Here is a 72,089-nt window from a genome sequence, read left to right on the forward strand (position 1 = left end):
TAGAATTGTATTGATAGGAAACTCAGATACATGTGTGGATACATAGACAACACCATGTCCCTAGTAAGCCTCTAGTTGACTAGCTCGTTGATCAATAAAGTTGATCAATAGATGTTTCCTGACCATGGACATTGGATGTCGTTGATAACGGGATCACATCATTAGGAGAATGATGTGATGGACAAGACCCAATCCTAAGCCTAGCACAAGATCGTGTAGTTCGTTTGCTCAGAGCTTTTCTAATGTCAAGTATCATTTCCTTAGACCATGAGATTGTGCAACTCCCAGATACCGTAGGAATACTTTGGGTGTACCAAACATCACAACGTAACTGGGTGACTATAAAGGTGCACTACAGGTATCTCCGATAGTGTCTGTTGGGTTGGCACGAATCGAGACTGGGATTTGTCACTCCGTGTAAATGGAGAGGTATCTCTGGGCCCACTCGGTAGGACATCATCATAATGTGCACAGTGTGACCAAGGAGTTGATCACGGGATGATGTGAGTTACGGAACGAGTAAAGAGACTTGCCGGTAACGAGATTGAACAAGGTATAGGGATACCGACGATCGAATCTCGGGCAAGTAACATATCGATAGACAAAGGGAATTGCATACGGGATTGATTGAATCCCCGACATCGTGGTTCATCCGATGAGATCATCGTGGAACATGTGGGAGCCAACATGGGTATCCAGATCCCGCTGTTGGTTATTGACCGGAGAACGTCTCGGTCATGTCTGCATGGTTCCCGAACCCGTAGGGTCTACACACTTAAGGTTCGATGACGCTAGGGTTATAGGGAAAGTATGTACATGGTTACTGAATGTTGTTCGGAGTCCCGGATGAGATCCCGGACGTCATGAGGAGTTCCGGAATGGTCCGGAGATAAAGATTTATATATGGGAAGTCCTGTTTTGGTCACCGGAAAAGTTTCGGGTGATATCGGTAATGTACCGGGACCACCGGGAGGGTCCCGGGGGTCCACCAAGTGGGGCCACCGGCCCCAGAGGGCTGCATGGGCCAAGTGTGGGAGGGGACCAGCCCCAGGTGGGCTGGTGCGCCCCCCCACAAGAGGCCCAGGGCGCAGGAAAGGGGGAAGGGGGAAACCCTAGGCTCAGATGGGCCTAAGGCCCATCTAGTGGGGCGCCCCCTCTCTCCCCCCCTTTGGCCGCCCCCCCAAGCCCCATCTAGGGCTGGCCGCACCCCTTGAGGGGGGAAACCCTAGATGGGGGCGCAGCCCTCCCCCTCCCCTATATATATTGAGGTTTTGGGGCTGCCATACACACGAGAACACATCTCCCTCATGGCGCAGCCCTACCCCTCTTCCTCCTCCTCTCCCGCGGTGCTTGGCGAAGCCCTGCGGGATTGCCACGCTCCTCCATCACCACCACGCCGTTGTGCTGCTGCTGGACGGAGTCTTCCCCAACCTCTCCCTCTCTCCTTGCTGGATCAAGGCGTGGGAGACATCACCGGGCTGCACGTGTGTTGAACGCGGAGGCACCGTTCTTCGGTGCTTAGATCGGAATCAACCATGATCTGAATCGCTACGAGTACGACTCCCTCATCCGCGTTCTTGCAACGCTTCCGCATCGCGATCTACAATGGTATGTAGATGCACTCCCCTTCCCCTCGTTGCTAGATTACTCCATAGATTGATCTTGGTGATGCGTAGAAAATTTTGAATTTCTGCTACGTTCTCCAACAGTGGTATCAGAGCTAGGTCTATGCGTAGTTTCTATGCACGAGTAGAACACAAAGTAGTTGTGGACGTAGATGTTGTCAATTCTTCTTGCCGCCACTAGTCTTATCTTGTTTCGGCGGCATTGTGGGATGAAGCGGCCCGGACCGACCTTACACGTACGCTTACGTGAGACAGGTTCCACCGACTGACATGCACTAGTTGCATAAGGTGGCTAGCGGGTGTCTGTCTCTCCCACTTTAGTCGGAACGGATTCGATGAAAAGGGTCCTTATGAAGGGTAAATAGAAATTGGCATATCACGTTGTGGTTTTACGTAGGTAAGAAACGTTCTTGCTAGAAACCTATACAAGCCACGTAAAAACTTGCAACAACAATTAGAGGACGTCTAACTTGTTTTTGCAGCATGTGCTATGTGATGTGATATGGCCAGAAGATGTGATGAATGATATATGTGATGTATGAGATTGATCATATTCTTGTAATAGGAATCACGACTTGCATGTCGATGGATATGACAACCGGCAGGAGCCATAGGAGTTGTCTTTATTTTTTTTGTATGACCTGCGTGTCATTGAATAACGCCATGTAAATTACTTTACTTTATTGCTAAGCGCGTTAGCCATAGAAGTAGAAGTAATCGTTGGCGTGACAACTTCATGAAGACACGATGATGGAGATCATGATGATGGAGATCATGGTGTCATGCCGGTGACAAAGATGATCATAGTGCCCCGAAGATGGAGATCAAAGGAGCAAAATGATATTGGCCATATCATGTCACTATTTGATTGCATGTGATGTTTATCATGTTATGCATCTTATTTGCTTAGAACGAGGGTAGTAAGTAAGATGATCCCTCACTAAAATTTCAAGAGAAGTGTTCCCCCTAACTGTGCACCGTTGCGAAGGTTCGTTGTTTCGAAGCACCACGTGATGATCGGGTGTGATAGATTCTAACGTTCGAATACAACGGGTGTTGACGAGCCTAGCATGTACAGACATGGCCTCGGAACACATGCGAAACACTTAGGTTGACTTGACGAGCCTAGCATGTACAGACATGGCCTCGGAACACAAGAGACCGAAAGGTCGAACATGAGTCGTATAGCAGATACGATCAACATGGAGATGTTCACCGATGATGACTAGTCCGTCTCACGTGATGATCGGACACGGCCTAGTTTGACTCGGATCATGTATCACTTAGATGACTAGAGGGATGTCTATCTGAGTGGGAGTTCAATAATCAGATGAACTTCATTATCATGAACATAGTCAAAAGGTCTTTACAAATTATGTCATACGCTTTAGTTCTACTGTTTAAGATATGTTCCTAGAGAAAATTTAGTTGAAAGTTGGTAGTAGCAATTATGCGGACTGGGTCCGTAAACTGAGGATTGTCCTCATTGCTGCACAGAAGGCTTATGTCCTTAATGCACCGCTCAGTGTGCTGAACCTCAACGTCGTCTGTAGATGTTGCGAAACATCTGACACACACGTTTTGATGACTACGTGATAGTTCAGTGCGTATTGCTAACGGTTTAGAATTATGGCACCAAAGACGGTTTTGAAACGTCGTAGAACATATGAGATGTTCCGAAGACTGAAATTGGGATTTCAGACTAGTGCCCACGTCAAGAGGTATGAGACCTCTGACAAGTTTCTTAAGCCTGCAAACTAAGGGAGAAAAGCTCAATCGTTGAGCATGTGCTCAGATTGTCTGAGTGCCACAATCGCTTGAATCGAATGGGAGTTAATCTTCTAGATGAGATAGTGATGGTTCTCCATAGTCACTGCCACCAAGCTATTAGAGCTTCGTGATGAACTATAAATATCAAGGATAGATGATGATCCTTGAGCAACTCGCGATGTTTGACATCGCGAAAGTAGAAATCAAGAAGGAGCATCAATTGTTGATGGTTAGTGAAACCACTAGTTTCTAGAAGGGCAAGGGAAAAGGGATACTTCATGAAACAGCAAATTATTTGCTGCTCTAGTGAAGAATCCCAAGGTTGAACCCAAACCCGAGACTAAGTGCTTCTGTAATGAGGGGAACGGTCACTGAAGCGGAACTACCCTAGATACTTGGTAGATGAGAAGGCAGGCAAGGTCGACAGAAGTATATTGGATATACATTATATGAATGTGTACTTTACTAGTACTCCTAGTAGCACCAGGGTATTAGATACCGGTTCGGTTGCTAAGTGTTAGTAACTCGAAATAAAAGCTGCGAAATAAACGGAGACTAGCTAAAGGTGAGATGACGATATGTGTTGGAAGTGTTTCCAAGGTTGATGTGATCAAGCATCGCATGCTCCCTCTACCATCGAGATTTGGTGTTTGCGTTGAGCATGATTGGATTATGTTTATCGCAGTACGGTTATTCATTTAAGGAGAATAATGGTTACTCTGTTTATTTGAATAATACCTTCAATGGTCTTGCGCCTAAAATGAATCTCGATCGTAGTGATACACATGTTCGTGCCAAAAGATATAAAATAGTAATGATAGTACCACATACTTGTGGCACTGCCATTTGAGTCATATTGGTATAGAACGCATGAAGAAGCTCCATGTAGATGGATCTTTGGACTCAGTCGTTTTTGAAAAGATTGAGACATGCGAACCATGTCTATTGGTATTTATGCATGAAGAAACTCCATGCAGATGGATCGTTTGGACTCACTTGATTTTGAATCACTTGAGACATGCAAATCATACCACATGGGCAAAATGACTGAAAGCCTCGTTTTCAGTAAGATGGAACAAGAGAGCAACTTGTTGGATGTAATACATTTTGATGTGTGCAGTCCAATGAGTGCTGAGGCATGCAGTGGATATCGTTATGTTCTTACTTCACAGATGATTTGAGTAGATGCTGAGTGTATTTACTTGATGAAACACAAGTCTGAATTATTGAAAGGTTCAAGTAATTTCAGAGTGAAGTTGAAGGTCGTCGTGACAAGAGGATAAAATGTCTGTGATTTGATCATAGAGATGAGTATCTGAGTTACGAGTTTGGCACACAATTAAGACATTGTGGAAAGTATTTCACAACTAATACCGCCTGGAACACCATAGTGTGATGGTGTGTCCGGACATCATAGCTGCACCCTATTGGATATGATGCATACCATGATGTCTCTTATCGAATTACCACTATCGTTTATGGGTTAGGCATTAGAGACAACCGCATTCACTTTAAAAGGGGCACCACGCAATTCCGTTGAGACGACACCGTTTAGAGAAACCTAAGTTGTCGTTTCTTAAAAGTTTGGGGCTGCTTATGTGAAAAAGTTTCAGGCTGATAAGCTCGAACCCAAAGCGGATAAATGCATCTTCATAGAATACCCAAAACAGTTGGGCATACCTCCTATTTCAGATCTGGAAGCAAAAGTAATTGCTTCTAGAAACGGGTCCTTTCTTGAGGAAAAGTTTCTCTCGAAAGAATTGAGTGGGAGGATGGTGGAGACTTGATAAGGTTATTGAACCGTCACTTCAACTAGTGTGTAGCAGGGCACAGGAAGTTGTTCCTGTGGCACCTACACCAATTGAAGTGGAAGCTTATGATAGTGATCATGAAACTTAGGATCAAGTCACTACCAAACCTCGTAGGACGACGAGGATGCGTAATACTTCAGAGTAGTACGTGATCCTGTCTTGGAAGTCATGTTGTTGGACAACGATGAACCTATGAGCTATGGAGAAGCGATGGTGGGCCCATATTCCGACAAATGGTTAGAAGCCATGAAATCCGAGATAAATGGAGAAGAAGACGGACGTGGACGGTAATGTTACCGTCTATGAAGCTCGACTTGTGGCAAAGAGTATTTCCACAAGTTCAAGGAGTTGACTACGATGAGATTTTCTCATCCGTAGCGATGCTTAAGTCCGTCGGAATCGTGTTAGCATTAGCTGCATTTATGAAATCTGGCAGATGGATGTCAAAACAAGTTTCCTTACCAGTTTTCGTAACGAAAGGTTGTATGTGATACAATCAGAAAGGTTTTGTCGATCCTAAGGATGCTAAAAGGTATGCTAGCTCCAGCGATCCTTCTAAGGACTGGACTAAGCATCTCGGAGTTGGAATGTACGCTTTGATGAGATGATCAAAGATTTTGGGTTTATACAAAGTTTATGAGAAACTTGTATTTCTAATAAAGTGAGTGGGAGCGCTACAACATTTCTGATAAGTATATGTGAATGACATATTGTTGATCCGAAATGATGTAAAATTTCTGGAAAGCATAAAGGGTTGTTTGAAAGGAGTTTTTCAAAGGAAGACCTGGATAAAGCTGCTTACATATTGGGCATCAAGATCTATGGAGATAGATCAAGACGCCTGATGATACTTTCAAAGAACGCACACCTTGACATGATTTTGAAAGAGTTCAAAATAGATCTGCAAAGAAGGAGTTCTTGGCTGTGTTACAAGGTGTGAGTATTGAGTAAGACTCAAGACCTGACCACAGCAGAAGAGAGAGAAAGGACGAAGGTCGTCCCCTATGCTTTAGACGTAGGCTCTATAGTATGCTATGCTGTGTACCGCACACGTAGTGTGCCTTGCCATGAGTTGGTCAAGAGGGTACAATAGTGATCCGGGAAAGGATCACATGACAGCGGTCGAACTTATCCTTAGTACCTAGTGGACTAAGGAATTTTCTCGATTATGGAGGTGAAAGGGAGTTCGTCGTAAAGGGTTACGTCGATGCGAACCTTGACACTAACCCGGATGACTCTGAGTAGTAAACCGGATTCGTATAGTAGAGCAATTATTTGAAATGGCTCCAAATAGCGCGTGGTAGTATCCACAAGATGACATAGATATTTGTAAAGCACACGGATCTGAAAGGTTCAGACCTGTTCATTAATAACCTCTCTCACAAGCATAACATGATCAAACCAGAACTCATTGAGTGTTAATCACATAGTGATGTGAACTAGATTGTTGACTCTAGTAAACTCTTTGGATGTTGGTCACATGGTGATGTGACCTGTCAGTGTTAATCACATGGTGATGTGAACTAGATTATTGACTCTAGTGCAAGTGGGAGACTATTGGAAATATGCCCTAGAGGCAATAATAAATAGGTTATTATTATATTTCCTTGTTCATGATAATCGTTTATTATCCATGCTAGAATTGTATTGATAGGAAACTCAGATAAATGTGTGGATACATAGACAACACCATGTCCCTAGTAAGCCTCTAGTTGACTAGCTCGTTGATCAATAGATGGTTACGGTTTCCTGACCATGGACATTGGATGTCGTTGATAACGGGATCACATCATTAGGAGAATGATGTGATGGACAAGACCCAATCCTAAGCCTAGCACAAGATCGTGTAGTTCGTTTGCTCAGAGCTTTTCTAATGTCAAGTATCATTTCCTTATACCATGAGATTGTGCAACTCCCGGATACCGTAGGAATACTTTGGGTGTACCAAACGTCACAACGTAACTGGGTGACTATAAAGGTGCACTACAGGTATCTCCGATAGTGTCTGTTGGGTTGGCACGAATCGAGACTGGGATTTGTCACTCCGTGTAAACGGAGAGGTATCTCTGGGCCCACTCGGTAGGACATCATCATAATGTGCACAGTGTGACCAAGGAGTTGATCACGGGATGATGTGAGTTACGGAACGAGTAAAGAGACTTGCCGGTAACGAGATTGAACAAGGTATAGGGATACCGACGATCGAATCTCGGGCAAGTAACATATCGATAGACAAAGGGAATTGCATACGGGATTGATTGAATCCCCGACATCATGGTTCATCCGATCAGATCATCGTGGAACATGTGGGAGCCAACATGGGTATCCAGATCCCACTGTTGGTTATTGACCGGAGAACGTCTCGGTCATGTCTGCATGGTTCCCGAACCCGTAGGGTCTACACACTTAAGGTTCGATGACGCTAGGGTTATAGGGAAAGTATGTACATGGTTACCGAATGTTGTTCGGAGTCCCGGATGAGATCCCGGACGTCACGAGGAGTTCCGGAATGGTCCGCAGGTAAAGATTTATATATGGGAAGTCCTGTTTTGGTCACCGGAAATGTTTCGGGTGATATCGGTAATGTACCGGGACCACCGGGAGGGTCCCGGGGGTCCACCAAGTGGGGCCACCGGCCCCAGAGGGCTGCATGGGCCAAGTGTGGGAGGGGACCAGCCCCAGGTGGGCTGGTGCGCCCCCCCACAAGAGGCCCAGGGCGCAGGAAAGGGGGGAAGGGGGAAACCCTAGGCTCAGATGGGCCTAAGGCCCATCTAGTGGGGCGCCCCCTCTCTCCCCCCCTTTGGCCGCCCCCCCAAGCCCCATCTAGGGCTGGCCGCACCCCTTGAGGGGGGAAACCCTAGATGGGGGCGCAGCCCTCCCCCTCCCCTATATATATTGAGGTTTTGGGGCTGCCATACACACGAGAACACATCTCCCTCATGGCGCAGCCCTACCCCTCTTCCTCCTCCTCTCCCACGGTGCTTGGCGAAGCCCTGCGGGATTTCCACGCTCCTCCATCACCACCACGCCGTGCTGCTGCTGGACGGAGTCTTCCCCAACCTCTCCCTCTCTCCTTGCTGGATCAAGGCATGGGAGACGTCACCGGGCTGCACGTGTGTTGAACGCGGAGGCACCATTCTTCGGTGCTTAGATCGGAATCAACCGCGATCTGAATCGCTACGAGTACGACTCTCTCATCCGCGTTCTTGCAACGCTTCCGCATCGCGATCTACAATGGTATGTAGATGCACTCCCCTTCCCCTCGTTGCTAGATTACTCCATAGATTGATCTTGGTGATGCGTAGAAAATTTTGAATTTCTGCTACGTTCTCCAACACCTACTAGTGTCATCAAAATCTTTTGGGCCTTCAGCTGGGCCGGCCCATTATGGTCAGCGAAATCTCGTGGGCCTTTAGCTGGGCCGGCCCATTATGGTCCGCAAAATCTTGTGGGCCTTTAGCTGGGTCGGCCCATTATGGTCCGCAAAATCTCGCGGGCCTTTAGCTGGGCAGGCCCATTATGGCCCGCAAAATCTTGTGGGCCTTTAGCTGGGCCGGCCCATTATGGTCCGCAAAATCTTGTTAGCCTTTTGCTGGGCCGGCCCGTTATGGATCGCAAAATCTTGTGGGCCTTTAGTTAGGCGGGCCCATTTAAACTTTATGGGCCACTTTTGTGCCGTTCCACGTGTCAACATTTCATAAGCGCATCTCGCCCATTGGATGAGTGACACCTGTGCCAGCGGGGAGCTGACACATGTTTCCTCCAGCCAATGATGATTTTACACGTGGAAAATTGCCATTGGTCCGGGCTGTTAACGGGTTATCGGATCCAAAACCGGACCCGATAGCTTAACGGCGACCCGTTACGGTGGATGCCACGTGTCGGCCACCCTTGACGAAAGCACTTCTGTGACACGCGATTTTTCGTCATGGAAGTGGACACTTCCGTGATGATAATTTTGGTAATGTCATGGAACACTTCTACGACAGCACAGGTATGCCTATCTTGATTCTGTCATAAAATCGTCATGGATGTACATTTTGGTAATGTCATGGAACACTTCTACGACAAACACGTATCATCACGGAAGTGTATTTTTTTGTAGTGTTCAACTGTGGTATTATAGGAGCATACCACATCACCTTGGCAGGAACCTCTTCCTGGGGCGCTCGCCGTCAACATCACCAGGGTCACCTCGTCTGATCTTATACCACAATGCACCGCATACCGGGCATGCGTTCAAATCCTCGTACGCACCGTGGTAGAGGGTGCAGTCATTAGGGCATGCATGTATCTTCTGCACCTCCAATCCCAGAGCGCATAGAACCTTCTTTGCTCCATATGTATTGTCGGGCAATTCGTTATCCTTTGGAAGCTTCTTCTTCAATATTTTTAGTAGCTTCTCAAACCCGTTGTCAGATAAACCATTGTCTGCCTTCCATTGCAGCAATTCTAGTGTGGTACCGAGTTTTGTGTTGCCATCTTCATAATTTGGATACAGCCCTTTTTTTGTGATCCTCTAACATGCGATCGAACTTCTACTTCTCCATTTCAATTTGGCATTGTCTCTTTGCATCAACTATTACCCGGCGAAGATCATCATCGGGCACATTGTCTGGTTCCTCTTGATCTTCAGCTTCCCCCGTTGCAGCATCACCGTATTCAGGGGGCGAATAGTTGTCATCATCCTCTTCTTCTTTGTTGTCTTCCATCATAACCCCTTTTTCTCCGTGCTTGGTCCAAACATTATAGTGTGGCATGAAACCCTTCTCAAGCAGGTGGATGTGAAGGGTTTTCGAGTCAGAGTAAGACTTCGTATTCCCACAGATAGGGCATGGACAACACATAAAACCATTCTGCTTGTTTGCCTCAGCCACTTCGAGAAAATTATGCACGCCCTTAATGTACTCGAAGGTGCGTCTATCACCGTACATCCATTGTCGGTTCATCTGCGTGCATTATATATAATTAAGTGTGTCAAAAACTATTACAGAACATCATGAGTAGAGAAGTGACCAAATTAATAGAAGTTCATCATCAATTAAAACCAAAGTACAGTAGTGATCAAATGTTATTACTAAAAAAAAATACATAAAGTTCATACATAGTTCTCATTGAACAACATATAGCTCTCTAGAGCATCTAATTAATCCATACATTGAAACTATGTATAACATTTCAATGCAACAACAAATACGATCATAATCGCAACTAAAGTAACAATTGATCCAACGGCATAATGTACCAAGCCTCAGTATGAATGGCATATACTCTAATCTTTCTAATGTTCAAGCGCATTGCATCCATCTTGATCTTGTGATCATCGACGACATCCGGAACATGCAACTCCAATTTCATCTTCTCCTCCTCAATTCTTTTCAATTTTTTCTTCCAATAATTGTTTTCTTTTTCAATTAAATTTAACATATCGACAAGAGGGTCGGTTGGAATTTCCGGTTCACATACCTCCTAGATAAAAACATCTATGTCACGTTGGTCGGCATAATTGTCATAAACACTAAATGAAACAAATAGTTATAAAAGATGATATATACCACATCCGAATCATAGACAGGACGAGGACCGACGGGGCGGATACCAAAACCATCGCACTATATAATAACAAACAATAATAAAAGTAAGAAAATTATACAAGTATCTATCTAAATCATACAAGGAGCTTGGAGAGGAGAAATCTTAAGTGTGGCTCGGGCATTTCATCGAACACCTCATGTGCATAGGAGGTGAGCTAGAGCAACACACACATCTCCCACGGTCGGCCAAAAAAACAGAGCAGTGGCACTATTCGCAGTTGGTGGCTAGAACCGGGACTAAAGAACAACATTTGGTCCCGGTTCCAGCCACCAACAGGGGCTAAAGGTGTTGGGTCAGAAGCGAGGCCCATTGGTCTCGATTCGTGTCTGGAACCGGGACCAAAAGGGTCAGACGAACCGGGACCAATGGCCCCCAAGGCCCGGCCGACGCCCTGGCCTCACGAACCGGGACTGATGCCCCCTTTGGTCTCAGTTCGGGAGTGAACCGCGATTAATGCCCTTACCCAGGCCTTAACCAAAGCCCTGTTTTCTACTAGTGCAAGATCGCGGCGACGGCGCACGGTAATGATTCTGGTAGGAGGCTTGCCTTGCCTCACGTGGGTTAGGCGGAGTGGAGTGGTTCCATCTTGGTCTCTTCTACCAGTTATTTAACACGTACGTACACATCTAATTGTCCTTGTTCTATTGGTTGAATCTGCAGTTAGCCTGACAGCCTCCGGGTTGGGGAAAGCTTCAGAGGAAAAGACAAGGCAAAGAGGCAAGTAGCAAAAGATGAGAATATACAGAAAGAAGCAAGTAGTTGGGTTGGTCATACGTCGCATCAATCGCTTCTCCCACGGCCCGACTCCTAACCTTCGCCTCACTAATCAGCTGGGGTTTGCTTCATTGCGGTCAACCACTCAACCAGGTGCGCAAATTCCTAGCAGATCTATATGCTTCTTCTTTGATCTAGTAACTACTGTAGTTCGTAGCCGATTGCAGTTTTGTTAAGTACTCTGATTCTATCGGTTGGGAGGTTGCCGGAAATTTTCTGCATCTGCTGAGCAGATCGTGGTTAGAAGACCATTCTACTCGCCCTGCTTACCATTTTCCTTGGATCTACTCACCGTGCCCGGGTGTTCTATTCTCCTGCTTCCAGTGAATATTGGACCTTTTTTGGGTTCAACGAGCATCCGCAGGCTTGGCCCTTCTTTTGTGTGTGTGTGTGTGTGTGTGTGTGTGTGTGTGTGTGTGTGTGTGTGTGTGTGTTGGGGGGATCCGCAGGCTCAGTTCATCCGACGAAGATTCTTGACGTTTAATTCAGGACGAGAAATGAATAACTCTTCTTGTCCCTGGGTTGTTTCCTTCCACCTTTTTATCAGAGAAAAGGCCATGAAGGCGTTTCCATCCACTTCCCTGTATCCATTACTTTGAACTACTTTAGAGGGGCAAGTGCTTTTTAGGTTGATTTTGTGGGGTTTACCACAAGAGGAAAACGAGGCCCGGCCTGTTCTTATTCAAGCTTGTTTACCTTTGAACAATTCCACGGTCACTCGGGATGCTTTTTATGTTGGTTATGCATTTTACATCCGTACTAGCAACGATTTAATAAGGTTGCTCTTGTTCTCACTCTCCAGGATACTGTGTCGTCTAATTGCAAATGGATCGCCATTCAAGTACTACACAAAGTGACCTGGAGCGCATGCTTTGGGATGAAAAGGTAGAACCGAAGGCCCTTCCACTATCACTGCTGGAAGATATCACCAATGGATTTTCTGATGAGCGGGAAATTGGCAGAGGTGGGTTTGCAGTGGTCTATAAGGTAAGACAACTCTCAACTGTCATAGTTAGTTGATCTCAAGATTTTAGTTCATGCCACAAACAGTTGCAAATGTAGGGAATGCTTGAGAACGGTGCGGCCATTGCTGTGAAGAGACTATCTAAGACATATATGTATGAGAAAGAATTCCTCCGAGAGGTTGAATGTCTGATAAAGGTGAAGCACAAAAATGTGGTACGGTTTATTGGATATTGTGTTGACTCACAAGGGAGAGCAGACAGCTACAATGGAAAATTTGTCATGGCAGATGTACTACAAAGATTGCTCTGCTTTGAGTACCTACCTCATGGAGCTCTTGATCAGTACATCACTGGTAGACAAAGTTTTATTTGAACATATGTTTCTTTTTTAAGATTATTTGGTCCAAATATCCCATCGGTATAAGACTAACCATGTGGTATACCACCTACCGTCCAAAGATTTAAGGTTTGCATGTATGTCAAATAATACTAAACTAACTTTCTATTCTCCCTTACATAGATGCATCTACTGGACTTGACTGGAGAAAGCGCTACAAAATAATCAATGGGGTTTGTGAGGGTTTACATTACCTCCACCAAAATCGAATTATTCACTTGGATCTTAAACCTCAAAACATTTTGTTGGATGATAATATGCTACCAAAAATTGCTGATTTTGGTCTAGCAAGGTGCTTTAATGAAAAGCAAAGTCGCGCTTTCACAACAAAAATATGGGGAACGGTGTGAGCGAGCTAAGCCTATTCAAATCTCATTTTTTTTATTGTTATGATTTAGACCCTTTGCTGATTAACTTATTCGATCAATATTAATTTTTTGAAGGGGATATTTGGCACCGGAATTCAGCAACCGCGAAGTCACATACCGTTTTGACTTATACAGTCTTGGCGTCATAATCATAGAGATACTAACCGGAAAGAGGGGCTATGAAGATGTTGAGAATGTAAGAACACTTTGTCACCTTTCTAATATAAAGGCTTCATTTTAACTTCGATTTAATTTTTTAGTACCATGGTACCTTTTATTTTGTAGAGGTTTGCATGTATGATACCACTCTATTTATAGTAAATTACAAAATGCAACCTTTGTTAAGGAGAATAATATGTAAAATTATTACCAGATTACATCATGTTTAGGACTAAAAAATTCTAGAAAACTAACATGAACCAACTTTTTTTGGTTTTAACATCGATGTAGCATGGTTAATTTTAGCAACAAATGGTCCACAATGGAATTCGTCCTTTTTTGAGACTTTGTTTGATATCATTCTTAGCATATAGAGTCATATGGACAAAAAGTAATAGGACAAATTACTTCCAGAGCTGTGGGAGCTTAATGCAAAAAAAATGCAGTCTTTAAAGACCTAGTGAGTACTAATAACAATGGTGAGAGAATAGAAGTAAAAATGCATCAGAATACTTAGTCGATCGTATGAGTTGACTAATTATGCAAAAAGAATAAATTATTGGTTAAATGGTTATAGTTATAGTCCTAATTCACCAGGGGTCAAATATTTGGTTTGACGACACATGTCTCGTTAATATGGATTATTATTTCAGTGGTCGACGGTATTCCGTCGATTGTGGTGACTTCATCGATTTTAAATTTCCGCGACTAGTCTTCGTGTGGGCAGTGGAGTAAGAACCATCATGTTGACTCGGTTTAAATTATCTCGAACTTCAACAAGTGTCTAGCTACTTTTTCTTGGTTGAACTCACTGGCGCCTAGTTACTGTTGAAATCCATGGAAACACCTTAACTCTTTATGATTAATTAGCATAAGTACCCCACTTAGATTTTATTTCAAACTTGTTTTGTACACTGAGGTCCAAATGTATGTGACTATGCACTTCTACATCGTGTTTTGCGATAGTATATTAAACTAGATATGTAGTGTATAACACATATTTTCATGAATCACATATGCAATTTGTAGATACTTGAAAGTTGGAGTTACAGATTGGACAAATCAGAAAGAGACATACAGCTGGAGCAAGTACGAGTATGCGCTGAGATAGGGATAGAGTGCATCGAGTCCAACCCAGCGAAAAGACCAGTTAGTGTGCAGCATATTATCACTCGGCTCGATGAAACAAGAAGTATGGACAGTTCTATCGAAGCTGCCGTGACAAGATCATCAAGACCACAAGTAATGCTCGCTCCAGGAACATGGCGTCCTCCAACAACCTTACATTTGGGAGCTTTTTTATATCCTAGTTTTTAAGTAACCTTAATAGTTATTTCATGATTGATATTTGACTTAAGAATTAGCAGATCTGTTTTGTTTTCACTTTTGTTTCTTAACGGTGGATGAGGTGAAGTGTCGTTGCTTGTTATGCAGGTGGAAGCTGATTCCGGCGATCTGCATTGTGGTGGGCTTAAGGAAAGCTCCGAGGTGAGTTACCCCGAAACGTATAGTATTAATTTTCAGACAAGCAATATTCAAGTGTTCCGTTCCCCTTAATATATAGAAACTCTATTCGTCATCCAGGGTGAAGAATAAGTAATTCTTCACCCTGGTGCAAACTTCTCAAGAAATCTTACCGCACGCATGTCGTTCTCTTACTTCACCGGCATATTGTAATCTTACCTCACATGCATTGAATTCTCACCCGCATGTTATAATATTACCTCATCCCGCACATGCGTGTGGTAATCTTACCTCACATGGTTTATACTGCTGCATACACCATGATCGTTAATCCTAATTCACAATGGCAATGATTTGTTGGTACTAAAAGGTCCACTGATAAGTTGGTACATCCCAAATGCACACAACACTAGAAAAACATAAGTACGTAATTTTGAATGTTGGTTGAAGAACTGCCAAATCCATCAATTAGAAATGGGCATTACAAAAACACCTTGAAAGAAGGAAAGCACAGAATAAAGGCCGGTGCAAAAAGAAGAAGAAAGGAAAAATACTACTCGGTTTATCAAGGGAAACCGGGCGAAAACCTGAATGCCGACAAGCACATCTAGCCAACCTAGCCCTAAAGAATCACAAGACATACGAAATGCCGGCACGGCCGACAACACACGACACATGCAGCCGGGCATTCGAGCGTCGCCTACACTGCTACCAAAGTGGGCATCAAAACCAGCACATTGAATTCGCCGCCACAAGCATATTTGCCAATGTCAGTCGACACCAAAGAGGAAGTATGTAATTATGTGCCTTTTTTGTTGTTGATGGTGGTGTTGCTGCTGCTGCTGCAGATGAGCTCTGTCTCCGAGCTGGTGGATGAGGTAATGTCGGTGGCTGTTTGTGCTACGTCATCCGACCAACTGCGGCAAATTAGTCCACCCAAAGGACTAGAAGAGATGGATAACGAGGTGAGTTTTACCACCAAAAGGAGGCATTTTTCCCGCATAACAGAGATACTACTTGTGCACTGCCATTAGCTGCTGCTTGTAGTGGTGGTGTGGTGCTGCCATGACAAATTTGTGCATATATGTACTGGATGATGTAGACATTCCTCGGGTGTTCATTTTGGGTTTCAAACCAAACAGTGGGTCTTTACTTGTTTGTCACTAGTTTTTGCCATCGTGATCGGAAAGACAAAACAAAAAAAGTGAATTGACTTTGAATATCCCAAGCGCCGCTGAAGATAAAAGAAAAGAAAAGACTCTGAACATTCCTATGTAGAGCAATAACACAAGTTGCTTTTTTTTACCAACAAGACAAGTGACTTCGGCTTAATCATTTTTCTTAAAATAAGACAATGGTGAAATCAGTTAAAAACTTCTCTATTTCATTTGTTTTTTGGGTTTTTTAAGTTCAAACTCAATTTTTACTCAGGCAAAAATAAAAGCATGCCTTGCCAAACAAAGAACGAGTGGAGAATACTGGTTAACAGAAAACGAGGAAGTAAATAACCGATAGATATACATACTGGGCACATCTTATACCAATATAAAAAGACCTAAAGAGGTAGGTCCAACTAATCTAGGCTATTAAATCATATCAATCCAATGACCTAGATTGCTTCAATGGTGAGTAATCAACATATTTAACGTGTAATTAATGCCATACCAAATATTAACGGCATCACTAATCATATAATTAAGGTGCTATTAATATCCAATCTAATATGAGCATGCAATTAGTAGACTATCTAATAACAACGTGCATTGCATGCACACATTTACTAATAGAAGTTAAAATGCATTTTTGTTCCTTATGCATTGCTTGGATAAATGTCTACACTCTCTACCATCATTTAAAGCTCATTTGAAACTTATAAACAATGAATGTATACAATTAGGTATTTATAATAATAATATTGGCATGCCGATTATCTATAAACAATGAATGTAATATTCCTTGTGTGGTTTTTAGCATAAAATTGGCATGCCGATTATCTATAGTATAGGTTTTACTTTATTTGTGGGAGTAAAACACTATTAGGTATTTATAATAATAATAATAATAATAATAATAATAATGATGATGATGATGATGATGATGATGATGATGATGATGATGATGATGATGACCAAAATATTGACATTTTTTATGATGTCCCCGAAGAGATCTAAAAGAAGGGATATCTCAGTGATTTTACCATGCATGGGCTATTACTGCTTAGAAAACTAGAGAAAAACATAAAAAAATCATATATTGACCCTCGGGCCACTTTGCTAGTTATTACTATTACAAGCAAACTTCTTCATGTTTTCTCTTCTCGTCGGTCCTTTAAAAATGTATGGTGACATAACCTTTTTTGCTTGGGAGCATTGGACACCTATTAAACTTGTTTTCACTGAGCACATACTTCAAAAAGATTGAGCATATACTTTTCTTGTTGCAATCAGGATTTATCATTCTCCAGACCATCAAGCTTTTTGTTGTATCGAAGTCCAACTATGCCAGGTAATCCATCTACCTTTCCATACCAATATGACACTTATTTCTCCAAGAAATCCATATATGCTTGATAAATGGTTTAATGTCTTAGAAAATATAAATGATTAAACATAATATGCATAAATGAAACCATATACATAGTAAGGGGGTTAACCGGCACACTAGAGTTTTTTTTTGGCAAAATTGCCGAACAGCATACACCATATGAAAATAGCACGATAATATAAGAACCATATACCCAATAAGTTACTTCAAACACCGTGATAACTATGACCGAGGAGGCGAAAAAGTTTTAAAAAAATGTACCCCCGGTAACTTATGTGAAAATAACACGATAACTTGCATACCACAAACGTAGTAACTTATGTAGCCCATGTGTGGTCACTTTTGACCCCCCCCCCCCCCCCCCCCAAAAGAAAGAACATCCCACAGGTAATAATCTTGGTAACTTACGTACAAATACCGCGATAATTTTGACCAACAAGAGGAAAAAGTTGTTGAAAAACATACTCCGATAACTTATGTGAAAATAGCATGGTAATATATGGTCCATGTGTGGTAACTTTTGAGCCCAAAAACAGTCGTCGAAACATACCAACATGAGATCTAATTTCAAAGATCACGTTGCGATGAATTTTTTTATGTGAAAACGATTTTGCATCGCACTGACGATTTGAGTTATAAAACATTTTGAATTTTTAAAATGGGAAGAAACTAGTATGATATCGGCTTTGTTGTCCTATAGTGCATACATACATGTACATGTGGAGAAAAGTGGGATCTCGCAAAAAAGGACGGGAGAACCATTTTTTATGCCCCTGAAAATTTATGTGGAAATACCAGGATAACTAGCATACCACATGCGTGGTAAGTTACATAGCCCAAGCATAGTAATTTTTTACCCCAAAAAAATCGTCGAAACATACCAACATGAGATTTACTTTTGAAGATCTCGTCGCGATGAATCTTTTATGTGAAAACGGTTTTTGCAGCGGACCAACAGTTTAAGCTGCAAAACATTTTGGATTTTCAAAATAGTGAGAATATAGAATGACATTAGTTTTTTGTCTTCTAGTGCATATATGCATGTAATTAGAGAAAAAATACATGTGAAGAATAAGTGGGACAACCAAATACTCCTTTCGTCCACAATTACTTGTCGCGGAAGTGGATAAAAATGGATATATCTAAAACTAAAATACATCTGGATACATCCATTTCTTGAACAAATATTTCCGAACGGAGGGAGTATGTGGTGGCACTCAGTTACCGGTTATCACGGTCCTACATAGGAACATATTACATGTGCATATGTCCATCGTTCGAATGAGATTATGTATTGTGCAACAATGTCCTGCGGTGCAGAGAAGCACCAAAGCTACGAGTCCTCGCGTCAAGAAATCACTATCATTTTGAACAGTACCGTGATCAGTTAAGTGAGGCAGTAGGTATAGTTGGTTTTCATTTAAGGAACCAGTATGGTCTCTTTGGTTCGAAGGATTTTCATAGAAAGTTTTTCTTAAATGCATTTCAGAAAAGAAAGTTTGAGTATTGGAATACTTAGAAATTGTCCTATGTCAATTAATTGTTACTAGATTTGTAGGATTGAATGTTATATATTTCTTTTCTCCTTTTCGATGCATTTTATAGAAAGTTGTTATGCATAAACCTGCAGTCGGACGTACTCACCAGAAGAGGCCGGATGAGCTGGTCGCCGTGCGGCTTTTGAAAAGCAGGAGCAGTCTGCTGGAGCATTTCACACTTGACACTCTACGGGCAGCGACGGAGGAGTTCGACGACAACTGTCGGATCGGGTCCGGGAGATTCGGGTCGGTATATCGCGGCACGCTCCCGGACGGGCGCGAGGTGGCGATAAAACGGGCCAAGTCTTGGAACCGCGACATCGAGATGGCCTTCAACTCGGAGATGATTGCTCTGGCGCGCGCCAGCCACGAGAACATCGTGTGCCTGCTGGGGTGCTGCTCTGAGTCCGGTGAATGCGTGCTAGTGTACGAGCTCATGATCAATGGCACCCTCTACGACCAGCTCCACAAGCGCAGTCCCATGGCGGCGCCGGTGCTGTGGTGGCGCGGCCGCCTCACCATCGCGCTGCACGCCGCGCGCGGCATCGAGTACATGCACGTCCACACCGTGCCGCCCATCATCCACCGCGACATCAAGTCCGCCAACATCCTCCTTGGCAATTTGTGGATCGCCAAAGTCACCAACTTGGGGCAATCCTCTGTCCTCAATCCCCTCGACGACAACGGTGACAACCCGCAGAAGCAGTGGGGCACGGCGGGGTACAAGGACCCGGAGTACTACCGCTTGCAGCACATGATGGACAAGAGTGACGTGTACAGCTTCGGGGTGGTGCTCCTGGAGCTCATGTCCGGCTGCCATGTCGTGCAGCGGTATGCCGAGAGCGTGATGCCGAAGAACATTGTCGACTTCGCCGTGCCGCACATCGTCGCCGACGACGTCGCGCGTGTGCTCGACCCACGTTTGCCCACGCCGACATCTCACGAGGCCGAGGCCCTCGCCTACGTCGGCTACCTCGCCGCGGACTGCGTCGGCCCCATCGGACACGAGCGCCCCTCCATGACCGAGGTCGTGGACGCCCTCGAGCGCGCGGTCGCGGCCTGCTCCACGCCGCCGGTCTCCCCCTAGCGAGGCCGGCATCGACCGTCACGCACGCAATGTTGCATTCAATCTTGATTCATGTACTATCATGCACAATGTAAACAACGATAAACAAATGAATAGAGCTTACATCTTCCCTTTCTTCTTCTCGAAGCTGCCGCCGCGTTTCTTCCTCTTGCCATTTTCGCTCCTCCTCGAGTTTCTTTCCTTTCTGCAGGCAGATGTTATTACAAACTTGTCCTCATCAGCAAACAGGTGGTCTTCCTTGCTCCTCTGTTTGTGAAGCTTTCTCTTTCTCCTTGAAAGTGCTTTGATGTATGTACTTTGACTGCAGAAACACAAATGCATGGCACCAGAAAACAAGTAAACCCGTTAGACGGCACATTGAAAGATCCCAATATATATATGGCGGTTGATTTCGGCATGGAGATGCAAACTATGGATGATGGTTTGACGCGGAGGGATGGTGGTGTAGCAGCGGCGGTCAATCGCATGTAGCTGCTGAGATTGTGGAAAAGCGGCGGCGACAACACATGAGTGACGTCGATGGTATGAGGGTGCTACACGAGCACCCGGTCTCGAGTTCGATGGTGAAAGCCTTGGTCTGACCTATGTTGGTTATACCTGGCAATGGCGATGTTTCTACATCGTTACCTTGTTGAAGACATTGCTCGGATATGCTCGGACTGATTCTTCAGAGTGAAAACCTAGATTCCAGCCTGTGTGGTTGAATCCGGTGATGCGGCGATTGTACATCGCTCCCTTCTTGAAGGCGTTGCTGTTGAAGAACCTCGTCGTTCATGTGGTGTCATAACATGGTTGGCGCGGATATGGTCTTTGTTGTAGTTTGCCAATCGTAGATCTGATTGCTTTGTTTTTTTTGTCTCTCGCCTACTTATAGCTTTGGTCATACATGACTTTGCTATTTGTCAGCGTGTTTTGTGTGTGGGAGGATTTGGCTGTGTGCATCCTAGCTATGCAGAGGCCGGGTGTGTGCTCTTTGTGTTTGTATCTTTTTTATGCTCCATTTTGAGCCAATAAAATCCACCATTTATCGAAAAAATGTAGTTAATGTTTTTTGCGGGGACCTCTATGGTTGGTTATTCTGACTGCAGAGGTACGGCTCGAGCATCGCGTTGGAACCCAATACGGCAATACCTGCACCGCCAACTGAAAATGTTGCAACCACACGGCAGTCTCCAAATCATTGGGGAAAAAAGATGGAAATGTTGCAAGCTGAAAATTGAAAGAATAGACGGTATCACAAAATATATATAGATTGAACATGTACAAATGATATGGTTGTATTTGTTCTGCAGAACAATTCATTCCACGTGTCCTTGTACTAATTCTGTAGACATACAGTGAGTGGAAATTATAAGTCGTGTGATGAAGATAAGGAAAAAAATCAAGCGCATCTTATATTTTGGGAAGGTGGGCGTACCTGCTAAGAGCATCTCTATTCGACCCCTCATATTAATTCACCATCCTTTAATTTTCCATATTTCGGGGAATTAAACTTTTGCCCATCTCCCAAAACTGAATCCAGCCAAAAAAAAGAGCATCTCTCTCTCTCTCTCTCTCTCCAGGAGCACGGCGCATCAACGAACACGAGCAGGAGCCCGGCGTGGCGTTGCTGCTCCCCGTTCGTGTACTCGTTGCTGCTCGCAGCCTGGCCAGCCGTGCTCGTCGCCCGCGGAGGTGCTCGACCGCCACGCCTGCACGTCCGCTCCGCTGCAAGCTGGCTAGCCGAGGCTTGTTCGCTCCACGCGGAGCAGCCCGGGGCGGGGGCGTGATGCAGGGACGGCCTTGGACGCTGAGCCCGGCGACGGCAGCCCGTTCGCGCGCACTGAGAGTTGTTTCGCCGCGCTCATGAGCTCACCTCACCGGCGAGGTCTGGCAGCGGCGGCGGAGAAAGAAAAATTTGAGTGCCCTCAAGGTGTTTGAGAGAATGTCAAGGAGAGAAGAGTGGAGTGGACGGAGGAGAAAGACTGCTGACATGTGGGCCCCCCTGTCATAACGGTCAGTCCTGACATGTGGGCCACAGATGTCAGTTTCCCGTTTCAAACGTTTGAAACAGTCATCAACCGAAAGGTATAGTTTTCAGGGATGAATTACGAAAAAAATGGTAGTTCTCGGTCAAAATTTTCAAAGTTGTAGTTCTGTGGGACGCCAACCACAAAAGTGGTAGTTTTTTTTTGTCAAATACTCGTTAGCTAGGGCATTGTACATGAGTTCAGATTTAAGAAATACTCCTACGGATGCAAGTGACTCTTAGGTATAGGCGCTAGAAAAGAAATTTCAACTGAAGTGGTATATGGGCGGCCTTTATATTCTCCACTCTGCAGAACACAGCCCAAGGTTCGGCAAAGTGGAGCTCCAAGCCTGCAACCATAGCAGAAATACGGCCATGGAGCAACAGCGTGCAACTGAGCTGTGCAAGTTATCCCTCTTTAGTGGTGTACTGTTTCATGATCTCCACCGAAATAAACACTAATTCAATGCTGCTTCTAGATTCTAGCCATGTGAGATATGTCTAAAATTCTTGTGCATATTTTGTTACTGAATAGTGCCATGTCTGAATAGCATCCTCTAAACCTGTCTACTATGGGGAGGAGAAGGAACAGCCAAGGGGATGGACAAGGGCCTGTTACCTTCTTGGATGTCGTCTTCGGCGAAGGCCGCCAGGGGCCGGGGCGGAGGCGAGGAGGATGCCGCCTCCTGCTTCTTGCGGAGCTGCGGCCCGTACGTGCCTCTGCATCCTTCCCGGCTTGGGCGGCGAACCGTGGAGGATGGTGCTCGGTGGACTCAGGAGTACGAGCTGCGGGCGGGCTAGACGGAGGAGCTGTAGGGAGGAACCAGCCGCCGACGTGATAAGTTGATGCGACGCGGCCGCGGGGCGGGGCCAGCGACGGCGGGCGGCGGCTAGGTTGGGAGAGAAAACGGTGAGGTGGATGACCGGTGGGGGCTCCAGTGGCAGTTTCTCCGTGAATAGAAGCAACCCTTCAAATTTGTTCCCTTCATTTCGAATTAATTGAAGTCTTGTATTTGAAATTCCGTATATTTTACTATGTATACATATATAAAAACTGTAATACCACTATATCAAAATTATACACGATCACCATGAATCTGAAGTTGATGAGGAGAATTTTTTATTTTAACGTTTTTGTCTATAAAGTTAGCCAACTTAAATGAAATCTGACTCAGAGCACAGTTATGATTTTATTTTGCGGTGAGAGCACAGTTATGATTTAACTAATCTAGAATGGAGTAAAAGAGTAGGTATAAGGAATGCACTGTGGCGCGGCTAGTCTACCCTCACCCTCTAAGGGAGAACATCCGATTCACCCTGACTCGTTATGCACACGATGCATCCCAGGCACATTTTACATCTTAAAAAATTATTTTAGAAAAATATCTATGACATAGATAATATTGGTATCTAACATACCATAAAACTTCAGATAAGAATTCATTGCAGAAGCCACCGAGAGGGAAAAAAGTAGACATACCCCACACCAAGTTGGTATTTTTTGGGTATCAAATAAAGTCCATCATTGCTGCTAAAGCTATTATTTTCTAACTAAAAAAGGGCAATGCTATTTTTTCACTTTTGAATTAGTTATAAAAAATAAAATTTATACATAAATCACCATGCCACCATGTATTCTAATGTTTTGCCTACATGTGCTGTAAATATTACTCCCTCCATTCCATAATGTAGTGCATATAGATTTTTTCATCAACTTTGACCAAGTTTTTGAAGAAAAACATTTACATCTAGAATGCCAAACATATACATATATATCATTATACTCATCTCAAGATGTAGTTTCATATTTTATATATTAGGTATTCTAGATATAAATAGTTTTCTCTATCAATTTGGTCAAAGTTTACAAAGTTCAACTTTTCAAAAAATCTATATGCACTATATTTTGGAACGGTGGGAGTACCTGATTCTTCTTTTATGAAACATTTTCTAGTAGCTTTGAACGGATGTCCGGTGCACCGGGTGTATGTACATTTTGAAATTTTCCTCAATATCACCCTTCTCTGTTCCGGCTCCGCTAGACTCAACTCCAAAGGAAGAAACATGCAGTCCGCCGGGACTCATCGTGCACCCAGTGCATAAAGTCCGAGTAGAAAACTTAAAAAAGGTTATTTTAAAGTATATGACATAGATAATGCTAGTATGTAACACGTCAAATTAGAATTCACAAACACAAGCTGCCCAGAAGAAAAAGGAACATATGATTCTGATACCGAGCAGTACTTCGTGTAATTCAGGATTAAAATTTGGCGTGCAGTCACTTTCGACAACAAATCAGCTACTCATTTTTTTCCCGGGTTACGTGAAAAACTAAATTATATATTGTACTTAAAATTTCAGTGCTAAACACATCCATTTGAGCGACAAGTAATATGGATCATAGGGAGTACTTAAAAACCCGTGACTACATATCCATATCGTTTCTACCTAGGGTTACGAAATAGGAGGTGGTGGCTGCTCATCCCTTCAACCGCTGGCGCCGCTGCCGTGATGGTGGGGGACGAGGGAACCTTAGATTTGAGTTACCCGGTCCGTGGTAGCGGTATGAACAGTTTTAGGGTTTGTCCCCGATCATCGGTGGCGAGACGATGGTGGCGGCGTCGGGATGGGATAACGGCTCTCCCTCACCCTTATTTCGGCGGTGCTTTGTACCGCCGGGAGGCATGTGAAAGAAGCGATCCTCGATCCTCGTGGAGGCGTCCTGGTCGAGATGGTCCCCAAACATTGATACTTTTTATTATAATGTTGGGATGCTTTGTATTTTCGGTGAACCTGTATAATTGACTCGAGCCATTTTCGAAGAAAAAAGAGAGTTGTGCCTACCTGCTATGGTGTTTTCTTCGGAAGATTCTTTTTTGAGAAAGAAAAATTCAAATTTGAACCGCGACGACGTCCTCCGTCCAGTGCACCGGGTGCAGCCCCTGTGCTGTGCGTGCGGCAGCCACTTTCCCCACCCTCGCCTGGAGCGAACCAAACCCCATCGATTTTCCCCTCCCCCATTCGCAATTCGTTCCCTCGTCTCCTCCGACCCGCGCGGCGACGCACGCAGATCGCGCCGCGGCCTCCCGCGGCGGCGCCGTCCGGCGGCTCCACTGCCAGGTGAGCCCATCGCCTCCTCCATCTCCCTCCGCGCATAGGGCCGGCCGGTGCGGGCCGGCGGGCAGGCCAGAGCAGCTCCGGTAGCGCGCCCTAGCGGAGCGAGCGGGGCAGCTGCCTGCCGGCGCACGCACGCACGCGCGCCCCCGCGGGAGGCAGGCGGGGGCGGCAGTCCCTTGGCGCCAGGCATTTCCCTAGGCGCGTGGTCGAGCAGCAGCAGCAGCAGCAGCGTGACATTTCCGTTGGTTTCCTTCCGCAGGAGCTCCGAGGGCGGACGCGAGCTCGACGCGCGCGCAGGCGGGGTGCTTCGCGGCCGCGCCTTCCTCCCCCTCGATTCCCCTCCCGCCAAATCCGAGGTTTTTTTCCCGCCCCTAATTCCCAATCTGCTTCCTCTTTAACACCAATGTTGGGCAGAGGCGGTTTGGCATCTAAATGTGGTTACGTTTTGGGCAGAGGGTGTTTTTTTTCTTTGGTATGTTGCATTAGGGATGGATGGACAACAAGACAAACATGCTAGTAGTAATTTGTTCGGCTGTGGCATGTATGCTTATATCTCCATGGATGATGGCATTAGTGAGCGGTTATTGCGTAGAATGCCCCAACAAAATTACATTTTGTAGTATGTTGCGTTGTGGATGGGCAACAAAACTATATGGCAACAGTGATGGGATGACAAGGGATTAATCTCGAGGATCAAATATGGAAGGACGACACTATCTGTCTGAACATGCTTAGGTTTAGAACTGGAAGAGCACCTTCCTTCCAATTCTGTCGGCTCTTTAGCCTTTAGGGACCGCAAGCTGCTTGAGGACGGGCAATTTTGGTAGGTGCGGTGAAGTCGTTAGCCGTTATTTCAAAGGAGTCACTCATGCCATTGGCGAGCTTTCGTGTTGGCCTTATTAGGAAAGCCTTTGCTAGAGACCCAACCAAAATACAGGGGAACCACCGGTGGGACCCATACTTTCTAAGGTCTCGGATTGAGTGACAACCACACCTTTTCATTCTGTGACCTTGAATGTGTTGCACACTCTTTTCATGTCGGAATGAACCTTTCACGCTGAAGTGTTTTCCACTGTGTACTTGTTCCACACGAATGTGCAGGGTTGGCTTCCCCACCTTAACCTTGTCAGTTTTAGTGCTAAATGCTGTATTTGAAATGGGAGTGCTCTCATAGAACTATTTGAAATGGAACAGGAGTGCACCAAACTTTGAAAATTCGCCCTTCCAAAACTAGATGTCATTTGTACACATCTGAATCTCCTGGAATGTCACGTTAGGCAAAAACACAACCATGAAGACCAGGTCGACATTTCAACCAATTCCAGTCTAAATTACTCATCAAGCTTTGGTACATCATCCTAATTGTATAAATTGCTCGGAGCTGCTCTGACAAACAAGCAACAACAGTATCGAGCAGGAATGTTGGATGACGATAGCATTCGTGGGCACTTAGGGCTTGAGGCCTCCCTCAGCTTGACAAGTGACGATGTTGGGAAGGTTTTCATTGACTCTCCCGACTCCGACAATCTCACACTCGCTTTTATGTACAACGTCTCTTTCTTCAACTTACATGACCTAGTCAACATCCAACCATGGTGAGCTTGCGGAATCTTGCCGTGGGCACATAGTAGTCACCATGCAAGGATAGATTCTGGATGCCTGCCTAGTTCAGCAGGGCAATGCAAGCTTTCACTGTTGAGAACAATTAAGCCACTTCATAATTTTTTTGTCATCTGATTTTGCAGAAGTTATAACTAATAAGATTCCAAGCAAATACACAATCTGTTCTATAGTATATGGTGATGCATTTTAGTACTTAGGCATTCGATTATCTTAAAGCTAAACCTACATGCTTTGTCGATCATGTGGCTAGCCAGTATAGGATGCACCTATTCTAACTTTATCGAGCTATCCGTAGAACGGAACCACTTAGTAGAGTGACCAGAAAATACCGTACGTGTGACACTCATGGTTTGACCATATTCAAACACTACACGCACACTTTTTTGTGTTAAAGCATGCACCTTACACACTTCTGGCTATCTGTCCATGCCAAGATCCCAATGTCCCCATCTTAACCATAAAGTGCCCTCAACAGCTGTCAAACACACTTGAAATTAATCAACAGAAGTGCTGGTAGTCACAAGTTAACAGAAAGAGTATGACGCACGTCGATGATAAGACGGAAAGAGATTGAGTAGACACATCAAAAGCACAAAGTTCTTTTTTGCATCTAAGAATTAGTTACCACCTGGGCATCAACAATGTACGTCTGATTGTTATTTCCTACCCTTTTATATTACAAATTGGTCATGTAAATTAATCATGTGCTGCGTGCTGACTTTTATTCATGTTGTAATTGTAGCAAGGTATACAACCCTGGAACTTGTTAACTGATTCCTCATGTTATTTATATGTAGAAATGTGGGCGCAGACCATCAAAAGAACCTCTCTTTTTCACCTAAAGAACACCCTATTACTGAAATTACCATTCTGTTGCCCTTCTGTTCGTTCGCACCGCGTTTTCCTTTCCTTCACCCCATAAACCGGGTGCCTATTTCTTATCCTGCCCCCACCCCACCCACCCTCGCCCCCACCCATCCTCATCCCCACCCTCGTCCCCACCCACCCTCACCCCCTAAGCGGACACAGATCGAGCAATTTGTCCTCTCCTGAAGGCACATCACCGGGGTAAGGAGTGGCGCGGTGCCCCATCGGCAACCCGAGCAGCGCCAGTCCATGCTCCTAACGCCGATCCCCCCCTGCTGCCCCCTCTCTCCCAGATCCAGATCCAGATCCAGGTTATCCTTTCTTGCCGTTCTTCCGATTTTCTGCAAGAAACCCTAGTATATGTTCTTCCTAAACCCCGGAGGAAATTTCAGCGGGAGTAGAAGAAAGTTAATTCCGCTGAGATTCTGGAAGGGAATGGGTGCTGCCAAATTATTGTAGTGGAAAACGATTTATGGTTCATTTGGCCTGGGGTATCGATGTGTGAGTGCATTTATGTTTATGTTGTGTCTCGGCTGGAATAGAAGGAATGACAGGCTGTCTCTTGTTTGGAAGAAAATGAAGTAAATAGCAGTCCAGGGGAAAAGGAAGAGAAGGCTAGGCTGTGCACCAACTGAGAAAATAGCAGTCTTGCTGCGTATACTTAGGTTAGGCTTGGTTGGGACTGTTTATTCAAATATAAAATGGTTAGAGTTAAGGGTGGATATGGAGAACTTAACAGGCTCTTTTGATTGTAGAGCTAAATAGAAATATTTAATTGTATTTTGCAACAGTGGTTCTTTTCTTTGGTACATACTCCCCACCAAAAGAACTTTCCTTATATATAACATTTCATGAAGATTGTGTATGTAAATGCATGTTTTATTCTGAAAAATATTGTTAGCCTTCCTGTTTACCCCTTTTTATTCAGTTTTCCTTTGCATTTTTCATCCAAGAGCTACTGAAGAAAATTGGCTAATCTCAAGTGAATTGTGTTTCAGACTTTCAGGCAGTTCTGTGAGTTTCAATGTCTTCCACAAGAAAAGTGAGAAATGTAAACAAGCGCTATGCCAAAATTAATGAAGATTGGCCGGAAAAGGATGCAACAGTTGTACATAAAAATAAAGTGCGAGTAAGTATCTGCACTCAGCAGTGTCTTGAATGTCTTAAATCAGCATTTGATTCATCTAAATTCCGCACATCTAAATTCCAAATTTCATGCCAGTGGTATGACTTGGACAAAAAAGTCAGTCAGCCTCTGGTTTTATCGGAGTTTTGGTGTTATCTGGGTTTTATTGTAATATGTGTGCTATGTTGCTTGCCATATGTTTTCAATGGTCACCACTTCTGTGTGATATGTACAATTGTGTGATGTTATTAAGATGCAAGTAGCATAGATACTAACACGCTTGCTAAATGTAACAATTAGGACAACTATAACAGTATATGTACATTATATTTTTGTTAATCAACAAACAAATATTTTTTCCCCACATGCAACTTACTCTTTTTTCCTTATCGTGTATTATTCTGAAGTCTGAACTTGTGCTTGCTCACATGATCTGGTAAATGGTGTGAACTGTCAAGGATTGTCAAGTTTTCTAATTGCCTTATATTTCCTTGGGAAAGAAGTTTCAAGCATGGATTGGGGATTGCTAATGCAGTAATGCATTTATCTGTTTTGTTTATTTAGATTACTGTGGGTTATATTATATCAATTACATTGTTGACCATTGATCAAAGAAACATTTATCTGCAGAAGAAGAAACTATCCGACCTTGGTTCTCAGTGGAGCAAAGATGAGTTGGAGCGCTTCTATGCAGCTTATAGAAAATATGGAAAAGATTGGAGGAAGGTTTGATCTCTACCCTCTTTATTGTACAGTGGTATTACTTTTATGGAAGAGTTAGAAATTTGTTATTTAGGCAACCACATGCCATCTTTTCGTTGTACTGTCCTACATCAACATGATTACCTGAGAAATTCCTTATATCTAGCAGCAATGTGGTCCTGTGTACCTGGGTCGCTGCTCGGACTACATGTTTGTTATTTTCCTTTTTTATTAAGGGCCCCTTTTATTAAATATATGTGGTTTACAAACAGGGAAAATAATTTTGGTAATCCATCAGGTCATGCTGTTATATCATGTACACAGTATATGAGAAGCTAATGCACCATATTATTATTATGCGTACATCATTCTCCCACCTACCAATAAGCAATAATATATTTTGTTAGATCCTTGCATTCCTTAAGGAAGTTCAACCGTGTGAGTTTCAAGTAGTAGTGGCAGTGATGTACACACCTTGGGTTCCCTCAGGACTGTTGACAGTGGGATTAGTCAGCTAAATGCCAAGATTCAACTCAGTGCACACCCAAATCTGACTTGGCCGGCTTAGTCAAAATCCTACTCTGGTCAGCCAGTCTTTTGGTTAACTGCATCTCTGGTCCTAAGAGGCCACCTAACCTGGCAAAGTTACCAGTCTCGTTAACTCTGATCCTGCTGGTGGCTTGGGCAAGGATTAATAATATCTAGTTTGAGACCTCTATTCATATTACTGATTGTTCATTTCAACTTGCAGGTGGCTGGTGCCGTCCATGATAGAACATCTGATATGGTGGAGGCTCTTTACAACATGAATAGGGTAAATCCCAGCCTTCCTTTGTATACGGTGGCTCTTCTGAACTGTCTGCACTTGATTCCACATCATGCACCACCTAGTTTCAACTTTTCAATCCCGATTAAAATTTGTGACATGAATTTGTTGTTATGATGCTCTGTTTCTTGTAGATCAGTGGGATAATCTCTAGCAAAGCAATACTTGAAATATCCATAGCATAAGATTCCATCTACTAATTTTATCTGTTTCATCTACCAAGATCTCGGATTCCATCCATTTCTTTTCCAACCATATCCCCCACCACGCACTGATGCATTCATGATAGGTCGGTCAAATAGATCGTATAAGTATTACAGTTCATTTTGCATGTATCTGTCTTTCTTTTGCTAATTTCAAGTTTTTTCTGTTATTTTTGGTTATGCTGATAATTCGACCAAGCTTTGTTGCATGTCCAGGCATATTTGTCTCTTCCAGAGGGAACTGCTACTGCTGCAGGGTTGATAGCGATGATGACTGATCATTATAATATTCTGGTAAGGTTAAACTTGAACGGCTATAGTATTCAAAAGCTTCTTCTGTACTGTAGACTGTAGTTTACCTGAAAATGTTATGGAGGTAGAACAAGAATTCCATAAGTAGTGTATGAAATGTTATTCGACTCTTGATATATGCAAAAACTATATCAAGTACAGATTCTGAGACCAAGAACTATTTATTGCACCTAATAATATAGTTGTACTGAAATGCCTAGGTGCTCCACTATTAAGATTGTAATAGTCATTTGTGTTGACTAGCTTAAGCTATTTAATGGTTTCCAGGCAGACTCCATTGCTTGTCCATCATTTATAGCAACATTTTTGAGGAATTACTTCAGCGTCATTAAGTGAAATGAATTTATCTCGTAAGAAGATTACAACACATAGGTGAATGGTGGATGTAGCACTTATGTTTTCATATGCGGCTCGAGCAGCTTTGTTTTACAGTTTAGAGAAGTTGTCTGTCAGTATGCTATATCATTTTATTGCGTTTATCAAGAATGTTTATGCAATGTTCAAGAAAGCGTTTTTAGGCGCCGCTTAAGCACGCTTAAGCGCTAAGCGACAGCTAAACGCTTCGCTTCTGCCCTAGGCGGAAGTTTTAGCGTTAAGCGAAAAAAAGCGGGATTTAGCGGCCGCTTTAGCGCTGAGCGCTGGCTAGGCGGTCGCTGAGCGCGCTTAAGCGTTCAAAAAGCGAGAAATGGGCCACGGGCTGGAGGTAAAAGGTGGGTATAAAGGCTTGGCCCAATACTGGCCTATTCGGCTAGGGTTTACTGGGTTAGAAGGGGAGGGGGGAGAAGAGAGCTCCAGTGGCAGCTGCTCCTGTTCTGCATCCAACTCAGCTCCATGCATTCTTCCTTCTCATGCCCGAACTGGATCTGAACTACTACATGGGCTGGGCTGGGGCTGCTGTTTGGCTGCTGCTGCTTGCCTGCAGCTGCCATTTATCTTATATGCTCTAAGACAATATTATGCATTTATGCTTGCTGTGTGAACCACTGAACCTTATCCTTATGTGTTATTTGGCTATTTGTTGTGGTGTGTAAACCACTGAATCTCAACCTTATATGCTATTTCAGATTTTCAGTTACCTATGTGCTATATTTCCTGTTTTCTTGTGCATATTATTCAAAAACAGCCAAAATCTGGCCAATTAAAAAAAAAGCTTAATCCCGGTTAAGCTGCGCTTAAGCGGCCATTGCTCTAAGCTGTGGCCTTCCGCTCCGCTTACGCTTACCACTTTCTTGAACATTGTGTTTATGACCATGGACATCTGTTCTGAACTGTAGGATGGGAGTAACAGTGACCATGAGAGTAACGGTTCACCAAAAACTTCTAGGAAGCCACAGAAGCGTGGCCGTGCAAAGCTTCAGTCTGTGTCGAAGGCATCTGATACACGTTACCCTGATCTATTGCAATCTCAGCCTGCTTCATCGAGCTATGGATGCCTTTCTTTGTTGAAGAAGAAACGTTCTGGAGGTAATTTGAACATTGAAATCATAGAAGCATGTGTCCTTTTCTTTTCGTATTTCCTTTTAGTTTATCTTTTAGTAGAGTTTTGTCATTTGGATCTAATAAAGTTCTTATCTACTCCCTCTGTATCAAAATGTAAGACGTTTTTGCAGTTCAAATTGAACTGCAAAAACATCTTATTTTGATACAGAGGTAGTACAAAGGAAAACACAAAACAGTTCACAATTTCATTCAAAAAGTTTCTATGTCCAAATTCATTCGACGTTAGCATGCTAGTTACTGTAACAATTCACAATCTACAATGGAACTGTGAGCAGAAAACATTTCACAATCTACAAGAAATCTGTGTACCGTTTTATTTTTTCCTTTGTTATTTAATATATATGGATACCTCTATGTTTTGTCGTAAACTTCTAATTGACAGTATGTTATAGCAAATCAGCAACAACATACTAATTGTAAGCTAGAATTAGAAGCAAGCCTAATTCACTTGGGCAGGGGAGTGGATGGACAATCCCACAACCTGGGTTCAAGTCCTCACGGACATGAATTTGGGTTCTTGTTTAGTTGTGTCTAATGTTGGGGCTTCCCCCTACAGTTTTCTATCAAAAATCCTAAGTTAGAATTCTCTACTATCTTATGATCATAACAGTTTTGGTAAAAGATCTCACAGGATTACAGTCATGATAGTATTATATATACTTTTCTTGGCATGTTTTCTAGCTTCAGTTTCTCTGGCAGGAGGTGAAGTTAGTTCAAACAATGGTGCACCTTTTACTTTCCTTGAACAAAGAAAAACAGGATTGAGGTCTGAAACTTGTCTAGACTTGTTTGTAGGTAACAAGCCCCGTGCTGTTGGAAAAAGGACTCCACGAGTGCCTGTTGCAAGCATGTACCAGCGAGATGACAAGATAGGTGCATCAAATAGACAAGCAAAACCAGATGCTAATAATGGTGATGATGAAGGTGCTCTAGCTGCTTTAGCTCTGGCAGAGGTCTGTCAAAGAGGCTCACCTCAGGTTTCTCAAACATCTGGAAGATCCAGTGGTCAAATGTTCCTGTCTCCTGGTAAAAGTATCGACAGAAAAGTAAGAGCCGTAATCTCTTCTTTATCTTTAGGCCACTCATCTCACAAAGTAATTGCATAATCATATTTGCTGGATGATCCTTGCAGAATGCAGATTCAGAGATGGGGAGTTCAAAGATGCATGGATTTCAAGTAGAGGCTGATTATCCGGAAGGTAGCTTAGGAAGCAGGGAAGCAGAGACTGGTGACTATCCCAAAGATGCTTCCTATTTTCTGAATAACGAAGGTTCTGTGTCTGGCAAGTCTAAGCCAAAAGTTAAGAGGTCACAAAAGAGAAGAAAGAAAGCTGCACACAAACCAGAAAATCAATTCGAGGATGACAGAGAGGCTTGCAGTGGCACCGAAGAAGGGTGTAGTTCCAGAAAGGCCAAGGATATATCAGATTTGGATGTATTTGGAAGTAAAGGTTCATGGCCATCTAACAAATCAAACAAAAGAAGCCGCCAACTATTTTTTGGTGGTACGTGTGTGCTAACAATATCTTTTATTTTTGGGCAAAAGTAATTAAATTATTGAAATACAGTCATAGCATTATTTCTTCTAGGCTTCTAGCATGTGTGAAACTATCAGTATGGTGGTTTAAGGGGCTTGAGTCTCATCTTTTACAAAGCTGTGCAGTGGAGTATTTTCTCAACTACCGAATACAATATAGACATATCGTAACTGTCAAATGGCAATAGTATTCAGCAAGGTGGACAAATTGTTTGAGTTTCTTCTTATATGTGCAGCATTTTCTCGACCATGTGATGAAAAATAAGTATGCCCTGTGCTGGCATTGTCTATCATCAATTTTTATTTCATAATATTGATTGTCCTGTTGAGTTGTTGCATCTTGCAAAATAAACAGTCAATCTGCCTACAAACTTCCTGAGGAGGATAACTTGTTGGATTTCTTGCTTTGATATCTACATAGCCCAAATCTTTGCTCCTGTTTGCCTGACTGGTCTTTGTTCTGCAGATGAATTGTCAGCTCTCGACGCGTTACATACATTAGCTGATATCTCTGTGAATATTCTACAACCTTCTTCTATCGCTGAATCTGGTTAGTCTTATCTATGGTGCTAATTTCAGATGTTGTGAGCTATACTTTCAGTACTCGATTTCCATGCACCTCATTTTATCCATTATCATGCAAATTCTCTAATTATGTGGTAGAACCATGCAAATGCAATGCACAGTTTAGCAGAGTTCAGTACTTGGGTTGTTGCAATCAAATTAGTTTTCCAATCTCATTCCTGTTCACTATGTTTTTGCATGGAGATACAGAAAGTTTATACAGTCATAGGGATAAAGCTACGAGACAGTGCTGTATAATGGTTGAGTCAGAGTTGATTATCTACGAGCTCTAATCGTTTAAGAAGTTCTGTGTTAATTCCTTTCCACATAAGGGCTGTTTTTAGACCCCACAGCTCTAAACATGCCTGCACCACTGTTGTTGCTTTATGTCTTTTGGAAGAAATGGATGCAATGAATGTTTCTTGTTTTATCAATCATTATAATGCTATTGAGCACCTGTCTACAGTTGACTAGTTTCTGGGCAATGCTGTAGTTGTGCTCTGCCTTGGATATATACTCTAAACAAAGATTTGCTGTGCTGCGCTCGATCTGTTTTACGTGCAACACACTTCACTCAATTTGCCGGTTTCTATTTGCGACACAAGACTTTTACATACTGGGGATACTGCTCAATAATAAGCTTCGTAACTATAGTGAACAAATTGTTTAACCAGGTCTACAGGTAGATTGCTTGTAAGTTCTAACCGTCACACTTTCATGTGAAAATCCCACAAAAGATATGGATAAAAAATGATATTGCAGAGTTGACTTATGATTGATATGTTAATGTTCCGTGTTTGATTGTGCTACTGCCCTAACTATTTTCCAGAATCATCGGCACAGTTCAAGGATGGAAGCAAAGACAATGAATCTGATGATAAGCCTAGTGTGCCTGCAGCAGTATCATTATTTGACAAAAAAGATAAGCCCAGAAAAACAAAAAAGATCAAAAGGCAGTCAGAAATTGCAGGCAACGAGGTGGTTACTAGGAAAAAAGCTAGACTTTCTAAAGATCACCATCATGACGGGAGTACTTCTGAAGTAAAGCAGGATGATTGTAAATGTGGTGTTAAAATGGAGAAAAAGAAAAGAAAGTCTTCCATATTGAAGGTATTTCCAAAACTGTCCCTGTTCAATATGACACAAGCCACATTATTGTTAGTCTATGCTGCTTATGATGTGCATATATTTTGTTGCTTTATGCACAGATCTCCAAAGATGAGAAGAATACACTAAAAGATAGTGAGAAGACCGAGGTGCGCTGTCCTTTTGTAGTCTTGTCTTTTCCTTTGGTTCCTGATAATCACTTCTCAAGTTCTCATCTAAAATACTACGAACTTTCAGTTGATTCTTTTGCATTTAAGTCCAATGCACGATTGAAGCAAGGATTTAGTACCGCAGCCTCAGTAATTGCAGTTTTGTCCATTTGATTATATAACACAGAATATATTAGCATAATAAATAATCTTCTGAAAACCAGGCCGCATTGTGCAGATTTGTTTTAATCGTTTGGAAATATAGTTTCAGTCAACAAATCAGTCCAACGAGGAGATTGTGTCTGTTTTTCATCTGTGACATTAAGAGGCTGCCAATATATGTTTTTGACAATGTCCTGCTGCAGACCCCTTAATCTAATTTCCACTACCATTCAGCAAGAAGAATAAAATTAGGCCTTCACAAATCCTTAATCCCTAAACCCCCATTAACCTTGGGAAAAAGGCAGCTTCTCCACCTTAGGAGATGATACCTTTTTGTTGTATGACCTTTTGTTTTAAAGAAAATTTCTCCTCTTATCCATGTGGTAGATAGTTTTGAAGTAAATACATTGATATATAGTAAACAGGGTACTGCTTAGACGTACCTTAATCGAAGTGACTCTTTTGTTATTGACAAAGTATCCCCCTTACAAACATCCTGCCTTTTTTGTAAATATTCCCTGCGTGATTTACTACCACTACAGTGACTCCCAACAAATTAAGAACCTCAGGCTTTGTGAAATTTGTTCTAAACCTGACATAGCCAAGTTTACCTTTTATTTTTCTCCTGTGTGTGTAAATGAATATAAATTTTCTTGTACATCTTCATTTGCTAGGCTTCTGCTGAAGAAGGGAAGGTATCTTCTAATAAAGGTAGGCATACTCATGTTAGTCCAGTTTCAAAACAAAACAAGTCCAAAGCACAGGAAAGTTCTCCAGCACATGCTGATTTTGGAAAAGAAGCCATGGATACGGTGGACACGACAGAAAATGCAATAACTCAGCAATCGGACTCGGCATCAAAGTCTAAAAGCCGGCGCAAGTTAGGCATTTTGAAAGCACTTGCTCCAGAGAGCAAGCCTGCTGAGGGCGCTGATGATTCGTGCGATAATGTTTCCTACCCAGTGAATAACGTTACGGAACTCAAGGTTTGATATTGTTTTATCAAGATAAATTTGCTGATCAATGCAATCATTTGCAAGGTGTGAAAGTTACAACTTAAATTTACCCTGACCTGTTCCAGGACAAGCTCTCTCACTGCTTATCTTCACGTTTCCTCCGGAGATGGTGCATGTCTGAGTGGTTCTATAGTGCAATTGATTATCCATGGTTTGCGAAGAGTGAATTCGTGGAGTACTTGAATCATGTAAAGCTGGGTCATGTACCAAGGCTGACTCGTGTCGAGTGGGGTGTTATAAGGAGGTCTGTTATCTTCAGTTGCCTTGTTTGCTTTTGCTTCGTTTGTTTTTCTGAGTCTACTGTTTTGCAGTTCTCTTGGAAAGCCACGTCGATTGTCAAAGCAGTTTTTACAAGAGGAGAGGGAAAAGCTTTCTCAGTATCGCGAGTCAGTCAGACAACACTATGCTGAACTTCAGTCTGGTGTTCGAGAAGGTCTACCAACTGATCTTGCTCGGCCCTTAGCAGTTGGGCAGCGCGTTATAGCCTGTCATCCCAAAACAAGAGAACTTCATGATGGGAGTGTTTTGACTGTCGACCGTAATCGCTGTCGGGTTCAATTTGATCGTCCGGAGCTGGGTGTTGAGTTTGTGATGGTAAGTTGGTAACCAATGTCTATCAAGTTTCTTTTTATCATTTTGGTGGTATGTTTTATTTTATATCTTCTGGTTTAAGACATTTCCTGTCGTATGTTTTGATTTCTTGGATATGTTCCGCAATGCATGATTTCAGTAAACCCATTCTCTTACTTTGGTAGTGATGTATGGCTGTGTGGATGAACCAAAAGGCTAGGGGAACAAGTATTTAATGCTCAACTGAGAAACTAGGAGAATACATTTTTGTAATGGTTTACTCTTTACATTTGAGTATCTTAGACCAAGTACACCCCTGACTTTGCTTTAAAGACTGTTTGGCATTGCTTTTGGGTGCTGTCAATTTTATTTTATTTTGCCGGGGATCTTTAGCAATTGCTTAGTCCTAAAGTCACAAAAAAGTTTTGTTTTGGACATCCACATTGTGTCCAGAACACAATTTCAACCGCAAGTTTATACTGTATTACATTTGTAAATTTTTAAAAAAATTGTAGTATGGCAAGCGTATTCTTTCTAGACAATAATCTACGAATATTTATTCTTATGTCCAATCTAAATAATCATAAACGGAGTATTGATCAAAGGTAAATGATTTGACCGCACATTCTAGGACAATGCCTATCAATGTGTGGAGTACGCATTCTGTGTTTTGGCTACTATGTGAATTGCATTCCTTGCACACTATGCTTTCACCTGTGTCGCATCCAGGGAAGGGGCATGCTTATGGAAGAATTTTCTATGAGTGACTCGGTGCCAAATGATTCTTTTTTGTTTCTGTTGGAATATAATAAGAAACACCGATGTAAAGATGAAATATGTGGCGTGTCAAATAGGTTGCTGTTACTGACCCAAACAAGGTTATTGTTGACGAAATTGTTACTTTGCAGGATATTGATTGTATGCCGTTACACCCACTGGAAAATTTCCCTGAGTCTCTCAGACGCCAAAATATCGTGAATAAATATTACAGCAGCTTCTCAGAAGTAAAGTTCGAGGATCGGTCCAAAGAGTATGGTGGTGGAGGTGCACCAAGATTCATACCAAATGTGAGTTTTGACAGTGCTGGTGCAACTGTCACCCCATAAGTATTTAAATGAAGCAACACCATAAGTATTTAAATGAAGCAAGCTACTATAATCTATATACTCTCTGTATACTCAGTGTTAACTGTTCCCTTGCAGGGGGATGCATTTGATTCGATGGCACAGGCCAAAACCACAGCAAACGAGGCTACAGTCGCTGCACAGCAGGCAATGTACGGCCAGCCATGTACACTGTCACAGATTCAGGAAAGGGAAGCAGATATAAGGGCTCTTGCTGAACTATCGCGTGCTCTTGATAAGAAGGCAAGCTTGTGTTTGTGGAATTTTCTCTAATGCTTTGGGATTTTTACTCGACTCAAGTGTCCAGCTGTATTTACGTTTTGAACTATATAATCTTTTGTAGGAAGCCTTGCTGGTAGAGTTGAGGCACATGAACGAAGAAGTGTCTGGAAAGCAAAAGGATGGGGAAATTATTAGAGATTTGGAGCACTTCAGGAAGCAATACGCCATGGTTCTTGTACAGCTGAGAGATTCGAATGATCATGTAATTGATTCCCAGCTCTACGTGTTACTTGCAGTGGCTTCGTTTGTGAATTCTATGCACTTACAATATGTTTTCATACTCAGGTGGCTTCAGCCCTGCTTTGTCTGCGGCAACGGAACACATTTCATGGGCAGCCAACGCAGTCATATCCTAATAAATCCACGGAAAATGGTGGAGCTTTTAACAGAACACCAGACCCATCTAGTAACCTTTTTGGTTATATTAATCAGGAGTCTGGATCCCAAGTGATGGAGATTATTGAGACTTCAAGGTCCAAAGCTAAAACGATGGTTGATGTCGCTGTTCAGGTTAGACAGTCACACTTGTATTTCTGTCAGTTTCATGTTATGCCACCCAGTCCAGGAGTCCTTGATGTTCTGAATATAATATATTCATGCCTTTATATACTTCGATTGATCACCATCAGCATCCTGTAAAGATCAGTTCCACTGCATGGTAATAATCATAAGTATATGTGTTATCAGAACGCAGGAAAGTAAACTCTTCTCAACCAGCTGAGCAACCTGTATTCAAATTGGTAATCGAAGAGTAAATATTTTGCAAATGGTAGAATATGTGAAACTGAAAGTGAAGATGTACGTACGTAGCAAAGACAACCAATATTTTAATACCTAACAATCATATTTGTTAAGTTCAGTCCTTGAGGGAAGTAAAGACGCAGAATTATTTTCATTAATCATCAGCGCATTTTCTTTTTCGTATGTGCATTCCATGCTCTGTAGTATGCTTTACCCGCATAGTTAGGTTTAGTGTTGGATACATTGGGCATTCAGCTTGTAGAGTTGTTCCATGTCCTATTTTATTCTGTCTTTGCAATTTCTGATGTACAAGTCTGTGCTTTGTTTTAATTAGTGTTCATGTTTGCTCTGTCTAACCAGGCAATGTGCAAAGTAAGTGAAGGAGAGAACGCTTTTGCCAAGATAGGGGAAGCACTGGACAATCTGAACCTCCGTGGCACCGGCTCTGGTTCGAGCATACTAGGCATAAGGCGGATACCACCCGATTCCGGGCAGGCGAATTCAGATAACAGCGCCTCGGGCCGCTTCGACCCTGCTGCAGCAACTAATAACATTTCCAGTCCAAGAGTATTGCCCAACGGCAGCGACTCCGAAGCCCAGTTCCCGTCGGAGCTGATTTCGTCCTGTGTAGCGACCATCCTGATGATACAGGTAAGTAAATCAATCATCAGAGATCTTACGAATTCTTTCTTCGGTCACAATGTTTCTGGTTCATCTTACGAGTTGTAATGTAACGGGCCATCTTTTTTGATGCATCAGAATTGCACGGAGAAGCAGTATCACCCTGCGGAAGTGGCGCACATTCTCGACTCGGCGCTGTCGCGGCTGCAACCGTGCAGCTCGCAGAACGTCCCCATCTTCAGGGAGATTGAGATGTGCATGGGTATCATCAAGAACCAGATGCTGGCGCTGATACCCACCCCTAGTGGCTAGTGTTCATGCATGGCCGAACATTCTCTTCTTTCGTTATTTATATATACATATGTAGGAAGAAAGAAACTTGACAATGGTATGTGGCTTGTATTCTAAAAGCTTACAAGAGTCTGTATAAGGTGTACCTAACCTATCTTATTAGTTATTATTATACTATTATCGTGTAGTCTCCCTTGATCTTTTTTCGAGCGTAAAAATATTAAAACCAATAAAGTGCAAAAGAAAGGGGTGCATGGGGACCCGAAAGAAAAGACAAGGGATCTCTCTTGAAAAATTGCCAAACCAAGAAGCCTTGCTAGGTGAAACATTGTCAAAGGTCTTTGCATTTCCTTGGTTCCAAATATCTGAAACAGCAGCAGCAGCAGCAGCAGCAGCTTAGGGGTTTGAAGAAGAAAGTCATGTTAAAGTTGCCAAAATTGGTCTTGAGATGAATGAAACAACGAGAACACAGGGCATCTGGATCCTACACACAGTTTCTTAAATGATTCCACAAATGACACTCAACTAGTCTATGACGATGAACTAGCTCGGATCAATCATCACATGTGGATAGCGAAATTTGATCATACCCATCATCTAAAACATGATTTCAGAACTCACATTACATAGCGTTTTCAAAGAACTAGCTCATAATCCATCATGCAAATGACACTAGTCAGATTAACCATCACATGTGGATTATAGCAAAATTCGACCACACATCCACACCCATTGTCTAAAACATGCCCTTGTGTCGTTAACGCCAGCGTCTCCAAAGCAATCTTGTCTCCACACATTAATTCGGCACTGACCAACGGTTGCAGGTCCCCCAAACAAAACAAGGTCTAGTTTACCATAGATCAGCGATGCTCGATGCTGATTTTCACATCACCGACAATCAGCTGCAACGCCTGCACCAACGAGCTAACCCTTGGATCATGTTCATGGCAGCAGATTTTGACCCTCTCGATGCAAGGGTGGCTGCCTGAGCCCGACGGCAGTGCTCCCCTTGTTGACGACAGAGCAGGTTCAGAATCCTTGCACGTACTAAATTCCTCCTGCATAATCGCAACATATTATTGGTCAGAGGTTCTCTACCCTAGCAGATCAACTGGTGTATAACTGTATATACCATTGTTTTTAAGGCGTCCTGCCTTGGACGCTTAGGCGGTAAGGCGCCCGGGCAGCGCCTTACAAATATGCCCGCCTTAGGCGCTAGAGCGGGTGGTGCTCGCCTTAGGTCGCCTTACCGCCTTAAAAACAATGGTATATACATAGTTTTGAGTAAGTATACCTTTGTGAGCTTAAGTTTTAGCTCCTTCAGCTTGCACGAGCGCTGGAGGATGCGAAGCAGCGGGTAGAAGTCAGCAGCCATGCACCACTCGCCCAGCACCAGGCTTGTCAGGTTGCTGAACATCGGGCATGTCCTCAAACTCCTCTCGAACGAGACCTTCATATACATCAGAGGTAAAATCAAAATGATCAAAGACAGTGAGTTGAATAGTTTGATCATTCGACATTTCCATGCTAGCTTGTTAAAATAAGAATAGCACATAAGATAGAACACAAGTAAGCTCAAAACGCGAAGATCCTCTGAATTTAAATCCGAGAAGCAACTATATAACAAAATCTAACTAGGGAAGCAAATATATTCATCTAGGCTTGTATGGATATGATGCAAAGAAGAACTAGTTTGTACCTCAGGTAATGGTGCATGCAACTCCAAGGTGGTGGCATGTGAGAGGCCATTAAGTAGACGATGATCCGCTATTGTGTTTCGCTTATAATAATGAAACCTAGATGTCAGACTAATCGAGGCTGTTACTAGAGAAGACAGATCCCTAGTTACTATAGCACCAGTATCACAGCTTGGGTCAACAATAGAGACATGGGTAAGGTTGCTAGCACAAATCACGAGACCATCAAAGATATCGCAACCAATGATACGTAGAACCTTGAGTGACCTCGATGATATCTCCTTCAGGTCCCACAAACCACAATGCTCCAGCTCTAAATGCTCAAGCACTGGGCAGTCACAGTTCAGTGGCCTAAAGAACCCATGTCTCAACAAGTTATATCGGAGCCTGACTGTTCTGAGGTGCTATGAAGGAAACATGGCTGCGCTATCCAAAAGGACAGATCCAGAAACATGAAGGAGACGAACATTGTGCATGATGGCATGACGAATCCACTCATAACACATGGTCCTATCAGCAACATGGTGCACAGAGATCCAGGCTTTATCCAAGGAAGTAGTTCTGTCGCGCATGAGCAGCAGGCGGTCCCCGAATTTCTTCAGCTTGCCGTCATCCATAAAGTCCTGGTGGTCGATGCGGATGTATGGCGTAGAGGCCCAGAGATTAAGCCACCTCGGCGAGAGCAGACTTGTGCGCCCGGCCTCCGGCATCGGCAGGAAGGACATCACGCAATGTAGCAGCTCGTCTGGAAGGCTGCTGAGCCTGTCGACACCATCACTAGTGCCTCGCGCCCTCTTGGAACTGCAGGGGATTGAAGCTAGCTCTGACATTTCATCAAACAGCCGGCTGCATGTATCCAGCAGGGCAATAAATCAATAGTCAAAATAACAGATAAACACTCCGCAGAGACATCTTAGAAGTTACAAATACAGAGAGATGACCCCTTTCCATTCATGGGACGATTTATCCAAAGAAATGATATGAATACCACGTATGTACAAGGTCGTCACATTTAGTTTGCGGGCTAAAAAATCATGAATAATCCTTAAAACAGTACAAGGAATTCTATGAATCTTTTCATACACAAATTATTAAAACAGACTTGCCCACCAGTTCAGAGTAGACTCCAGAAATAAGATGACAACCTTAACAAAATTAACCTCGTACAGCGATTATTGGACACCAAACTAAGAAACTCAGTTTGGTTACACTTACATCCATTTCCAGAAAAAAAAGAAGGGAAGACAAAAGGAGAGAAAGAAGAACGGAAAATACATATACGGTGGTTAGAAAACGTTATCCTTGATGTTGATGAGCAGCAGGAGGATAAAAAAATGGTGCTCTACACACAAAGCATGGTAATTATAGTTTGCAACCAAGCATAAGATTCTAACAACTCTGAGAAAAGAGTACGGTCCACTTCACTGAATGGTACAGGGAATTCGTGATCCCCAAATGAGCTCTTTTTCTCAGCTATCAGTAAAAACAATAGTTGTTGATCCCCAACACAAAGGATGCCTGCGTATGCACCAACCTATGGAATTCGTTCATAGACAAGCAGTAGACCCAGGCCAATATATCTATGGAACTACTGCGTGTATGTATATCTACACATTTGGAGACTTGGAAGATTATATGCAGCTGCAGCAGCAGCAGCAACATAGCATCCAGTCCCAACAAAATCGATCGGAACCACCCCTGTGATCTGCAAAACGCGCGGTTATATATAGCAACATAGGGCTTTGAACGATGGAATCATCCGAAGCACGTACGTACGCATATGTACTGGGATTTACTTACAGTTGGGTGGGGAAAAGAAATCAGTTTTGTGCTAGGGTTTCGCCCTGGGATCGATCTCCGTATTGCGATCTCCGTATTGCGAGAAAGAAATTAACGAGCTGGAGGAATGGCACGCTGACCTCGCAGTAGCCGGTAGCTATGTGGTAGGGCGTCCTGCCTCCTGGTCGCCGGCGGCGGCGGCGGCGGCGACGCAGCCGTGCGAAGCAACCGGCGGCGTCTCACTCTCTCACCCTGTGCGTGCGACGGCTGGCTGAACTGCTGGGTCGGCTTGTCTTATTTTTCCTGCCGAGCAACTGGGCCGACTGCTTTCTGTTGACATAGTTAGGCCCGGTGTGGCCGCAGACCCAGGTCCAATATGGATGGAGAGCAGCTAATTGAGGAGTACTTCTTCAGAGCCCTCAATGGTTATTTGGGGTGTGCTACTTGCACGGCGACTATTTATCGCTTCAAGCGAGGCGAGAGGGGAACTCTGGCTCGCCGAAGGTTTCCCTCTACCTGCGTCGTATTGGACCGGCCCACTGGAGAGGAAATAGGAGAACCAGGGTTCGATCCCTGGTCTCCATGCTGCTAGCCAATCCTTCTAGGTCCCTCTCGTGGTAAGTTGTAGGGCGCGTCCTATTTGAGGCTATTCAAGCCCTTTTTTCTGTTTTCTTTTATTTTTTTCTTCTTCATATTTTTCTTTCTTTCTTGCATTTTGTTTTTTCGTTTCTTTTCTTGCATTTTGTTTCTTCTCCAATTTTTGTTTGGTTTTTTTCTTCAACAATATTGTTTGGTTTTCTTTTTTCTTCTTCATTTTCTCTTTTTCTTTTCTTTTTTTATGTTTGTTTTCGTTTTCACTTTACATTTTCGTATGTGTTAATTTTTTTAATGAGTGATCAACATTTTTTGTATACACGTTCAACATTATCAGAACGCTTATTCAACATTTTTTAAATACTTGATCAATATTTTAATACTTATTTTAACATTTATTAAATACTTGTTCAATATTTTAATACTTATTTCAACATTTTTTAAATACTTGTTCAATGTTTTTCTACTACTCGTTCAACATTTTTTAATATTTATTTGACATTTTTCAAATACTTGTTCAATATTTTCGATACTTATTCACCATTTTCAATACTTGTTCAACATTTTTCAAATACTCGTTCGACATCTCAATACTCATTTAAAAAAATTCAAATACTTGTTTAATATTTTTAATACTTATTCAACATTTTCAAATACTTGTTTATCATTTTTCATATACTCGTTCAATATTTTTGATACTTATTCAACATTTTCCAAAAACTTGCTCAATATTTTTGTAAAGTATAAAAATAAAGCAAAATACAAGAACAAAAAACAGAAAAAAAGCTAGAACTGAAAAAAGAACAAAAAAATAGGCCGCGGCCGCCTGCATGGCTGCGCCGGCCCATATGGGGCTCCCCCCGACGCGAGGGTTCGCCCTCGTCTCGCGTAACGCGGGGATTAGGCGCATCCGACTACTTGGCGCGCTCTCAGCCGCAGGCACGTGTCACGCTCTAGGCGCTCCTTTGGATTTTACCTTTTCTATTTTTTACGCATTTTCAGCCTGTAGATGATTTTTTTGGGTTTTCTGTTTCCCCCTAATTTTTCTTAGGATTTTGACAAAAAAGAAGAAACTTTGCAAAAAAAAAAAACGTGTTTTCTTTTTCCTTTCACCAGAGGCATATATTTACTTCTCGTGAAGGCATGGATTTGCTTCCGCGAGAGGCACGAGCGTGCCTCTCGGAAAGGAAAAAAAGAAAGTGTTTTTTTGTTTCGTTCCGCAAGAGTTACGGATTTACTCCTCGTGGAGGCACGGATTTGTTTCCGCGAGAGGCACGGGCATGCCTCTCGGAAAGGGAAAAAACATGTTTTTCTTGTTATACTAGAGGCACGAATTTGCTTCCCTGTCTCTGATCTTGATCGTACACATTTGCGTGTATGATTAGTGTACGATTGAATGGGGGGCGTCACAACTACCGTGGCCACCGGCCACCGTTCGCCATCCGCTGGTGCCCACGAGGACCGTCGTCCTCGTCTTCGTCGTCTGAGTCAATGGATCGGAGCCAGGGAGCGCCATCGTAGTCGTCTTCCCAACCTCGGCCGCCGCACGCCATCACCCGATCTGCCACTGACGCTGCACCCTCACCCTCGTAGGGACCTCCTCGAGCTTCACTGTGAGATCGCGCACCTCCCTCCCTTCCCGTTTCTCCGCACGCACCCGCCTCTGCGTAGCCCCGCCTGCTGTCACTTTCGCCCGCATTGGTTGTTGCTAGTCTGCTGCTTCTGCTGGCTGTCGGCACTGCCTCGAGCTGCCCCTGGATATGGTCTCCGGCACCTCCGCATCCCGTGCTGGCCCCAGGCCGCGCTCGCAGCCGCCCGCTGTCGTGGTCCCCCTGCTGCTACTCTGCTACTTCCTGCCGCCCCTCGCCGTGCTCACCCCGGCTGTCGTCCTCGTACCCTGCGCTCGCTGACGCGTTCTACGCTCCCGCGTGCGCGAGGCCGCGTTCCCTCCTCGCCCAGGTCCCTCCACGAATCCGCCTTCCCCTGCCCCGCCGACGCCCGCGCCGGCCGCAATCGCTCCTGGCTGGCCCTGGCTGGCCCTGGCGCCATCCCCGTGAGCCGCTGCAGCCCCCGGCTGCGCCGGCCGCGCCCTCCAGTGCACCTCCGCCTATGCGAGCCCATGCATTGCCGCCCCCTCGCCGCGTGCCCTTGACTGCCTGCCGTTGTCGCTGCTGTTTCTACTGCTGCCGCGCCTGCTGCCGCTTATTGCCACCACTGCTGCTGCCGGCGGCCGCCGCAGCTACCCGCGCTCGGGCCCCGCCCCGCCCCGTCGCTTGCCGGCCGCACGCTGGACACGCACGACCGCGCCGTGCTTCTCCGCTCCTTCGCTAGTGCACGCACGCGTGCGCAATTTCCCCTAAGGCCGGCTTGTACCACTGACCACGAGGCCCCACCCCTCTAATTACCCCTGATGGATTAATGAACTACTCAATTAAGTAAAATTGTCAATGACATGTAGGCCCTAGCTAATTAAATAAATTAAGTAGCTGTTAATTTGATCAGAGACACTGACAGCTGGGTCCCATGTGTCGTGTCGACCAGTCAACGGTCAACGTTGACCGCTGACTAGGCAGCTGACCAGTCAACTGGGGCCTACCAGTCAGTCCTGGGTGCACTTAGAAAATTAGCTAATAAATTTGGAATTAACATAATTCCAGAAAATCCAGAAATACATTTAAACTTTAGAAATTCATAGAAATTAAACCGTAAGTCAGATGGAAATAATTTATATATGAAAAATGATCAAAAAAATATAAAAAATCTGATTATGCCATCCACATACCTGCCACACCCTTCTAACATAACAAACATCTAACTTTTGCTATCGAATCAATGTACTGGATAATACCCCGGAGCCGGGAAAATATCGTCGGATATTTTCTGTCTTCTTTTAAAATGCTTAGGGTTGCATTAGAGCATGTCACCCACACATCTTGCCATGCCATTGCATCTGTGTTGTATTGTTTGCTCTGTTATTTATTGTTTCCCCCTCCATTACTTCCTTTCTGGTAGACTCTGAGACTGCCGATGATCCGGTGATCGTCTACTTCGTTGAGGATCCGTTTTTGTCTGGAGAGCTTCCAGGCAAGCAAAACCCCCTTGATCATTCCTATACCGCCCATTCTCTCTCTCCCTCTCTCTCTCATGCTTGCATTTGATTTTGCTACCGTTGTTCGATAGCTCTCATTCTAATGCATAGCCTGCTTTTGCAACCTGCTATTGTACTTTACCTGTTATCCTATATGCTTAGTATAGGTTGCTTAGTGATCCATCAGTGACCCCTCACCTTGTCCCGGTTGCCCCCGCTTTATTATCGGATGTCTAAATCAATGTGATCGATGTACAGAGACCAACACATCACTGACACTTCCCCTTAGTTGTACGACTCTGCAGAGCTACTATTGAGTTTCGAGGGTGATACCTCGTAACACGCTCCTGATGATATCTCTGTAGTGTAGCTAATTGGTCGTGGATTACGGAGGGTGATTCCTCCTTCAACAGTCTCGATGACGACTTTGTCGTGCAACACCTCAAGTGTGAACCCTTCGTGGGTGATTCCTCCAAGTTCACCTTGACGGTTACATCGAGTGGGAATCCATCGAGGGTGATTCCTTAGATTTCCCCCTTGATGTTATAGACACACTGTTACTTTGACTTTACCTCAGACTGATGGAAATATGCCCTAGAGGCAATAATAAAATGGTTATTATTATATTCCTTAATCATGATAAAGGTATTATTTGTAAGTGCATCTAGTGCCCCTTAGTGATTTTGGTGTATTGAAGACTTATAGGTTAAGGGACTGATGCGTTTGTGAGTGTACACAGGTCTATAAGTCTATGAGGAGTTTGATATTTACAGAGAAAGTCGACCCCTAAAAATGAATGTCTTCGACTGAAGACTTTGGATTTCTGAAGACTTTGAAAGTGAAGAAATTGGTGTGACCCTGAAGACTTGTTATTCATACGAGGAACATGAAGCGTGAAGACTTTTGTTTTCGTAGTTTCATTTTCTCTTTCTTGAGTCATAGGAAACACCGTACTGTTAAAGGGGGTCGAGGAAATACTAAGGAAAAATTTCCATGTGATGCTCAACTCAAAATCCTACACCTACCAATCCCTTCGAGTGAAGCCATTGGAAATCTCATACAACTCAGTCAATTTCTTCAGTGACACAGACGATGTTCTTCCGGTCTCTGAGGAATTTGTTCTGACTGAGAGTTAGGAATTCGCCAGTGCGGATTGCCTAAAAGTGAGGAACATGATAGCCCTGAGGAATTTCATAGTCAAATTTCCGACCGTTGCTGTGCTACGCGCCAACTGTCCCAAAATATCTACCCACCTAACGGTCATATCATTGAAGGGCATTTATGTCTTATCATGTTGGGCTGCTCCCTAGGCTATAAATAGCCGCCCCTATAACCACTAGCTGGTTGGCTGCTCCGAGAGAAACTGACACTTGTCATTTGAGAGCATCCCATCCTCCGAGGACTTTGAGCGAAAATCATCAAGTGAGGAAAACCCAAACCCAAACACCTACAACCCAAAGTGATTGAGCATCACTGAAGAGATTGATCCTGCGTGGATCCGACGCTTGTTACCTTTGAAGACTGTGCATCTTCCAGACGGTTAGGCGTCATGGTCTAGAGCATCCAAGAGGAAACTGTGGATCGTCGAGTGACCGAGTTTGTGAAGGTTTGGAAGTCACCTGAAGACTTACCACGAGTGATTGGGCGACGTCTGTGTGACCTTAGCTCAAGGAGAATACGGTGAGGACTATGTGTCTGGGACTGTGTGTCCTCAGGTTTAAATACCTAGCCGCTCCAACCAGACGTACAACTGTCACAACAGTTGGAACTGGTCTACCAAATCTTTGTCTTCACCAAGTCTACTGGTTCTATTTCCTCAACTCTTCCGTTTCCTCATTACTGTGTTATGTGCTTGTTCATATCTGTTTGAAGATTTTGACTGAAGACTTTCTCAATTTCCTCAGTCCAATTTCTTCAGTCTGTTTGTCTTCATTCTGTTTATCCTGTGTTTACGCTTTCTGTACTCTGTGCGTGTTTTTATTTCATCATGATGACCATGCTTATGCTCTGCTATGTTTGCATCTGAGTACTTATTCCATTGCAAGTAGTTCTTCTCTTAGGAATTTCCTCACCCTGAAATTCCTCGGTGAAGAATTTATAAAAATCGCCTATTCACCCCTCCTCTAGTCGACTTAACGCACTTTCAATTGGTATCAGAGCAAGGTACTCCCTTGTTCTGTGTGATTTTGGTTTAACCGCCTGGAGTTTTAGTTATGTCGACCGCAGGAATGAAGACCGTGTCATGCCCCATCTTTGACGGTCACGATTATCCCAAGTGGAAGGCCATGATGAAGAAGCGCCTCATGGCGATGAACAGCGAGCTGTGGACCATCATTGAGATTGGTCTTACCGATCTGTGCAAGATGGCGGAAGCTGATGACATTCGCAAGCACACTCTTCTCAACCTCATGGCGAAGGACGTCATTTTCTCCTGTCTGTCTCAAAATCAGTTCAGGAATATCATGCATCTCAGCCATGCGAAGCTTGTCTGGGACCGACTCTCTGAGGTCTATGAAGGTCATCGAACTCGTCATGATCCTTGGTTTGAGGATTTCAAGGAATCACTCAAAGCTATGACATTCGAACCAGAATCATCATCCTCTACACCATGCCTTATGGCAAAAGGTGCTAAGGTAACTGAATGCTACCTATTCGAGTCCAGTGATGATGAATCTGGTGATGAATTTGGACCCAGTTATGTCAAACTTGCTTCCCTTTCCACTAAACAACAAAGAGCTTTGGAGAAAGTTCAAAATATGCTGAATGAGAGAGATGATATGTTGGGTGAAGAAATGGATCGCACTAAAACCTTGACTGAAAATCTTCAAAGACTTCAGTCTAAGTTTGACAACCTTCAAAGTCATCATAACACTCTCTTATCTGATCATGAGAAGCTTTCTTATGAATTTCTTCAAAGAAAGAAAGATCTTGAAAAGTTAAGGGAGAGTTATGAAGATCTTCTGAAGGAGCGTGATTCATTACTTGCTCAACAAATCAGCGCTGCTCAGGAAGAATTTATTTCTCCATGTTTGAAGTGCATTGAACGTGAATCTGCTAATTCTTCACCTGAATGTTCAAATGCTTCTAATGTTACAAATTCTTCACCTGCCTCTGCTATCACTAATTCCTCATATGAGGACATTGCTAGTATCACTAATGATGCAGGGCTGAAGGAATTGTATATGACAGGCATGTACAAAAGTCTCAAAGGGCATCAGGCTCTTTGTGATGTGCTTAAAAAGCAGATCCTCAACAGGAACCCTAGGTAAGAGGGTATTGCCTTTGAGAGGAAACCCAATGCTGATGGGATATACTGGAAGCCTGAGCAGTATCCCAAAACCTCATGGGTTGTTGCAAAGGGACCACCAGTAGATCCATCTACTTTATCTGGCTTTACATGTGAATCTCCTCATTCTTCTGACGAGTCATTTGACTCCAACTATAAACTGTTCAAAAACAAAAATGGTGAAGTATTTTCTAGATATGTGGCACTAACTGCAGGAACGGTTCTCTTATGAAGAAAATCTGGGTTCCCAAAAGGTGCCTTGAAAGTCTTCAGGTGAATGTCATCATGACACCACCTGTGAAGAATAGGAACCCAAGATCAAATTCTTCATATGGACCAAATTCTTCATATGGATTCAAGTCCTCATATGGACCGAATTCCTCACGTGGATCAAATTCCTCAAAAGGATCAAAGTCCTCATATGAACATCATCGTGCCAACACTTCTGTTTCGCAGGGAAGATCTAAGGGCTATGAATATGATCATTATTCTTCTAACCATTATGTTCATAAGTCCTCGAAGAATTTCTCTGCTTACTCATATGCTTACCCTAACTCCTCTTATGTGAAACGAAGTGGACTGGCTTCTATGCCACCTTTCTCTTATGGAGCTCGCAGAATGATGAACTCTTTGCCACCCCTTCAGGTGTGGGTGGTGAAGAAGAAGAACTAATCTCTTATGCAGGGTCAGGTCTCCAGACATGCATAAACGTCTGAAGAATTTGCTGGAGACCTGAATATGCCTGAAAGGACGCAGGCTAATCATGAAGAAATGAATCCTCATTTCTCACGTCCTCCTACAGCTTTATCTGTTCTATTGATCTGATGAAATTGATGTCATATTCTTCACTAATGAAGCATCTCAATATGGCTTTGTTATTGTTGATGATTACTCTCGTTACACATGGGTGCATATTGTTACTTACAAACGTGAAGTGCAGGAAGTCTTCAAACGATTTTCCTCGAGGGCTTCAACCAACTTTGGTGTGAAGATCAAGCACATCAGAAGTGACAATGGAACTGAGTTCAAGAATACTGGTCTTGATGACTATCTTAGTGAACTTGGTATACTCATGAGTTATCTGCTCCTTATACTCCTCAGCAGAATGGCGTCTTGGAGCGCAAGAGCAGGACTCTTGTTGAGATGGCTCGCACTATGCTTGATGAATACAAGATGCCTCTTCATTTCTAGATTGAGGCAATTGATACTGCATGCCACATCATCAACAGGGTATATCTTCACAAATTCTTCAAAAAGACTGCTTATGAACTCCTCACTGACAAGAAACCCAATGTGAGTTATTTCAAAGTCTTCGGTGCTAAATGTTGGATTAGAGATCCTCATTACAATTCTAAATTTTCACTGAGAGCACATGAAGATTTTATGCTTGCACTACAAAAAAAAAAGACACATCCGTGACATTTTGGGCCGAACGAATTTTTTTTCTGTCATACATATGACACTTCTATGATGATAATTGTGACAAAACCCGGTATCATCATAGATGTCGTGGGCTCCTACTTCTATGACAAAAAATCATGACAGAAAATGGGCTTTTCGTCCTGGGCGGGCCGGAGACGCAGCTGCATGACATTCTTTGGGCCGTCCATGACGGAAAAAACCGTGGTAGAAGCGAGGGCGAGGAAAAATTCGGGGAGTTCCCGGTTACGGTGGGAGGTCGGGGGCCGAGCAATGCGCGTTTCTCTCGTACACGTACGCGCGTGTGTGCGAGGCGTTGGCTCTAACTGAACCCGAGCGAGGCGTTGGGCTCTAACTGAACCTGAGCGATTGCACTGCAGGCTACGCGTTACTGAACCCGAGCGATCGATCGATGGCTGTTAACTGAACCCGATCGAGCGATTCCTTCGCTACTGCTGCTAACTGAAGCCGATCGATGCTGCCTCTGGATGAACAGTGAGCGTTGCTGGGGGGGTTTGGATGAACATTCCCGGTGGGGGTGGATGAACAGGACCCCGTGGTGTTGCCTCTGGATGAACAGGACCCCGATCGATCCAGCCGGTTGGGGCTGGATGAACAGGACCCCGTGGAGGGCAGGATGAACAGGACCACCCCGTGGAGGGCAGAATGAACAGTAGACGGTGAAGGGCTGGATGAACAGTAGCCCGTGGAGGGGTGGTTGAACAGGAGCCCGTGGAGAGGGCTGGTTGAACAGTAGCCGGTGGAGTAGCGCATGGTGGAGGCTGGATGAACAGGAGCCCGTGGATGAACAGTCGCAGGTGGAGGCAGGAGGAGGTCGACGGTGGATGAACAGTAGCCCGTGGAGGCTGGAGGGGGTCGACGGTGGAGATGAACAGTATCCCGTGGAGTCCCGTTTTGCGGTACGCCACAGCCCTCCCGATGAACAGGACCCCCGTTTCGACCGTAGCGCTCCAACACAAGTCTGTTTTCTCCGTTTTGCGGTATGCCACACCCCTCCCAATCAACAGGACCCCCGTTTCGACCGTAGGAGGTCCGTTTCCTTTGTTTTGCGGTACGCCAGACCCCTCCCGATGAACAGGATCCCGTTTCAAACATGGCCGGTCGAACACAAGGCCGTTTCCTCCGTTCTGCGGTACGCCAGGCCTCATTTCCATCGGCTGTTCCGTCCAAGCCCTCCCGATGAACACGACGACGCATTCCGTTCCGACCCAGCCGGTTGGCTCCCACGCGTTCCGTTGCCTCCCGATGAACACGACACATTCCGTTGCCTCCCCATGAACACGACGCATTCCGTTGCCTCCCCATGAACACGACGACGACGATGTTTCTCCATTCTGACCCAGCCATGTAAACGAGCCCTGGCCGTACGTATGCGCGAGTAGACGTTCGAGACCCCGCCCGTATGTACACATACGTGGCCGTATTTTCTTTCTTGCACCCTGGCCGCTGTACGTACGTGTACATGCTACGTGCGCGCCTCTACTACGACACGTACGCGCCTCTACATCCACCAGTATATATGTACGTACACATTCGCGGCCAGAATGACAACGCTACGTACGCTTCGACCAGGTGGGTCCCGACTGTCAGGCTCTTCCTTTCCTGCGAAGATGTAGTTGGTGGGTCCCAACAGTCAGGGGGGCGAATCGTTTTTTTGCCTGGACGCACTTCCTTGCGTGCGAAGATGTAGCTGGTGGGTCCCAGCAGTCAGGGGGAAACGTTTTTTTCGTGAAATACAATGGCCCGTCCGGTGGGTCCCAGCTGTCAGGTGGAGGAATCATTATTTTCCGCGTAATAAGGAGGCACTTCCTTGCTGCGGCCGTGGACCAGCTGTCAGCCTCTCCACGTACAGTCCACGTCTGATGGAAGTCGTTCCTTGACCACGTTGACCACGCCGCGCCGAGAGCACCAGTGCGGTGGACGACGGCGAGGCCTAGGAAGGGGACGACGGGGAGCCGGGGAAGACGCGACAGTGGAAGCCCGCGCGGAGAGGAGTACGAGGGTTCACTGGTTCGGTTGCGGTGTGAGGCTGCCGTCGCCGCAGGGCCTGGCCAGCGGTGGGAATAGTAGGGGGCGGTGAGGCCTCCGCGGCAGCACAGCCGGCCACGGGAGGCAGGAGCATGCGGCACGACCGGCGCTGCTTTGGGCGGCTGGAGCAAGAAGACCAGAGGTTGAAGAAGCACTACGGCTGTTGGATGGACATCGTATGGTCACTGGAGCTAGAATCGTTCATATTGACTAAAGTTGACAAAGGCCCCCGTCCAGTCAACTTAGTAGGCCCACAAGTCAGCCTCCCACCATGGTGGGTCCCAGCTAGCAGGGGGAGTATTCATTTTTTTGTGCGTAATAAGGAGGCACTTCCTTGCGTGCAAAGATATAGCTGGTGGGTTCGAGCTGTCAGCGGCGATAACGTTTTTTTCGCGAAATACAGAGGCCCTTTCGGTGGGTCCCTGATGTCAGGTGGAGGAATCATTATTTTGCATGTAATAAGGAGGCATTTCCTTGTGTGCGGCCGTGGATCCAGCTGTCGGCCTCTCCACGTACAATCCACTTCAGATGCATGTCGGTCGTTGACCATGTTGACCAGGCCGCGCCGAGAGCACCAGGGCGGTGGACGACGGCGAGGCCTAGGAAGGGAACGACACGGAGGCAAGGAAGACTCGGCAGTTGTTGTTGGGGAACGTAGTAATTTCAAAAACTTTCCTACGCACACGCAAGATCATGGTGATGCATAGCAACGAGAGGGGAGAGTGTTGTCCACGTACCCTCGTAGACCGACAGCGAAAGCGTTATCACAACGCGGTTGATGTAGTCGTACGTCTTCACGATCCGACCGATCAAGTACCGAACGTACGGCACCTCTGAGTTCTACACACGTTCAGCTCGATGACGTCCCTCGAACTCCGATCCAGCCGAGTGTTGAGGGAGAGTTTCGTCAGCACGACGGCGTGGTGATGATGATGATGTTCCACCGACGCAGGGCTTCGCCTAAGCTCTGCAACGGTATTATCGAGGTGTAATATGGTGAAGGGGGGCACCGCACACGGCTAAGAGATCAATAGATCAATTGTTGTGTCTTTGGGGTGCCCCCCTGCCCCCGTATATAAAGGAGCAAGGGGGAGGCGGCCGGCCAAGGAGGAGGGCGCGCCAAGGGGGGAGTCCTACTCCCACCGGGAGTAGGACTCCTCCTTTCCTTGTGGGAGTAGGAGAAGGGAAGGGGGAAGGAGAAAGAAGGAAGGGTGCGCCCCCTTCCCTAGTCCAATTCGGACCAGACCATGGGGAGGAGTGCGGCCACCTTTTGAGGCCTTTCTCTCCTTTCCCGTATGGCCCATTAAGGCCCAATACGAATTCCCGTAACTCTCCGGTACTCCAAAAAATACGCGAATCACTCGGAACCTTTCAGAAGTCTGAATATAGTCGTCCAATATATCGATTTTTACGTCTCGACCATTTCGAGACTCCTCGTCATATCCCCGATCTCATCCGGGACTCCGAACTCCTTCGGTACATCAAAACTCAATAAAACTGTCATCCTAACGTTAAGCGTGCGGACCCTACGGGTTCGAGAACTATGTAGACATGACCGAGACACGTCTCCGGTCAATAACCAATAGCGGAACCTGGATGCTCATATTGGCTCCCACATATTCTACGAAGATCTTTATCGGTCAGACTGCATAACAACATACGTTGTTCCCTTTGTCATCGGTATGTTATTTGCCCGAGATTCGATCGTCGGTATCTTAATACCTAGTTCAATCTCGTTACCGGCAAGTCTCTTTACTCATTCCATAATACATCATCTCGCAACAAACTCATTAGTTGCAATGCTTGCAAGGCTTAAGTGATGTGCATTACCGAGAGGGCCCAGAGATACCTCTCCGACAATCGGAGTGACAAATCCTAATCTCGAAATACGCCAACCCAACAAGTACCTTCGGAGACACCTATAGAGCACCTTTATAATCACCCAGTTACGTTGTGACGTTTGGTAGCACACAAAGTGTTCCTCCGGTAAACGGGAGTTGCATAATCTCATAGTCATAGGAACATGTATAAGTCATGAAGAAAGCAATAGCAACATACTAAACGATCGAGTGCTAAGCTAACGAAATGGGTCAAGTCAATCACACCATTCTCCTAATGATGTGATCCCGTTAATCAAATGATAACTCATGTCTATGGCTAGGAAACACAACCATCTTTGATCAACGAGCTAGTCAAGTAGAGGCATACTAGTGACACTCTGTTTGTCTATGTATTCACACATGTATCATGTTTCCGGTTAATACACTTGTAGCATGAATAATAAACATTTATCATGATATAAGGAAATAAACAATAACTTTATTATTGCCTCAAGGGCATATTTCCTTCAGTCTCCCACTTGCACTAGAGTCAATAATCTAGCTCACATCGCCATGTGATTTAACAACAATAGTTCACATCACCATGTGATTAACACCCATAGTTGACATCGCTATGTGACCAACACTCAAAGGGTTTACTAGAGTCAGTAATCTAGTTCACATCGTTTATGTGATTTAACACCCAAAGAGTACTAAGGTGTGATCATGTTTCGCTTGTGAGAGAAGTTTAGTCAATGGGTCTGCCAAATTCAGATCCGCATGTATTTTGCAAATTTCTATGTCTACAATGCTCTGCACGGAGCTACTCTAGCTAATTGCTCCCACTTTCAATATGTATCCAGATTGAGACTTAGAGTCATCTGGATCAGTGTCAAAATTTGCATCGATGTAACCCTTTACGACGAACCCTTTTTGTCACCTCCATGATCGAGAAACATATCCTTATTTCACTAAGGATAATTTTGACCGCTGTCCAGTGATCTACTCCTAGATCACTATTGTACTCCCTTGCCAAAATCAGTGTAGGGTATACAATAGATCTGGTACACAGCATGGCATACTTTATAGAACCTATGTCCAAGGCATAGGGAATGACTTTCATTCTCTTTCTATCTTCTGCCGTGGTCGGGCTTTGAGTCTTACTCAATTTCACACCTTGTAACACAGGCAAGAACTCTTTCTTTGACTGTTCCATTTTGAACTACTTCAAAATCTTGTCAAGGTATGTACTCATTGAAAAACTTATCAAGCGCCTTGATCTATCTCTATAGATCTTGATACTCAATATGTAAGCAGCTTCACCGAGGTCTTTCTTTGAAGAACTCCTTTCAAACACTCCTTTATGCTTTGCAGAATAATTCTACATTGTTTCCGATCAACAATATGTCATTCACATATACTTATCAGAAATGCTGTAGTGCTCCCACTCACTTTCTTGTAAATACAGGCTTCACCGCAAGTCTGTATAAAACTATATCCTTTGATCAACTTATCAAAGCGTATATTCCAACTCCGAGATGCTTGCACCAGTCCATAGATGGATCGCTGGAGCTTGCATATTTTGTTAGCACCTTTAGGATTGACAAAACCTTCTGGTTGCATCATATACAACTCTTCTTTAATAAATCCATTAAGGAATGCAGTTTTGTTTATCCATTTGCCAGATTTCATAAAATGCGGCAATTGCTAACTTGATTCGGACAGACTTAAGCATAGATACGAGTGAGAAACTCTCCTCGTAGTCAACACCTTAAACTTGTCGAAAACCTTTTGCGACAATTCTAGCTTTGTAGATAGTAACACTACTATCAGCGTCCGTCTTCCTCTTGAAGATCCATTTAATCTCAATGGCTCGCCGATCATTGGGCAAGTCAATCAAAGTCCATACTTTGTTCTCATACATGGATCTCATCTCAGATTTCATGGCCTCAAGCCATTTTGCGAAATCTGGGCTCACCATCGCTTCTTCATAGTTCGTAGGTTCGTCATGGTCTAGTAACATAACCTCCAGAATAGGATTACCGTACCACTCTGGTGCGGATCTTACTCTGGTTGACCTATGAGGTTCAGTAATAACTTGATCTGAAGTTCCATGATCATCATCATTAACTTCCTCACTAATTGGTATAGGCGTCACAGAAACTGGTTTCTGCGATGAACTACTTTCCAATAAGGGAGCAGGTACAATTACCTCATCAAGTTCTACTTTCCTCCCACTCACTTCTTTCGAGAGAAACTCCTTCTCTAGAAAGGATCCATACTTAGCAACGAATGTCTTGCCTTCGGATCTGTGATAGAAGGTGTACCCAACTGTCTCCTTTGGGTATCCTATGAAGACACATTTCTCCGATTTGAGTTCGAGCTTATCAGGTTGAAACCTTTTTCACATAAGCATTGCAACCTCAAACTTTAAGAAACGACAACTTAGGTTTCTTTCCAAACCATAGTTCATACGGTGTCGTCTCAACGGATTTAGACGGTGCCCTATTTAACGTGAATGTAGCTGTCTCTAATGCATAACCCCAAAACGATAGTGGTAGATCGGTAAGAGACATCATAGACTGTACCATATCTAATAAAGTACGGTAACGACGTTCGGACACACCATTACACTGTGGTGCTCCAGGTGGCGTGAGTAGTGAAACTATTTCACATTGTTTTAACTGAAGGCCAAATTCGTAACTCAAATACTCTTCTCCACGATCAGATCGTAGAAACTTTATTTTCTTGTTACGATGATTTTCCACTTCACTCTGAAATTATATGAACTTTTCAAATGTTTCAGACTTCTGTTTCATTAAGTAGATATACCCATATCTGCTCAAATCATCTGTGAAGGTCAGAAAATAATGATACCTGCTATGGGCCTCAATATTCATCGAACCACATACATCTGTATGTATGATTTCCAACAAATTTGTTGCTCTCTCCATAGTTCCGGAGAACGGCGTTTTAGTCATCTTGCCCATGAGGCACGGTTCGCAAGCATCAAGTGATTCATAATCACGTGATTCCAAAATCCCATCAGTATGGAGTTTCTTCATGCGCTTTACACCAATATGACCTAAACGGCAGTGCCACAAATAAGTTACACTATCATTATTAACTTTGCATCTTTTGGCTTCATTATTATGAATATGTGTATCACTACTATCGAGATTCAACAAAAATAGACCACTATTCAAGGGTGCATGACCATAAAAGATTTTACTCATATAAATAGAACAACCATTATTCTCTGATTTAAATGAATAACCGTCTCGCATCAAACAAGATCCAGATATAATGTTCATGCTCAACGCTGGCACCAAATAACAATTATTTAGGCCTAAAACTAATCCCGAAGGTAGATGTAGAGGTAGCGTGCCGACTGCGATCACATCGACTTTGGAACCATTTCCCACGCGCATCGTCACCTCGTCCTTAGCCAATCTTTGCTTAATCCGTAGCCCCTGTTTCGAGTTGCAAATATTAGCAACAGAACCAGTATCAAATACCCAGGTGCTACTGCGAGCATTAGTAAGGTACACATCAATAACATGTATATCACATATACCTTTGTTCACCTTGCCATCCTTCTTATCCGCCAAATACTTTCGGCAGTTCCGCTTCCAGTGACCAGTTTGCTTGCAGTAGAAGCACTCAGTTTCAGGCTTAGGTCCAGACTTGGGTTTCTTCTCCTGAGCAGCAACTTGTTTGCTGTTCTTCTTGAAGTTCCCTTTCTTCTTCCCTTTACCCTTTTTCTTGAAACTGGTGGTCTTATTGACCATCAACACTTGATGCTCCTTTTTGATTTCTACCTCCGCAGCCTTTAGCATTGCGAAGAGCTCGGGAATTGTCTTACTCATCCCTTGCATATTATAGTTCATCACGAAGCTCTTGTAGCTTGGTGGCAGTGATTGAAGAATTCTTTCAATAACGCTATCATCCGGAAGATTAACTCCCAATTGAATCAAGTGATTGTTATACCCAGACATTTTGAGTATATGCTCACTGACAGAACTATTCTCTTCCATTTTGCAGCTGAAGAACTTATTGGAGACTTCATATCTCTCAATTCGGGCATTTGCTTGAAATATTAACTTCAACTCCTGGAACATCTCATATGCTCCATGACGTTCAAAACGTCGTTGAAGACCCGGTTCTAAGCCGTAAAGCATGGCACACTGAACTATCGAGTAGTCATCAGCTTTGCTCTGCCAGACGTTCATAACATCTGGTGTTGCTCCTGCAGCAGGCCTGGCACCCAGCGGTGCTTCCAGGACGTAGTTCTTCTGTGCAGCAATGAGGATAATCCTCAAGTTACGGACCCAGTCCGTGTAATTGCTACCATCATCTTTCAACTTTGCTTTCTCAAGAAACGCATTAAAATTCAACGGAACAACAACACGGGCCATCTATCTACAATTAACATAGACAAGCAAAATACTATCAGGTACTAAGTTCATGATAAATTCAAGTTTAATTAATCATATTACTTAAGAACTCCCACTTAGATAGACATCCCTCTAATCCTCTAAGTGATCACGTGATCCATATCAACTAAACCATGTCCGATCATCACGTGAGATGGAGTAGTTTCAATGGTGAACATCACTATGTTGATCATATCTACTATATGATTCACGCTCGACCTTTCGGTCTCCGTGTTCCGAGGCCATATCTGTTATATGCTAGGCTCGTCAAGTTTAACCTGAGTATTCCGCACGTGCAACTGTTTTGCACCCATTGTATTTGAACGTAGAGCCTATCACACCCGATCATCACGCGGTGTTTCAGCACGAAGAACTTTCGCAATGGTGCATACTCAGGGAGAACACTTATACTTTGATAATTTAGTGAAGGAGCATCTTATAATGCTACCGTCAAACAAAGCAAGATAAGATGCATAAAGGATTAACATCACATGCAATCAATATAAGTGAGATGATATGGCCATCATCATCTTGTGCTTGTGATCTCCATCTCCGAAGCACCGTGCTTGTGATCTCCATCTCCGAAGCACCGTCATGATCACCATCGTCACCGGCGCGACACCTTGATCTCCATCGTAGCATCGTTGTCGTCTCGTCAATCTTATGCTTCTACGACTATCGCTACCGCTTAGTGATAAAGTAAAGCATTACATGGCGATTGCATTGCATACAATAAAACGACAACCATATGGCTCCTGCCAGTTGTTGATAACTCGGTTACAAAACATGATCATCTCATACAACAAATTATATCACATCATGTCTTGACCATATCACATCACAACATGCCCTGCAAAAACAAGTTAGACGACCTCTACTTTGTTGTTGCAAGTTTTACGTGGCTGCTACGGGCTTAGCAAGAACCGTTCTTACCTACGCATCAAAACCACAACGATAGTTTGTCAAGTTGGTGCTGTTTTAACCTTCGCAAGGACCGGGCGTAGCCACACTCGGTTCAACTAAAGTGAGAGAGACAGACACCCGCCAGTCACCTTTAAGCAACGAGTGCTCCGATCGGTGAAACCAGTCTCGCGTAAGCGTACGCGTAATGTCGGTCCGGGCCGCTTCATCTCACAATACCGCTGAACCAAAGTATGACATGCTGGTAAGCAGTATGACTTATATCGCCGACAACTCACTTGTGTTCTACTCGTGCATAGCATCAACGCATAAAACCAGGCTCGAATGCCACTGTTGGGGAACGTAGTAATTTCAAAAAATTTCCTACGCACACGCAAGATCATGGTGATGCATAGCAACGAGAGGGGAGAGTGTTGTCCACGTACCCTCGTAGACCGACAGCGGAAGCGTTATCACAACGCGGTTGATGTAGTCGTACGTCTTCACGATCCGATCGATCAAGTACCGAACGTACGGCACCTCCGAGTTCTACACACGTTCAGCTCGATGACGTCCCTCGAACTCCGATCCAGCCGAGTGTTGAGGGAGAGTTTCGTCAGCATGACGTCGTGGTGACGATGATGATGTTCCACCGACGCAGGGCTTCGCCTAAGCTCCGCAACGGTATTATCGAGGTGTAATATGGTGGAGGGGGGCACCGCACACGGCTAAGAGATCAATAGATCAATTGTTGTGTCTTTGGGGTGCCCCCCTGCCCCCGTATATAAAGGAGCAAGGGGGAGGCGGCCGGCCAAGGAGGAGGGCGCGCCAAGGGGGAGTCCTACTCCCACCGGGAGTAGGACTCCTCCTTTCCTTGTGGGAGTAGGAGAAGGGAAGGGGGAAGGAGAAAGAAGGAAGGGTGCGCCCCCCTTCCCTAGTACAATTCGGACCAGACCATGGGGAGGGGTGCGGCCACCTTTTGAGGCCTTTCTCTCCTTTCCCGTATGGCCCATTAAGGCCCAATACGAATTCCCGTAACTCTCCGGTACTCCGAAAAATACCCGAATCACTCGGAACCTTTCCGAAGTCCGAATATAGTCGTCCAATATATCGATTTTTACGTCTCGACCATTTCGAGACTCCTCGTCATATCCCCGATCTCATCCGGGACTCCGAACTCCTTCGGTACATCAAAACTCAATAAAACTGTCATCGTAACATTAAGCGTGCGGACCCTACGGGTTCGAGAACTATGTAGACATGACCGAGACACGTCTCCGGTCAATAACCAATAGCGGAACCTGGATGCTCATATTGGCTCCCACATATTCTACGAAGATCTTTATCGGTCAGACCGCATAACAACATACATTGTTCCCTTTGTCATCGGTATGTTACTTGCCCGAGATTCGATCGTCGGTATCTTAATACCTAGTTCAATCTCGTTACCAGCAAGTCTCTTTACTTGTTCCATAATACATCATCTCGCAACAAACTCATTAGTTACAATGCTTGCAAGGCTTAAGTGATGTGCATTACCGAGAGGGCCCAGAGATACCTCTCCGACAATCGGAGTGACAAATCCTAATCTCGAAATACGCCAACCCAACAAGTACCTTCGGAGACACCTGTAGAGCACCTTTATAATCACCCAGTTACATTGTGACGTTTGGTAGCACACAAAGTGTTCCTCCGGTAAACGGGAGTTGCATAATCTCATAGTCATAGGAACATGTAGAAGTCATGAAGAAAGCAATAGCAACATACTAAACGATCGAGTGCTAAGCTAACGAAATGGGTCAAGTCAATCACATCATTCTCCTAATGATGTGATCCCGTTAATCAAATGATAACTCATGTCTATGGCTAGGAAACATAACCATCTTTGATCAACGAGCTAGTCAAGTAGAGGCATACTAGTGACACTCTGTTTGTCTATGTATTCACACATGTATCATGTTTCCGGTTAATACAATTGTAGCATGAATAATAAACATTTATCATGAAATAAGGAAATAAATAATAACTTTATTATTGCCTCTAGGGCATATTTCCTTCAGTTGTTTCCCACGCGGAGGGGAGTACGACTGTACGAGGGTTTACTGGTTCGTCTGCCGTCGCCGGAGAATAACAGCAGGTGTGGGTGAGTAGAGGGATGGCTAGGCCAGCGATGGGAGTACGGTGGGGCGGTGAGGCCTGCGCGGCAGCAGAGCCGGCCGCGGGAAGGAGGGAGCAGGCAGTCCCGCCAGCGCTTGCTTGAGCGGCTGGAGCAGGAAGAGCAGAGATTGAAGAAGCACGACGGCCTTTGGATGGCCATCCAACAGTCACTGCTTGTGCATCAACCTTTTTTTTAGGAAAGCCTCAAATATGTGGAAAACAGCATACAACCCATCTGCCATTGTTTCTAATAATTTACAGCCCATTTGCTAATTATTAAGGTTTTTTTGGAGCCCATATTCTTTTTGTTAGCATTACAGCCCATATTGTGGCCACGGTTAAAAAATTATACGAAATTTTGCATATTTCGGTGCGGTCCGAACTGTTTTTAATCCCAAAATTTCGACTCACATTCAAACTGATTTTAAAAATAAATGTATATCAATATAAAATCCAAAAAATTCTCCACGCATAAAAATTAATGTAATTTAAAATCTCGAAATGAAAAAAAGATATTTGAAACTAATTGCCGGTTTGATGTGTTTTAAAAATGTACATCCCATTTCTCATTACTGATGGGCCATTTTCTCAGCCAGCCGAATGAAATCTCTCCTTGTCTTGAAAGATTTGCAGCCCAACAGGCCTGACAAAGCGACTTACTTGGCAAATCACAAAAAAACTGGGCTGTGGCCGTGGACCCAGCTGTCAGCCTCTCCACGTACAGTACTCTTCCGATGGAAGTCGTTCCTTGACCACGTTGACCACGCCGCGCGGAGAGCACCACGGCGGTGGACGACGGCGAGGCCTAGGAAGGGGACGATGCGGAGCCGGGGAAGACGCGGCAGTGGAAGCCCGCGCGGAGAGGAGTACGAGGGTTCACTGGTTCGGCTGCGGAGTGAGGCTTCCGTCGCCGCAGGGCCTGGCCAGCGGTGGGAATAGTAGGGGGCGGTGAGGCCTCTGCAGCAGCACAGCCGGCCACGGGAGGCAGGAGCATGCGGCGCGACCGGCGCTGCTTTGGGCGGCTGGAGCAAGAAGACCAGAGGTTGAAGAAGCACTACGACCGTTGTATGGACATCATACAGTCACTGGAGCTAGAATCGTTCATATTGACTAAGTTGACAAAGCCCTTCATCCCAGTCAACTTAGTAGGCCCACAAGTCAGCCTCCCACCAAGGTGGGTCCCAGCTAGCCGCGGGAGTATTCATTTTTTGTGCGTAATAAGGAGGCACTTCCGGTGGGTCCGAGCTGACAGCGGGGGGAACTTTTTTTCGCGAAATACGGTGGCCCGTCCGGTGGGTCCCAACAGTCAGGGGGAAAAGATTTTTTTCGCAAAATACCGGTGGCCCGTCCGGTGGGTCCCCGCTGTCAGGTGGAGGAATAATTATTTTGCGCGTAATAAGGAGGCACTTCCTTGCGGTCGCCGTGGACCCAACTGTCAGCCTCTCCACGTACAGTACTCTTCCGATGGAAGTCTGTCGTTGACCACGTTGACCACGCCGCGCCGAGAGCACCAGGGCGGTGGACGACGGCGAGGCCTAGGAAGGGGATGATGCGGAGCCGGGGAAGACGTAGCAGTGGAAGCCTGCGCGGAGAGGAGTACGAGGGTTCACTGGTTCGGCTGCGGTGTGAGGCTGCCGTCGCCGCAGAATAACAGGGGGTGTGGGTGAGTGGAGGGATGGCCTGGCCAGCGATGGGAGTAGTATGGGGGCGATGAGGCCTCCGCGGCAGCACAGCCGGCCACGGGAGGCAGGAGCAGGCGGCACGACCGGCGCTGCTTTGGGCGGCTGGACCAAGAAGACCAGAGGTTGAAGAAGCACTACGGCCGTTGGATGGACATCGTACGGTCACTGAAGCTAGAATCGTTTATATTAACTAAGTTGACAAAGCCCTTGGTACGCTCCAACTTAGTAGGCCCACAGGTCAGCCTCCGAAACGGTGCGCCCCAGATGTCAGGGGGAGGAATCATTTTTTGGGCGGCCGAAGCTAAGAATATCCGAGATTGAAGAAGAAGCACGACATCCGTTGGATAGATATCCAACGGCCACTGCTGCTAGAACCGTGTGTTGACTATAATAAGTTGACAAAGCCTTGCATACGCGTCAACTTATTTTTTTAGGGGACGCGTCACTTAGTAGGCCCACAAGTGTGTGGCAGAGAACTTATAGCCCATTTGCGTTTTGTAAGAATGTACAACCCATTTTTGAATTCTAATGGAATTTACAACAGCCCATTTATGGTTTGTTAAAAGTATAGCCCAATTTCTAGCTAGGACAACGATTAATAATTTCAACCAACCGTTGAAGACAGAATTCAATAAAATTTCCCACATTTTGATGGGATCCGAAATATTTTTATTCCGAAATTTCTAGTCAGATTAAATATAAATTTGTATTACGTAAAAATCCAATGAAACATTGCGCGCGCAACAATGAAAATTTAAGATTTTCAAAATCCATAAATAATATTTTATAAACTAATTTCGTGTTTGGTGCATTTTTTTATAGTTACTGCCCAGTTTTTATAATTACATCCCATTTATTATTTTTTAAAGCCCATTTTCCTGTTAAGCCTAATGCATCCCTCCTAGGAAAGATTTGCAGCCCAGCGGGGCGGAGAATAACAAGTTGACCTTGCCTGGGTATTCCTCAAAAAGACGTATAGCTGGGCTAGCCATTTTCATCTTGAAAAAATTAGTATCTAGGCTGGATATCTGGCCTGGGCTAGACGGGCCACAGCCCGCCCAGTTAATACCCTGCTCTCCTCTGAACAACAACGAAATCATCGCTAAGAAAAACTCTGCTGTGCTCACGCCTCAAAAACACAAATACTGCTCGAGCTGCTTGGTCCCAGCTGTCGGCCGCACCTTGTGCAATTCTCTCGTTTATATTGACTACATAGGTTGACAATGGTGTGGGACCGTGATGTGAAGAAACCAGGAGAAAGCAAAAAAAAATATAGTTGTACATAATAAGGAGGCACTTGCGTACGTACGGCTATGGCCCTAGTGGGTCCCTAGTGTCATCCAGTCAAAATAAAGTCATCTCCTGAATCCTCATGTTCGTTGACGATTTTAACAATGCTCGGCGCCACGGCAAGCGCAACAACTCGAAAGACAACGGAGAGGGCCTCGCAGGCCCTACGGATGGTCTGATACAACGCCCGCTGCTCATTCAGGAAGCCAGGATGATCGAACACCTATGAGCACCTTCGAGAAACTGAGACGGCATGAAACGGTAAGGCCGCGCTTGGGAGCTCTGGTTTATTTCAAACATGTATTAACATACAAGTGTAATTTACTCGTCATCGGAAACAACGCGTAAAATACAGGCGTAATGAAACCGAGGGCCCGAGGTCTATAAGTAAAACTGGCGGGTTACGCGTGTAATTTGAGAGACCAGTGTATATTTTACGAGCACTGCTATATGGACGACATTACCAGACGATACATGCACGACGTGCGTATCATGCCATCCATGGGCAAGGCTGAAACAACAGCTAACGGCTGGATTAGCAATCGTCCGAGTGTCGTTCAGCGTTTTTATCGTGTGTGAAGTACTTCCGATATTTTACTAGTCGAAATCGACCAACCAAGCGCCTTCACCCGAGACCATATGCTTTAATTTACAAGCGTCGGTTTTACAAGTGGTTTTGGTTGGAAAACGACGATCCAATCACGGCCTAATATCATGAGTTGGTCGGAAGATCATATGGTTTCACGTCTAACCTACCCGACTTGTCGTATAGGCTATGAATGAAACATCAGACGATGAACTTCTTAAGCACGGAAACAACAGAAGAGGATGATCTTCTTAACAAGCAAATCACTGGCATTAGATCGACATGCAAAACAATACGAAGCATTATTTAGGAGGCACGGTGAACATCTCGTGATGCCGCATGCCACAACATTCCAAGCTCAACTTTGCAATCAAACACAAGGCCTGGCATTACATAGACAATGTTCAGAACAAACTCTTAACACATGAATATCTCAGCAGAGTAACTATTTACTTCTAAACCGAACACAGGAATAGGAAAAAACACTCGACGCTGCTCACAGCAAGGGCGTCCCACTCAAAAATGTCAAATGCATGTCTTCTGGCTAACATCAATGAGCAAATTTTGACAAGGTTTTCCAATTCCAATATATTAAACTAACGTCTTCTTGCTAACATCAATGATTAAACTTTGACAAGCTTTTCCCATTCAAAATATGTAATGCCTATGATCGTGGAGTCCTGTCGTAGCTTCTTGTACTTGTTTGGGCACTTTTTGCCCAGGGCACTCCACGTGTTGTTAAATTGCCAATGGTCTCTGCAGACTAGTCATGTCACCGGTGTCTAATAATACTCTGTAAAGCTTCTCGGTCATTCCTTCTGTAATGTAGCGCAAACAGTGACTGCTTCTTTCTGCAAAGTGGAACGACCAACTGGACCCAGTAATGCAGCAGTTTGCCTTGGACACATTGGCTCCTTTTGTGTAGTTCAACTAAAATCGAAGTCGGAATAAAACCGAGCTTTAATTTTGATATCCCTGTAAGCAACAATAGGTATAAGGGAAACAATTACTGAGAAATAACAGTTGATGACTTGTACTCGCAGAACAAAAGCATCTACTGATCTACTTTATCTTAATGGGAAACAAAGCAGGAGAGTAGCAATTCTCCATCAGTGTGATTCATTCATATTGACTGAGACATTATCTTAACAATGCCTTGTTTCAACATGTATAAAGAACGACAAAGCAGAAAAGTACCATTCCTAAAACAATGCAACTGATTCATTTTAACAGGGACATTATCTTAACAATACCTTGGTTAAACATGTAGAAAGAACTACAAAGCAGGATAGTACCATTCCTAACAAGTGTTGCAGTTTTGAACTAAGATTCAGTAGTTAATTAATTCTGAGAGTGGCATTGCTTAATTTTACCAGCGGCATTAGATTAAGGAAAAGCATAAACAGTTCCAGGGGAGAGTGGGCGCAACAACAGTATGTGCTTCCATCTACTTATAAAGGGGGTGATGCAGAGTTTGTTGTAACAAAGCAACAAGCATCATGTCTGGGTTGGTCCCATTTTTATTCACTACTTAATGGGAAAAGACAGCAATACAATAGCTTCAATTCAACATTTATTTAAAACAGTACCAATACAAGTAGCACAACATCTCAAAGCACACTGCACAATCATGTGGATGAAGGCCTGTACTGACCTTTCATGAGACGACAAAGATAAAATACGATCTCGATCTCCTTTTGTGCAGTTCCACCAAAATTAAGCAAAGTCACCAGTGTGACATTCAAGTTGAACTGCACAAAACACTCTTAAAACATAAGTGTTTCGAGTAGCGAAGCAAAATGTCGCAATAGCAACAAGTTGAATCGATAGCCCTGTTTTAACAGAGGCAAAAAAGGAAACAATTACTTGCCGATAAAGGAGGATGAAACAAACGGTGACAGAAAGAAGCATCTAACTTATCTTGGATGGAAAACAAAGTAGGACAGTAGCATTTCTAAAACGGTTGCATTGATTCATATTAACAGAGACATTCTCTTGAAACAACATTCGTTAAAAAATGTAATTTACTTTTAACAGTGGCATTGCTTCAATTTTTCGGTGGCATTCTTAGATTAACAAGAGCAAAATAGCTGTATGGGACATGCCAGCACCATGTGCGTCCACACGTATATATGGGTGATGCAGAGTATGTAGCCAAGCAGCATATATGCGCTGGTCCCATATTTGTTCTCTTTGAACCTTCTTCCTATGTGAGGGCAGCAAATCTAGTGCTGCACAAACTACCCGACCCCCCAGTTTGTTTCCCTTTCAACAAAGAGATCGGTTCCTTACAGATGTGTGTACTGGGTTACCCCCTTTTTCCCTTTTCGACCTACAAAGCGGCTGGATAGCCAGTCTATACTACTTTCCGCCCCTCCTTTCCTCATTGAACCACGTCCTAGATTCTTGCTCCAGCCCACCACACCCTTCTTTCCTCTTTGAACCAAGACCTAGATTCGACTACAGATCGAAAAAGTCGAAAAAGATCCACATGCAGCTAGAGCAACGACGGTTTCAAAGAAACTTATACCTTAGGGTCGTCGGGATGTGGCAAGGCGTGCGGCGGGAGGCCGGATCTGCCCACACTACGTACGGTAGCGAGGAAGAAGGGGTCGGTGGCCCTCCCGCACAGGCGCTGGGTGAAAGAGAACAGCGCAGCCGGCAGTGGATTGCCTCCCTCGCCGAAGGCGATAGAGTGAACGCTGCACCTCCTCCCCTTCCCGGTGCGACGGGATACGGACGCCTCCTTCACCAGCTGTGAGGGGGGAGAGAGAGACAAGAGGCCAACGCAGTCTTGTTTAGATCTGGTGAAGAGAGGGTGAGAGACTGTGAATATAGCAAACCCTAGCAAATGAACGCCGAGCCTCCAGCGTGTAACATATATGTAGTGCGGCGAGCGTGTGGAGAGTGCAAACCCTAGCAAACAAGCGCTGAGGCTCCCGCTTATATATATACTACTGTAGTACGGACTGAACTCCGGTGCCTTCACTGCACCTGCTTTTGGCTGTATGACAGGTGAGCCAGCCACATTTTGGGCCCACCTGTCATAAATCCAAAGGCAGATGCACTAAGTCAATGAAGCTGCGTCCATATAGTACTCTCGTGTATACGACTAATATATAGTGGAGTGGTTTTCTTATTCTCTCCATAACAATCGTTTTAAATTGTGTAAGTACGAAACAAAACTCTTTATTTAATGTACAGTGAAGAAAACTAGTACTACTTCCGATGAACTAACGATCCACGCCCACGCGTCCTGGTCGCACTTCCTGTCCTTCACGTGTGGTACACTACCCTCCCTTAAGTGAACAACCACACATGCGCCAAATTATCGGAAACGTGTGAGAGTGTGTACAAATAAAGAATTTTAATTTTAATTATCGGAAAGGTTTGAGAGTATTACAAAGTTTGACTTCAGTCCAATCTAATATGCGGAGTAAATAAAAATGGAGGGATACTACGTCCATCCGGGTTTTTAGTCCACACCATTTTTTAAATCAAAGTTAATAGCTGGACAAATAAAATTACAGGGGAGCTGGAGACAAAGTTGTGAGAAGGCTTAGAAATCAATACAAAACTTATGCTCTTAGTACCAACGTCGATCCTTCTTCGAGGAAACATTTGGTTCATAGCCAATTGTGTGATAAAATTGCACCAACGTGAAAGGCGACTGCGTCTCCAACGCAACCAAGGTGAACTGACGAAGGATATCATCTTTGTGCGTAACAAGCAAAGAGCACTGATGGAAGACAGCTTGTTTTTCATTGAAAATCGATCAGCTTCACCAGCCGACGCAACCATGAGGCGCAACCATGAGCATCGATAGGTCATCGTGGTGATGCATCATCCATTTGGCATCAAGTTTGGGTGAGGCACCTATGAAGTTCGACAAATCCTCACTGTGGTCTGTTTCTTCTCAGTAAATAACATCTAGATGTGAATTAGACAAACTGATTTTCTAACGTACCAAGAAAGAAAACTCGATCAAAAACACGCCCCCGCTTCCAGGTCGCGAGAGTCGTCGGGCACACACACATAGACATAGACATGCATATCCGTGTTTACGTAAAATTCCATTTCCATCTCCATCTCCAATCATATTTGTCCAACTGGCACATTATTTACGTTGTTAATTATATACGCAGAAATATTAACGTACATCATCTCTTGTTTGCGCACGTCTGGACCGCTGCCACGGCCGGTCCTGACCAACCCGAACCCTCTTCATCACCCGCGCGTGCTTCCCGCCCGAAACGATCAGTGCCGCATTCATGCCCGGCCAGAGCGGACGCGACCTCTCACTGGCGCCGGCATTGAAGCGGCGCGCCGGCCGAGAGAGCGTCGCCCGCGCCGCTTCCGGGTGCACGCGGCTGCTCCGCGTTCAAAGGTCGCAATAGCCGGCTACAACATGCATGTAAAAAGTTCTTGGGAGTCCGTGCTATAGCTAGCTGTCCTCCCCCAACTCGTCAATCTCTTCCAGTAGTGCTAGTACTCCATGGCGCGATCCATCGACAAGCAGGCGGGAAAGTTATCGTATACTCGGTTTGCGGTGAGTGGCATGCCGAGCGACCGTGTGGGGTCGAGCCATGGAGGAGGGTGAGACACGAACACGACAGACGTGATTTAAACGTTGGTTTTGCTCGATGGCGTGATCCAACGAAACGAAACGTTGGTTTCTCTCCGTTTCCATTTTTTCTCCCAAAAAACGGAAACTTTCCACTCCATTTTCATTCCTATTCCAAGGTTGCCCCGTTACAACAT

General features: G+C 44.3%; 2 protein-coding genes and 1 pseudogene across 7 annotated transcripts; 2 read left to right on the plus strand and 1 right to left on the minus strand.

Annotated features, from left to right (window-relative positions):
* Positions 1-11,448: 11,448 nt before the first annotated feature.
* On the plus strand, positions 11,449-20,212 carry LOC123119063 (proline-rich receptor-like protein kinase PERK4). 3 transcript variants are annotated; one of them, XM_044538719.1, is made up of 10 exons: positions 11,449-11,668; positions 12,378-12,562; positions 12,638-12,893; positions 13,061-13,283; positions 13,381-13,501; positions 14,494-14,706; positions 14,899-14,952; positions 15,777-15,893; positions 17,376-17,433; positions 19,103-20,212. In XM_044538719.1, the coding sequence occupies exons 2-10, from the start codon at positions 12,401-12,403 to the stop codon at positions 20,095-20,097; spliced, it is 2,199 nt and encodes a 732-aa protein (XP_044394654.1). In that variant the 5' UTR covers positions 11,449-11,668; positions 12,378-12,400; the 3' UTR covers positions 20,098-20,212. The 3 variants fall into 3 exon arrangements, with proteins under 3 accessions (XP_044394654.1, XP_044394656.1, XP_044394655.1); XM_044538721.1 differs by having other exon boundaries at positions 11,477-11,668; positions 12,626-12,893; XM_044538720.1 differs by having other exon boundaries at positions 11,668-11,814.
* Positions 20,213-25,044: 4,832 nt separating this feature from the next.
* Positions 25,045-40,732, plus strand: LOC123119065 (protein ALWAYS EARLY 2). 3 transcript variants are annotated; one of them, XM_044538722.1, is made up of 21 exons: positions 25,045-25,225; positions 25,482-25,578; positions 28,711-28,841; positions 29,469-29,564; positions 30,292-30,354; positions 30,786-30,863; positions 32,156-32,345; positions 33,165-33,427; positions 33,514-33,886; positions 34,385-34,468; positions 35,312-35,592; positions 35,691-35,738; positions 36,575-36,886; positions 36,982-37,160; positions 37,228-37,510; positions 38,395-38,553; positions 38,689-38,853; positions 38,954-39,094; positions 39,178-39,402; positions 39,994-40,284; positions 40,393-40,732. In XM_044538722.1, the coding sequence occupies exons 3-21, from the start codon at positions 28,737-28,739 to the stop codon at positions 40,564-40,566; spliced, it is 3,510 nt and encodes a 1,169-aa protein (XP_044394657.1). In that variant the 5' UTR covers positions 25,045-25,225; positions 25,482-25,578; positions 28,711-28,736; the 3' UTR covers positions 40,567-40,732. The 3 variants fall into 3 exon arrangements, with proteins under 3 accessions (XP_044394657.1, XP_044394660.1, XP_044394658.1); XM_044538725.1 differs by having other exon boundaries at positions 33,177-33,427; XM_044538723.1 differs by lacking the exons at positions 25,045-25,225; positions 25,482-25,578 and adding an exon at positions 27,927-28,023.
* Positions 40,733-41,124: 392 nt separating this feature from the next.
* LOC123119066 (MEIOTIC F-BOX protein MOF-like) lies at positions 41,125-44,323 on the minus strand (annotated as a pseudogene). Its single transcript, XR_006458414.1, has 4 exons — positions 44,162-44,323; positions 42,245-43,088; positions 41,840-41,995; positions 41,125-41,603 (listed from the first exon to the last, which is right to left on the minus strand). The product of XR_006458414.1 is annotated as an MEIOTIC F-BOX protein MOF-like (transcript).
* Between the last annotated feature and the right edge of the window lie 27,766 nt (positions 44,324-72,089).

This window comes from Triticum aestivum, chromosome 5D (genome assembly GCF_018294505.1).
Source record: "Triticum aestivum cultivar Chinese Spring chromosome 5D, IWGSC CS RefSeq v2.1, whole genome shotgun sequence".
NCBI lineage: Eukaryota > Viridiplantae > Streptophyta > Magnoliopsida > Poales > Poaceae > Triticum > Triticum aestivum.

Bases quoted from the DNA above. Each gene is read 5' to 3' on its own strand.
- LOC123119063 (XM_044538719.1), top strand. From the start codon at position 12,401: ATGGATCGCCATTCAAGTACTACACAAAGTGACCTGGAGCGCATGCTT. The intron at 13,284-13,380 runs GTGAGCGAGCTA...AATTTTTTGAAG, and splicing joins ACAAAAATATGGGGAACGGT to GGGATATTTGGCACCGGAAT. The intron at 14,707-14,898 runs GTAATGCTCGCT...CTTGTTATGCAG, and splicing joins CAAGATCATCAAGACCACAA to GTGGAAGCTGATTCCGGCGA.
- LOC123119065 (XM_044538722.1), top strand. From the start codon at position 28,737: ATGTCTTCCACAAGAAAAGTGAGAAATGTAAACAAGCGCTATGCCAAA. The intron at 33,887-34,384 runs GTACGTGTGTGC...TTTGTTCTGCAG, and splicing joins CCGCCAACTATTTTTTGGTG to ATGAATTGTCAGCTCTCGAC. The intron at 38,854-38,953 runs GCAAGCTTGTGT...AATCTTTTGTAG, and splicing joins CGCGTGCTCTTGATAAGAAG to GAAGCCTTGCTGGTAGAGTT.